At 36.5% G+C, this 72,089-nt stretch overlaps 2 protein-coding genes and 1 pseudogene across 3 annotated transcripts; all 3 read right to left on the bottom strand.

Annotated features, from left to right (window-relative positions):
* Positions 1 to 31,688: 31,688 nt before the first annotated feature.
* Positions 31,689 to 32,741, bottom strand: LOC111897461 (uncharacterized). The gene has a single exon (XM_023893423.1). It carries the CDS (start codon positions 32,739 to 32,741, stop codon positions 31,689 to 31,691), a length of 1,053 nt encoding a protein of 350 aa, XP_023749191.1.
* Positions 32,742 to 40,187: 7,446 nt separating this feature from the next.
* Positions 40,188 to 42,555, bottom strand: LOC122196584 (ACD11 homolog protein-like; annotated as a pseudogene).
* Positions 42,556 to 52,066: 9,511 nt separating this feature from the next.
* On the bottom strand, positions 52,067 to 53,841 carry LOC111897457 (uncharacterized). Of its 2 annotated transcripts, none has more exons than XM_023893419.2 (2): positions 53,725 to 53,841; positions 52,067 to 53,279 (listed from the first exon to the last, which is right to left on the bottom strand). In XM_023893419.2, exon 2 carries the CDS (start codon positions 53,238 to 53,240, stop codon positions 52,194 to 52,196), a length of 1,047 nt encoding a protein of 348 aa, XP_023749187.1. In that variant the 5' UTR covers positions 53,241 to 53,279; positions 53,725 to 53,841; the 3' UTR covers positions 52,067 to 52,193. The 2 variants fall into 2 exon arrangements, with proteins under 2 accessions (XP_023749187.1, XP_023749188.1); XM_023893420.2 differs by having other exon boundaries at positions 52,067 to 53,284; positions 53,725 to 53,830.
* Between the last annotated feature and the right edge of the window lie 18,248 nt (positions 53,842 to 72,089).

Genomic DNA, 72,089 nt, shown 5'->3' with positions numbered 1-72,089 from the left:
CATGGAGCAGAATGTCAACGCTTCATCTGCAACATAACCTTCTGCTATTGAACCTTCTGGTCTTGCTTTGTTTCTTACATAAGCTTTTAACTTTTTCATGTATCTTTCAAAAGGATACATCCATCTCATATGTACAGGCCCTCCAAGAATAGCTTCTTCTGGTAAATGTAGAACTACATGAACCATTATATCAAAAAATGTTGGAGGATATATCAACTCTAGATTGCATAAGATCTTTATCAATTCATTATGTGCTTTGTACATGTCTTTCACATCCAATGTCCGCGCACAAATTTTTTTTAAAGAATGTGCAAAGGTCAATGATTGTTGTTGAAACATTCGTAGGCAAACCAGCTCGAACTCCTATTGGTAGCAGTCGTTACATGAGGATGTGATAATCATGAGACTTTAACCCAATTATATTTGAATCATTAGGAAGCACCTTGTTCTTAAAGTTTGATCCAAAACCGTCGGGTAGTTTAACTCCTTTAATGAACTGATAGTAGATGATAATGTGACAAAAAGTGGACCACCGACTAAAATGTTGTGGTATCTCCCTATTATACCAAGACTAAAAAGGTTATTTTCAAACGAAAAAGAAGCAAAGTTACTTTGTTGGCATTTGGAAGAACGTGTAATTGAAGGAAAACTAAGACATGTTGCGGATTCACCTCACTGGACAAAAATGTTGATAAGAAGTATCCTGAATTTGGAAAAGAGATGAGAAACATACAGTTTTGGCTTAGTTCAGACGGGAATAATCGTTTTAGGAACATTAGCAGTCGTCATAGTACATGGCCGATTCTTTTATGCATTTACAATCTTCCACTATGGTTATGCATGAAACGGAAATACATTATGTTGTCATTGTTGATTCAGGGGCCGCGACAACCTAGTAACGATATTGATGTATATTTGTCTCCTTTGATTGATGACTTAAAAACTCTTTGGAGTTCGGGTAAAGATATATATGATGCTTATAAGAAACAACACTTTGAATTCTAGGCAATGATTTTTTGTACTATAAGTGATTATCCAGCATACAGTAACTTGTCAGGATACAAAACAAAGGGTAAGAAAGCTTGTCCAGTTTGTGAAGATCAAACAAGATCGATATGGTTAACAAATTGCAAAAAAATTATATACATGGGACATCGAAGATTCCTTCCGAAGGGTCACCGTTTTAGGAAGAAAACTATTGAGTTTGATGGAAGTATTGAGATCAGAACGATGAGGAAACAATTTGATGCATTTTCACGAGTTGCAAGTATAAATGTTGTGTTCGGAAAAATATTTCGTGTTGATAAAAATGCCCCTTGGAAAAAAAAAACTCAATTTTTTTGAATTGCCTTAGTGGAGACATTTGGATGTTAGACATTGTCTAGATGTTATGCATATAGAAAAAAATGTATGTGAGAGCTTGATATGTTTATTATTAGAGATGAAGCATAAAACTAAAGAGGTTAACGTCCGAAAGGACATGGCCGAGATGGGGATACGTGAAGATCTTGCCCCCGGACAGAGTGCTAACGGTGTTTATCTCCCACCTGCTTATTATACTACATCAAAAAGAAGAAAAAATAAAGTTTTGTCAATGTTTACATGATATTAAGGTGCCATAAACTTATTCTGCAAACATTAAAAGATTTGTGTCGAAGAAAGACTGTAAATTGTTTGGAATGAAGTCTCATGATTGTCATGTTTTGATGACACATATGATTCCTATCGCAATTCATGGAATTTTACAAGATGATGTCCGGCATTCTATCACTAAACTTTGTTTGTTTTTTAACAACATTCACACAAAGGTTATTGATGTAGAAGATTTGGATCAATGGGAGAAAGACGTTTATGTTACACTTTGTGAACTAGAGATGTACTTTCCACCCTTATTTTTTGATATAATAGTTCACCTCATATCTCATATCATACAAGAAATTAAGGCTTGTGGTCCTATATTCTTACGGTACATGTACCCTTTTGAAAGATATACGGGTATCCTAAAAGGTTACGCAAGAAACCGTAATCGGCCAGAGGGCAGTATTGTTGAAGGGTATACTTGTGAAGAGGTGATTGAGTTCTGCCAAGGTAAATCCTATTAATAATATATTACAGTTATAACAATCTATAATATATTATATATAATATTAATATTTTTTGTAGGCTATATGAAATATGTCGAAAGCGTTGGTGTTCCTAAAACTCGTCATGCTAGTCGACTTGAAGGTAAGGGAGGAGTCGGTTTCAAAATAACCATGCCAACTTATGAAGAGTTACAAGTTGCACATTTAGTGGTCCTAAAACACATGAAATGTATTAATCCTTACGTTGATGAACACATGGACATGTTGAAGTCGAAATACTCGGGTAAGGAAAAAATGTGGTACATAAACAATCATAACAAAGAGTTTTCGAGGTGGTTGGAAAAGAAGGTAGCAGAAATGAATGTTGATGAAACTATGAAAAGGTTGGGACGTGGTCCAGATTGTAGAGTTAAATCTTATTAAGGGTACGACATTAACAGTTATACGTTTTACACCAAAGATTAAGATGAAAAAAGTACAATGCTGAATAGTGGAGTTACAATGACAACATCAACGATCGAATTCGAAAGATAGGATCATGATACTTTGATAAGAATAACCAAAGATTCTTATTATGGCGTTATACAAAAAATTTAGGAGTTGAACTATTATGACTTCATTATTCCTATGTTGAAATGTAAATGGGTGAATGACCGTATATGTGTTCAAGTTGATAAAGATGGTTTTACACTTGTCGAACTTACAAATAATGGCCATTCATCTGAGCCATTCATTCTTGCAAGACATGTCACATAGGTTTTCTTTATCAAAGACCCGAGCAAGAAAAAAGAGCACATCTTCTTACAAGGCAAACTAAGTATTCTTGGTGTTGATGATATCACTGACAAAGAAGAATACATCCACTTTGATGATCTACCACTATTTTCGGTTGGTATTAAACCCGGTAATTACGATAATATTGAACGTACAACATTCGTACGATCTAACATAGAAGGGACATATGTTGATTAAGTGCATGAATGTTTTTTTTTTCATTTTTGAATGTTATTTTTACATGACTTTTGTATCAAATACTATGTATTGATAAAATAATAATAATATTATCCTTATCTTTTGATAATTATAAAGTTTGTATAATTGTTATAAGAAAATATTGAATAACATTTAAATATATCAGGGAAGACTTTTACTTGTGGTGTTTGATCACTTGTGATGTGCATTTAATGTATTAGGCATTTACTTGTTATCTTAACAAAATAGACCACATTTTAGGCAATCTACTTTTACGTTAAAACCGCCCTAAAAAAAACAAATTGCCTCAAAAAATACAAAAAACGGCATTAAAAGATACACAAGCTGCCTCAAAAAAAACAATGCAAACCGCATCAACAAAATAGACCACATTATAGATAATCTACTTTTACATGAAAACCGCCCTAAAAAAATAAACCAAACCGCCTCAAAAGATACACTCAAAAATACAATGCAAACCACATAAAAAAAGCTAAAAATCACCAACAAAAAATAGCATCAAAAAATTGATAAACGCATCAAAACATATTAATTACCAACCATTTGATTCTATTTATCTACGGATGAGGATATTCTTTAATGCATCACATGAATTGAGTTTTGATTGAGTTGTATTTTAAAGAAGATAATTATGTATTGTTATTTTCTTTTTTAGATAAACTAAATTTTTTAATTTAAAAACAAACGAGTAATAATTTTTAACTTTATTAATGTACAATCTATTGGTAAATTGAAAAAAAAACATTATAGCTAAGTCCTGTTCTTTAAAGACTTACGTTAACTTGTAATAAAAAATACAACAAAAAGTTAACTTATGTTAACTTGTAATAAAAAATCATAAAGCCTTATTTTATTTTTTTATGATGATAAAAAAAGTTAAAAATAAAAAAAAACTGAATGGAAACCGCCTCATAATGTATTTACAAACCGCCTCAAAAAATTGCATAAAGCTTTATTTTTTAATTATTGATGATTAAAACAAAATTAAAAAAAAAAAAAAAAAAAAGAAAAAAAACTTATTGGAAACCGCCTTATAAAATACTAACAAACCGCCACAAAAAAGTGAAACGGCATCAAAAGCAAACATTGCCTCATAAAAAACATCCGGCCACAATAATCTCCCCAAAAAATACCTAAACCGATACACAAGGTTTTCCCTCTTATGATTTTCGTTATTTGGATTTCTAATGTTTGGAAACCTCCACAACGATTCATAAACCCTTTTTCTGTAATACCTTCATTGTCGACGCTGACAAAAATTATGGTTTTAGTGGTCCTGGACAGCTAAGTCGACGCTGGAAACCTCCACAAGTCTCCACCGGAAACCTCCATAACTCTCATCTGGAAACCTCCACAAGTCTCCGTGTCACATTGTCAGTTTTGAGTTTCTTTGTCGTATAAGGTATATATACATTGATTTGTTGTTGTCTCGACTAAGGTGTATATATATTGCTTTGTTGTCAAAAAGCTTTATTGTTAAAAGGTGTTTCAAATCCTTTAGAATTGAACGTGATTGTCTCATGTCGTATAGTTTAAGAATCTTTAGAATCTTTACAATATTGATTTGTTGTTGTGAAAAAGTGTTATTACCTTACATTATAGTTTAGAATCTTTTGAATATATAAACGTGTGATGTCTCTTGTTTAATAAATGCAATACTATACCAATTTATTGGATCGATCCTTCATTTTCATTGCATTATGTTGGATTCATGTTTTGTATTCATGGAATATACTATTGTATTGGATTATGTTTCTTTTCCTTTATGTCATGTTTGTCTTCTGTTATCCATGGATAAAATTATTTTTAATTTGTTTAATGTTGTTAGGCTTATAAAAATGGAAAATATATGAACAAAAAAAGAGGTGAACGTGGTATTGTTGCATTTAAGTCAAAGATTTCTCCAGACAAGTATCAAGTGAAGTTTGATAAAAATAATATCACAGATGGTGGCATGCCAACACAGTTTAGTTCTTGGTTTGGCATGAAGGTTCGACGTAGTTTTCCTATAGATATAGAGTTGTGTAAACTTGGAGAAAAGTATTTTAAAGATTTATGGTTGGAAACCAAAGTATTTATATTTTAATTTATTACAAATATAAATAACTTGTTATTTAATTATTATTTTTTTACCTCTTTTGTTTTGAAATTATAGAAACAGTGGAACATTGAGTCTAATGATCAGGAAAATTATGTGAAAAGAAAAGCTGTGAAACTTGCATCAAATTTTAAATCATTCCTTGTTTCAAATTTTGTGAACCACCGATTGAATGTTTGTCTTAAATATGATTTTATAAAACCTGATGTATGGGAAAGATTTATTGCAGAAAAAACTACCCCCGGGTTATTAATATTATTATTATTATTATTATTATTATTATTATTATTATGATGATGATGATGATTGTTATTAGTGTTATTGTTGTTATTATTATTATTGTTGTTGTTGTTGTTAACACTTTGTTGATATGTGTGAAGGCAATAAGTGCAAAAGGTAAACAAATCAATGCCAAAAGGTTATTTATTATACGTTTAGGACGAAGTGGATGGAAGGGTCTTAAAAAAAAGACATATTATATGGCCTCAACTTGTATCCAAATACGAGTTTTTGGGTCGTATACAAAATAAACGGTCTATGTTGTATTTAATGGCTTTCGCATTAATAAACACAGAAACCACTACGTACGTTCTTCCCCACGGGACAATTCAAGATTTTCGTTTTTTTGGTAAACAATTATTTTTTTTTCACATGATGAAGATTTTGATTTTTTAGTAAATATATATTACCATGTATTTTTTTTTCTTCATAGGAACAAGTAGAGAAAAGAATGATAGCCGATGGGAGTTATTTTCAAAATAAGGAAGACCTATTAGTTAGACTTTTGGGACGCAAGCATGGGGGCGATCACGGACCATATACAATATCATTTGCCATACTCAGGTTTACGGTGGATTGTTTAAGAATGTGGAAAATAGTCGAAACACGAGACAACATGTTGACATGATCCCAACATTCCATGAATCTAGTGGTGCGTCTGGTGGACGGTTGACAGAATACCCACTTATTGAGGTAATATATTTATCGTTTCCACATAAAAAAGATTTATATGTATATTATAAGTTATGTTTTTTATATTATATCTACAAAAAAATGTTGTATGATTCACAGGTTAGGACAGAATGTGATTTGCTAGTAAATGTGGCTGATACCCAATTGAAAGTAGCTAATGGTATTGCATGGCCAACATCTGAAACGGTCATACATTCACAACCAATAAGTAAAGGTTGTGTGAAACTACAGGTTGATGAAATCGTCGAAATATATGAGAACTTGTCTGTGCATGCCGTCACACTAATTGAAGAAGTTGAATTTGTTAAACATATTATGCATACCCTCGCTCAGTAGCCGAGATATGCAATAAAGGTATATTTATATTTAAATATAACTATATATTTTAGTATATGTTTATTTAAATATTACAAAATATTGTAGCTTGTGAACAAGACACCTATCAAATCAAATAGTGGCACATGAATAGGGTCGAATTACGGCTCATCACAGATATATGTTGATGACATCATGACGACTTCAATTTATAAGCCACATGTAGTCGACCGGTTCACTCTTATTTTTTGTTAATTTAGTTTTATTTTGATAATATTATAACAATTTGTTTGTTATTTTAGTTTGAGGAGAAGCACATTGCTTATCAACATGAAATTAATGAATATTTTCAAGGTGGTTTAGTTGATATGGTTAGTCTTAAAAACTTATTTTATGCTTATTTTTAGATTTGTTATGTTTTGTTTTAGATTTTTTATGTTTGTATATAATCATATCTAAGTACTAATGTTTTGTGTTTGTTTGTAGATGTTATCTATGAATCCACCACAAGTTAATTTAAATGCATCCGAACCGCGAGCCAGACCCAGACCCGAACTCGAACCCGAACCCGAACCCGAACCTAAATTCCATACACATGATCAACCTGAGTTGTGTACATCCTTGAGAAAATTAGAACAACAAAGACCTCAAATTCAATCTGATGGTTTTCAAGTCGTAGAGTTTTTTGGGAATGCAAATGTCATTTATATTTTTTCACCCAAAGGGATGCATCGTCGTAGGGTTCAAGTTAGCATCCAACATATAGAGGTGTTACAACTACTTTTAAGAGATTTGCTTGATTATAGCGTTATTCATTGGTTTGCGATGTAAGTTATTATATGTTTTTTTAATATGGTATAATAACTTTTTAGATATATTAATTTTTACTAACATCGTGTAATATATATATATATATATATATATATATATATATATATATATATATATATATATATATATATATATATATATAGGCTTCTTTTTAGGTCGCCCAATTCCAAATGTGTTTTTTTAATCCGCTTTACATTGCATGCTTAGATACTAGAAAAGACCTGTCGCCCGTCACTAAACATATCGAAGAAGTATATTCGTATCATAAAGGCAAACGATATTTTCTTGCTCCATATTTACAGGGGTACTTTTTTTTTCTTTCGATAATACGTTCACATACATAGACACACTACACTAATATAAATACACACTACACATATATGCTTACTTGTTAAATAATTCTTATTTTTGCAGTACGCATTGGGTGCTTTTTATCCTATGTTCTGAAAGCAAATGCGGTTATATTCTTGATTCTTTAAATTATGAAAAGAACCAAGAAAAGAAAAATGACGATTACTTCTTCCTTCTTTCATTGATAATATTTTCCCGGGACAAGTTAATAAGTGAGAAACGGTAATTTATGTTTTGTATTGGTTTTTATCAATGTATTTCAAGTGGTTTGAAATAGTTATTGTGAATTAAATGCAGTGCTACAAACAAAAAGGTAGATGGGAGTGTGGATTTATAGTAATAAAAGATACGAAGGAGTTTGTTGAGACCACTCAACATGATTTTGAAAATAAAGTAACTATTTTGTATAGATTTAGAATATCAATATTTTTTTTTGTGTGTATATATATATATATATATATATATATATATATATATATATATATATATATATATATATATATATATATATATATTGTTTGTTTGTTGCAGTTTTGGAAAAAGAAGCGTTTTGCTTCGCCCGTTAAACTTGAAGATATGGTCTCATAAATAGTACCTCGTTTAATTTACATGGTGAACGATAGTCGGAAAAGAATTTTGTAAGAATTATAATGTTTTGTGTTTTATTATTAATAAAATGTAAATAAGAAATTGTTGGTTTTTTATGTAATGAAGTTTTGTTTAATAGTATGTTTTTGTTCATTGATGATTTGTTAAATGATATATTATTTTTTATAGTGCGGTTTTTTTTTTGGTGTTGTATCTTATTACGATGGTTTTATATTTTTTGGCCTTTTTATTTAATAGGGCGGTTTATATTTTTTGTTGCTATTATTTAATATGGCGGTTTCTTGTTTGTTGGTGCTATTATTTAATAGGGTGATTTTTTATTTTTTGATACTATTATTTAATAGAGTGGGAGTGCGATTTGTGATTTTAATTTTGATATATTATAAGGCGGTTTCCCCGTTTTCTAATGCAGTTAACAAACCGCATCAACAAATATTGTTATTTTTTGATGCTATATTTTTTTGGTGCAGTTAGAAAACCGCATTAACAAGTTATATTAACCGAATTATCAAATCTCTTATTATTTAATAGGGCGCATTAACATTCTTCGTTCATGGTCCTCTAGGCAGTATTTCTTATCCTTATTAATAATATCACGGGGCGATCCACATCAGCATTGGTGGTTTGGATGCCATAAACCTTTTCCTATTATTGAGTGCTACTAATCTCCATGACTTGCAAACGCCACTAAATGCAACAAAATCGATGACTCTCAGGTACATCATAACTAATAAAAGCACATCATGGTTGAGGTTTGACCAAAGTCCCACATCATCAGTCTTCATAGTCTTACTGCTCGATAAATCATCATCATTTTGGTTTCTAGTCGCTCTCCTAGTCATAGTCATTTCTAAGCTTGCAAAAGACAAAATAAACATTCTTGGTAAAATGAAAACTGCACGTAATCTAACCACACTTTTAAACAGAAAAAGAGAAAACAAGAAATACTATATCAATTATCCAACTATCATAAGACATCATATATAATCAACAAAACATAACAGATTAAATAATATCACAGAATCAAAACGTTTCAGGTAACATGAATACTTATCACAACAAAGAAACTCAAATTAGTAAACAGTTCAAAATGCATTTCATGAAACACATAAAGATAACCAAATCATGTAAACTAACCTGAGTGACGTTTTTCGATCAAATAAACTCCGATTTGCAAGAGAAACAAAAGATACAGTGTGAGCGGCGTGGCAAAAGGGAATAGCAAATACCGCACAATTGTTTTGGGAGTTCGTGTGCTAGGGTCTTTTTGTCTGCGAAAATTATACATTTGATCCCTATCGTTTTTAAAATTCACAACTTTGGTTCTAGTATTGGACTTCGACTTTGGTTTGTACTTGTGGTCCATGGTCTAAAGAAATCATCTTACCCTTTTTAATATTTTTTTCTTTTACTTTTTACCCATTTACATATATCTAATAATAAAAAAGATAAAAACCTCTCTCTCTCTCTCTCTCTCTCTCTTGTTAGATAATTATAGGATCACTTCATAAATATGTACGATATATTATTAAATTTAATTATTATGATAAGAATATAAATTGTTGATAGAACTTACCTTATGGGTTGAGTTCCCGGTTTAACTCAAGATTCTCAAGATCCCTTCCATCTCTCACCTTAGGGTATATCTCCATTTATATATACATGTGATAAGGAGCAATCAAGACCACGAAATATACATGTAAATTTGTTTAGGGTTTGCTGAAGGGTTCTAGAGAGAAATCTTGAGATCAACTGGAAAATCCAACCCTAGTTCTTCTGATCTGAAGATAATAATGAAATTAGGTATATAATTGTTATTTACTGTTTAAGTTTTCTTTTAATCAGATTCGAGTTTAAAGATCCAAAGTTCATGTTTCCGCGTTTATGTTTTTGGTTATCGAAATTACCAACAATTGGTATCAGTGTCTACTCGAATTTGTTACTAGAAAATTTTTTGATTAATATTTTTTTTATACATACCTGAATCTTCTTCATTTACGTCGAGATTTGTTTTTTCTTGACTGACGTTATAAAAAAAGGATGCGAGACAAGGATACTAAAACTTTAAATATTTTATTATTACCCGTAGTAGTGCCTTTGTTTGAGGTGTCATATTGATCTACTATTTGCTTCTCTCTTCTGATTTTTGATGACGTTGTTCAATTATGAATAAACAAATGTTTTTTTGTTGATTTATGAATTTGACAGTAACCATTCATGACATGCTTAACATGCTTGATACTTGTACCCATATAATATGCACACTGCACCCTATAATAGTTGAACACAAACTCATTAAATATCACATTGTTTGTATCTTATATAGTGCTTCGTTATGCTTGAGGGTATGGAATCGTGACCTCTATGTCTAATTTAATAATAACCTTTTTAAAGCTTGATACGTGTGTATATATGGTGATTATCATGTACTCACCTTTATTTTTAGATATTATTTTAATATTAAGGTAATGCTTCTGCAACTCCCAAAACTGTTAAAAATATCACACATGGTAGTTTTTTATTATTAGTACTAGTTTATAATCCGTGAGATCCACGGTTATACATTTAATTAAACTTCTAAAATAAAAATTAAAAATTATTAAATAAATACGTGAAATTATATCACTTTACAATTTGTATTAAGTTTATTTTAATATTTATTATAATGTTATTAATTTAATGTAATTAAAGTGAGAAATTTAAAATTTGAAATTTGAAATGGAAAATCAATAGGTTACAAATGACATGCATTAATTAGGAGATATAATGTGGTGACACATGACAAAAGAAGAATAAAATATGCATTAATTAAAAGCCCTAATAAGATGACACATGTCAAAAGGAGAATAAAACTATTATTTTATTAGATAGGAAGATTATTACTTTTATTTTTTTGGGTATTAGCTAGAAATTGGATTGCAGACACATACTCAAACTGTGGGATGATTTGTCATGGATGTTTTCATGTCATTAGCAAATTTTGGTTTTATTAATTCTTAATAAGGATAAGGATTATTAAATAGAATTTTAATAATTATTTGTGTTGTTTGTAATAAGGTTTCCACCCATAAAAGTAATCCATACTTTTAGATGAAACATTTTTTTTTGGAGATATTTAATTTGTTATTCAGTTTTAAAATTGTATAAAATTTATGATATGGTTTCATTAATTTATCAAGGTCTATTAAATATTTTTTTAGGCTGTTGATAAATTTCATTTATGACATTTTTATTTATTTTCAAAATAAATTAATTGACACAATATATAACAAAAGTGATCTCTTTTGTAAAAATTAATTTGAAAAGAATTTAAATTTTATTGTTTGTGTTTATTAATGCGGATATTAATCGACTCAAAGATAGGTTAATCTTTGGCCGGATAAACACATGTTTGATGATGAATATATGACAATTTTTCGGTTACATGTCATTAACAAATCAATCCAAAAAGGGGCTTATTAATTGACATGATATATTGTCAATTCTTATTATCAAAATTTTTAGCTTATGCGTTTATTAATGCGGGTATTAGCCGACCCAAAGGTAGACTGATATTTGGCCGAATAAACATATATGTGGTTATAAACATGTGGTGATTTTTTTGGTTCCATGTGATTAATAAGTCCATCCAAAGAGGGAGTTGTTAATTGACATGATTTATTGTCAAATGTTTATCTCTAAAACAAGGATATCTCTTGCAAGTTAGTATTACTGTCCAAAGACTTGATATTAACGTTGTGTTGACACCTTGTAACGATGTCATAAATTGAATATATTGATTACGGATTATGGATTAATGAGCATAAAAATAGATTTGCTTATGTTTGAATTATGGTATTATATCTGCTAAAATTGATCACATTTATGATTTATTTACTCAATGAGATTAAATTTAAGGGGTGGAATGAGGGTATTATGTTAGTTCTCAATTGCATGGATATTGACCTTGCAATTTTGGATAGAGCAACATTCTTTGAGGATGTTGAGTTTGGGGGAGAAACAAGGTTAAACATTGTCCTTAAGAAGGAATCAATCTTGATTCCTATTATTTCTTTCAATAGTATGCAGATTATGAATTAGTGATCGACGATGTTATTCAATCTCCTATTCAGAATACACAAACTCAACAACCTCAACTTTGGATATCCTATGTGTGGTACCAAATTTTTCATCAATTTATTATCTCTTTTGGTTTTGAGGTAAATACAGTAGATGATTTTGTGTATCACAAATTAAGTGGGAGTAAATTTATCTTTCTGGTCTTGGACAGATATCTACGCAACTCAAGTTTGGAACATAAGAAAGCAACCAAATGGATTTTGATATATCTATATATAACAAAAGGCCTTATGCTCAACTATAGGAAATTCAAATATGTTGAAGATCATTTTTATTAAGAATATGTTTATTAGATACCAAAATGGTTACTGATCCATATCAGGATACTTTTACATTTTAGCATGATGAGCCATTTCATAGAATAGACTTAGGTAGTTTCTTCCATAATGGCAGCATAATTTGTAGCATGAAATATGGCTGCGGAAATTTGTCACGAGGCTACATATTATTGGTATTGAAAGACCACTAAAGTTGTGATAATAATTCAGCAATGTTATATTCCAATAACAGAAGTTCTATTAAGTCAAAGCATATTAACATCAAGTTTCCTTCTATTAATACAATAGTGCAAGATGGAAATATGTATAACACATATGAACAAACTCCATAAAAACGGATTCGCTCATAAAGGGATTACCTCCCTGGGTCTTTCACGAGCATACTGCACACGTTGGTGTGATATTTGGTTTTAGTGGGAGTTTTATGGTGCTTTATGTGTTGTTTAACAACAATTATGTTTTTCTGTATAGAATTAAGAATTCGGTTAACTCCATTATTAGTTGCACTTATTTGAAGTTAGATCTCACTTCAACTTAAAAAAGGAACTCGTTGGAAATCTATTTAAATTTTAAAACAACACATCATATTTAATCTATGTTGTTAGTTATATATGTATATGTGACCTCGATAGGTTTAGTTACACAAATTGTAACGAAGGCCGCTTTGATCCTATACTATTATGATTAGTGGACGAGATTGTTCAAAGGTACCAACGTTATAATAACATTCATTAAAGCGCTTATACAGTTATACGTACATTTATATATTTGTGGTCCGTTGGGAGATTGTTGGATAATTATGGGACCACTTCATAAATATGTACGATATATTATTAAATCCAATTATTATGGTAAAAATATAAATTGTTGATGAACTGATTTATAGAATATTAACTTACCTTGTGGGTTGAGTTCTCGGTTTGACTCAAGATCCCTTCCATCTCTCACATTAGGGTATATATCCATCTATATATACATGTGATGAGGAGAAATCAGGACCACGAAATACACATGTAAATTCGTTTAGGGTTTGCTGAGGGATTCTAGAGAGAGCTCTTTAGATTAACTGGAAAACCCAACCCTAGTTCTTCAGATTCGAAGATTATAATGAAATTAGGTATGTAATCGTTATTTATTGTTTAAGTTTTCTTTTAATCAGATTTGAGTTTAAAGATCCAAAGTTCATGCTTCCGCATTTATGTTTTTGGTTATCAAAATAACCAACATCTCTCTCTCTCTCTCTCTCTCCCCCCCCCCCCCCTCTCTCTCTTATGCAGGTGAATATCACAAGCAAAAAAAATAAAAAAAATTGAAAAAATAAACTATCAACTTTTATCTTCTTTACTTGATATTTGGTCTCAGACAAACAAAAACACTGCTCACCTTTAATGTGTGTGTGTGTGAGAGAGAGAGAGAGAGAGAGAGAGAGAAGATGAGGCAAACAAAGACCATACTCGCTGCATACAAACAAAGTGACTAAATTTTGGAATGAATTATAGGTAAACTTTAATCTTCCCACATAATTCATCATTTATCACTATATTATGTGGTGTTGGTGGGCTGTTTCCTTCCATGAATAATGTATCAAATGGAATTCAACATTCATAAACAAAATCAAAGATAAGTGCATGCAAACCTTTTTTTTAGTTCCAAATTTTTGAAGAGATTATAGTAATTAGCCTCACCCATAAAATCATATTTAGAACCAACATGGCCGTTCTTTATCTTGTTCATGTTCAACCATACCAAACGCAAGCTCAAATAGACTTGTTATGTTATGTACAGTCATGTCTCACATGACCAAACGTTACCTTAAGGCTTTGTTTGAGATTTATAAAGTGTTTATAAACTTATTGTCTTTTGGTACTTTCAATAGCTAGTATGAGTGGTTTCATTACACAAAATAATTTTGCTTATTGACTCGAATAAGAATTTTTGGATAAGGCATTTCATTTTAATTACCAGCTTATCTAGGCTTGGTACGATTAATAAACTAACATGATAAGTTGTACTATTTAACTTATCAATTTGATATCACATATGCCTATAAGACTCTTTTTTTGAATGTTTTTGTACCTAAGCTTTTTTACCGGAAAAAAAAAATAGTTTTGAATTCGCAAATCGTAAACATACCTAGAACTATCAAGGTATGGATTAAGGCTAGTATTTTTTTTTTTAACAAATTTACAAAATCTCGTGGTTTTAAACTCATTTACCAAATAATAATGATCATAAATTTATTTCCTAAAAATATTAAAAACATTGTAGCCCCCACTATTTTATTATAAGCCATAAAAATTGTTTTTTCATTTTTCTTGTCCGTGACATTCATCATTTTCACTAGTAGTCATACAATATCACTCAATGTTTACTCTTCTGGTTCACTCGATTGCATGTATTAAGAGACTTTGACAAAATATCTTGCCAAAATCAAAATTTGAGGTCCACCAAACTACACACACCCATCTCATGTTATCCTCATGGAGAGGAGCCTGAAGGTGCCCGCCAAAAACGAATGTAGAGGCAACATGGGAATAAATATTCGAATTATCCGGACACTTTCCTTTAAGTTTATTTATCATGTGGTAATAAGTGGTAATAAGTACCTGGTTGTCCATAAATAATTCATCTGGATAATCATATGACCTATAGTAGACACTTAAAATCTCAAGCAAAAGAACAACTCGTGTTATACCCGTCTGATAGTCGGATTGATTGATGTAAAAACAATGGATCGGTTTTACTTTCTTTTATACCATCCTAATTTCATTTGTTACCATTATAATACTGTACTGTGGACAAATCTATTCAATTATAGATATATTATACATATAAATTTGTTTATTTTTTTTGTAGACAATGCATTGGAGCAATGTACATTGAGTTGTTTATTATAGCATCCTATTTTGAAGTACATTGCTATTTTTTCTAAAGTATTAACTGAAGTATAGTATTTTCAAAAAAAATATCTACCAGATGATTTTAGTTTTAATCTTATTTACTAAGAGATTGTATACTCTAATTTTTAAAATAATAATAAAATAATCGTAATAGATTAGCTCATTAGCACAAATGAACCCACAAAAAAAGTCCCCCATTTGGAACATAACAAAAAAACAAGGGTAAAAGTATTACTTATAGTGCCCTGAGGATGCTTCAAAAGATCTCTGTTGAAGCTTTGTTATTCAATACCTTCTTTAAAGCAGCAGATGTCAAAGGAAAAAAAGATTTGTTGCCATCAACTTGGTAGCTTCTTGATTATGAGTGTGTATCAAAAAGCTATTTGTAATGTATAACTATGTTACATATAAAATGATCATACCAGCATGTTTAAAATGACAAAGCAACAAAAACACTTGGCACAAAATCTTAAAGAAATCATGGCTTTAGATAAATGTATTGAAAGTGCAATATGATTTTGAATAAAATGATTTCGTAAACCATAAAAAGATGAAGTTTTCAGTTATTCATATAGACAATCTCACCTGTTAAACCATTCAGGCACCTATATCATAAATATAAACATGTTCTTCCCACAAATATAAACACTTCTTTCATATTTTTAAACCATTTAGACATCATATCATAATAGTCAATAATAACAAAATCCACAATATATAACCCTTCTTAAATTTAACAAAAGCTTTCGAATATTATACTTTAATAAAAAGTTATCATCTTGAAGTGACTGGCTTGCAACTGCATCAAGCTCCACCTCATGCCTGCAAAGAGTAAATTTCATCTCATCATTCATTTGATATTTACAACACTTTATTCAGACATAACTTAACAAACAGAAAAGGAAACAAAGTTTTACTCTTATTAGACACCCTAGTTATAACTCTAATGTTCCTTGTTTGTTTCATATGATAAGAATTTGTTTTCCCAAAATTAGAACAAATGAATTTAAAACATAACCAAATTTTGTTTTTTTGGAAGACTTGCGTAATTTGCCTACATAAAAATGACAGCTAATACTAAGTATCACTAAGGTCAAAAACCTCAAAGATGTTGATTTTTAACTTTAAAGTAGGCTTATGGGTCAACATGGTTGAAACATCAAATACGTTGGCCAAATAAAAAATGGAAAACTACAAAAAGAATATCATTTTACTTTGAGAAATTTTCAGGTTAACTACTTATATTTTATTTTTTCCAATTAAATCAAGAACATTCGATATTTTCCCAAATTAAAATTTGTAACCAGAGGTCAAAATTGAAACTTGATGTTAAACTGGTTAATGTAGAAAATCACCAGCGAGTGGTTGAGGTGCCCCAAAAACACAACAAATTAATCGGGAACAACCCCAATATGGACAAGATAAACACTCTTTCTATTTTTGAAAAAAAAATGGACAACACAACTGCAAAAATAAGCTTAATTAAGGTATGAGATATAAACGTTAATTGGTACACAAAAATAGGCTAATTAATGAATATCTATATAGGTTACGAAAGGTTGACCAAGATACATTATTTTTGTTATCCTTTATCATGGCATATACTCTAGTAACCACGACGTGTGAAGGGCATTACCTCACGTTCAGTCTGTTGTTTAGCTCAAGATATCCGTTTATTTTCAAAAGTACGTCCAGATAATTTGATAACAACCATAACTATGAGCAAGTTTGTACACATACTTATGCATGGAACTCAAGTACTCAACAGACTTTTCTCTCTTCAAATCATAAACTGTATAAAAGAACATGTCAATTCAGTTCTTAAGACAAGTCAGCACATTTAAACACTATTAACCATGGTTACACAAATAAGTACACTCCTTGATATATCCACACACAGCTATATGTTTGTGACCAAAATTCAAAAAATTAAGGAATACTACGAGAAAAAAGGACTGTAACACCCCATCCATAAAAAGGCACCATCATCTCAATCATAAAAAGGCTAAAAGATAAAACAAAAAACAATGTATGAGTTAAACATGATGCATTAGCCACACATTTCAAAGCAAAGGGCACCAGATCACATAAAATATATGAATGTGTACTTGATAACAAAAACACAAATTGCAAAAACCAAATGTACCAACATATGCAAAGATCAATAGATCATAAGAGTGGTAAAAAGTCATGACTCGTCTAAGAGATTAACATTCAAACATTCATGCGGGAAATACCACCCCTCACTTTCAGGAAAATATCTACCATGTCCACCTCCATTACCAACATCATATCTTGGGTAGTGTGACCAAGAGTCAGCCCACAACTCTTGTTTTACAGCATCAATATGATCAAAAACGTAGCCCACAAAGAAACCATGTTCCTCTCCTGTATCTTGAAAAGGCACCCATTCCATTTCACCAAAGTCTAGTTTATAAACATTGATCACATTATCACATATTGAGCAATCCATCATATAAAGGTTTTCACCACAACTTCCAAGCTGCGGGAAAAATAGATCCTTATCTAACACAAGATGCTTGGTTTTGAGTAACGTCACTTTGGGCTCAGGATTGAGTGTGAGTTCACATAAATGATAATTCTTATAGTTTAAAGTATATATCTTCCCCTTAAAAACATGTAAATCCTTATAAAACTTTAAGTCGAAAGTTGAGACACGATTCCATGCTCCCTCATCCGCTATAGAAAACCATATTTGCTTCTTGGCTAACATAACACACACCAGTTTAGATATTGAATGTGAAAATACAAGGACAGAAGCGACGCCTGATACATAATCAAACTCCCAAGGGGCAGGAGGGAAAAAAAGTTCATGTCTAGTGATTGGATTCACAAGCCAGAAGTCTTTATTGGTTTGAATCCTCAACAAGATCAAGTAACCACAAGTAAATCCATAATTGCACATTCCAGCAGAATGTGTTAGTGTGGTTTTGAACTTTCTTCGTTCATGGTCCTCTAGGCAGAATTGCCAATCCTTATTATCACTATCAGAGATATTCATCAGCATTGGTGGTTTGGAGACCATAAATCTTCTCCAGTTACCAAGTGCTACAGATCTCCATGACTTGCAAACTCCACTGAATGCAACAAAATCAACAACTCCCAGTTTCATCACAACTAACGAAAGCACATCATGGTTGAGATACGACAAAGGTCCCACATCATCAGTTTTGATAGTCATACTGCTAGATTCATCATCATAACTCATGATTATGGTTTCTGCTCAGTCTCCTTGTCGTAGCCACTCCTACACTTGCAATAGACAAAACAGACATTGTTGGTAAATGAAAATTTCCACATAATCATATAAGATTGGTAAACAGAAAAAAGGATAAAAACAAGCAAGGGATGAACAGTATATACAATCTGATTAGCTGTTCTACAAGAAAGGGTATATCAGCCTTATGGTAAAAATGTTCGTTTGTGAACCAACAAAAAGTGTTATGTCGATGCCTTCTGCAATCAGAACCACATGAAGCTAAAACATCAATTATCCAACAATCATAACCCATATTGATCAAAAAAGCTTAAAAACCAAATGATCATCAAAACAATTCAAGTAACATGGACACTCAACACAACAAACGAAATTCAAATTGGTTAACGATACAGAATGTATTTCATGAAACATAAAAAGATAATCAAATCAACTAAACCAACCTAAGTGACGTTTCCCAATCAAATGAGCTCCGATTTTAACTCCTCTCCTTGCTATCGGGTCTTTGACAAACAAAAACCTCGCTCATCACGAGAGAGAGAGAGAGAGAGAGAGAGATGAGGCAAACAAACACCATGCTCGTTGATGACAAGCAAAATGACTAAGATTTGGAATGAATTCGAGGCAAACTTTAATCTCCCCATAGAATTCATCATTTATCACCATATTGGGTGGTGTTGGTGAGATATTTCCTTCCATGAATAATGTATCTCAAGTGGAATTATGCATTCATAACTAACATCAAAGCTTAAGGCATGCAAAATATTTTTATTATGTAATTAGCCTGGTTCATAAGATCACATTTAGAACCAATATCACCATTCTTTTATATTGTTCATGTTGTGTCATACCAAACGCAAGTTAAAAGAGACTTGTTATGTAATGTCTAAGCATGTATCCCATACCAAATGCTACCATACGTCTTTGTTTGGGATTATTTATAACGTGCCTTCAAGAGATGAATGCTCTTAACAACGAAAGGGTATATGAGCCTCATGGTAAAAATGTTCGTTTATGAACTAACAAAAAACGTTATGTTGATGCCTCTTTTTTTTTTCTTAAACGGCAGCAAATTTTATAGACACGCTCTAGCGAATTGCTAAGAGAAATAAAAATACATTTACAAGGGGCAAATCATCAAAGCATTCCAATTTATATCAAAATTGGAAACTCGGTGTAACACCGTGAATTTCAAAATAATTTTTCGTATAATATAAAAACATTTTCATTTGATTTCCATAAAACATCAAGTTTAAAACTCCAATCCATATCATACAAAATCCCAAGATCACATATCATAAAAATCCCATGCGTGTGTATAGATCAAGCCGGCGCCTTCCCACGGTCATCACTAGTACCTGAAACAAACAACACTAACACTGTAAGCACAAAGCGTAGTGAGTTCCCAATATACCACACATAACACATATTAGCCACTCGAGGCTATAACTCCGTGGGTCTGTAGACCCTACTCTGTGAACCCACTAGTTCTAACTCTGGGAACCTTCCAGTTCCAACTCTATAAACATGCACAACATAATTCACATAGAAATAATGCAGTACAACACATAACATACATATACCATACAAATACTCTGTCACATAACTCTAATTACCTACTCAAGGTAAAGTATAGTGAGAAGACTCACCTCGTATATCTCGATAACTCGCGAATCCCGGAAATCACTCGTGCTCGATCCTCCGAGCTATAATCCTCCTATAACATCATATATCTCTAATTAACACTTTTACCACTAAGGTTGATTACCCCTATCAAGTCAACACTGGTCAACTCTGGTCAACAGTCAACGGTCAACTTTGTCCGGACTCGGCGAGTCTATACGTGTTCACTGACTCTCTAGGATCCCCTCCTGACATGTCGAGTACACCCCCAACTCGACGAGACCCACCTGGCATGAATCGCGGGGCCACCACGACTCAACTCGCCGAGTCTCAAGAACAACTCGACGAGTTCCAGCTCGACTCAGTCCACCTGTCAACTCTCCCTAACTCACTGAGTCAACCCTTAACTCGGCAAGACCACTCGCTGAGTGGTTAAGGACAATCTTCATGCTACTCGTCGAGTCTGTTCTTCGGACTCGGCGAGTCCATGCCATGCATCAACTCAATCTCGCTTCTGAGGTCAGATCCGCTCCATCAACTCATAGATCTGGCCCTCCTAAGCTCATTCATCACGTAAAGTCACAGTCTTGGCTACCATGCAACACCTACAAGGCTCTTTTTGGAGAAATGACCTCTAAGATGGCAACCCTAGTCTCCAAACCCAAAAGGAGGACACAAAGCATGGCATTTGGGACTCTCTGGACCTGCTAAGGTCCAGATCTAGGTACCATATCCCCATGGGACCTCTCACACTCCAAATACAAGGCAAACAAGGCATGAAGAAACCCTAGATTTGACCATATCAACAAAAATACGAGAATAAGCTCTGAATGATACCTCAATGAGCTTCCTCTGACGAAATGGAAGTAGATCCAAGCTCCCCAACTCTCCTAGCTTGATTTCCCCCTTCCTTTCTTGCAAATACACACAAAATTTATGAATAATGGCCTCTTATCTCACTCACAAGAACTCTCAGCCGCTTTGGTGCTCTCCAGGTCAAGGTAGCCGCAATGAAGGGCCATAAGGTCCTTTAAATAGGGCTTAGGACCGGGAAATTAGGGTTTCATTAAACATCGCGGACTCGCCGAGTCCAGGCGCGAACCCGCGTCCAGAACCGCGATCCTACTCGGCGAGTTTGAGCTCCAACTCGCCGAGTCCCCTCACAAAACACCAAAAATACATGAATAAAAGATACCTGGAAATCCGGGCTGTTACAATTCTCCCCCACTAGAACTAGAGTTCGCCCTCGAAGTCTCGCTCTGCAAATAGCTCTGGATGCTGCTCATGCATCTCACGCTCCGGCTCCCAGGTCATCTCTGACCCCTTTCGATGCTGCCACTAAACCAACACCAGGGGTACCTCCTTGTTCCTCAGAACCTTGACTTTCCGATCTCTTATTGCCACTGGTCTCTCAGCATAATTCAGGCTCGCATCCACCTGAATATCCTCTAATGGAACCACCGCCGACTCGTCGGCTATACACTTCCTCAGCTGCGACACATGAAAAGTGTCGTGAATCTGCCCCAACTCTGCTGGCAAATCCAAACGATAGGCTACCCGGCCTACCCTCGCGATCACACGGAAAGGACCAATATATCGGGGCCCCAACTTGCCCCTCTTCCTGAATCGAATCACTCCTTTCCAAGGAGAGACCTTCAGGAGTACAAGGTCGCCGACCTGGAACTCAAGCTCGGACCGGCGCCTGTCTGCGTAACTCTTCTGTCGGCTCTGAGCGGTCAACAACCTCTGTCTGACCTGCTGGATCTGCTCTGATGTCTGAAGCATGATCTTTGTACTGCCCATTACCCGCTGTCCAACCTCTCCCCAACAAATGGGGGTCCGACACCTTCTCCCGTACAACAGCTCAAAGGTTGGCATACATATGCTCGAATGATGGTTGTTGTTGTAGGAAAACTCTGCCAAGGGCAAATATGCATCCCAGCTACCCCTGAAATCCAACACATATGCCCGGAGCATGTCCTCGAGCGTCTGAATCGTCCGCTCACTCTGACCGTCTGTCTGGGGATGATATGCGGTACTAAAATGCAGTCTAGTACCCAAATCCTCATGAAACATCTTCCAGAATCTGGAAGTGAAGCGCACATCACGCTCTGAAACAATCGAGATCGGCACCCCATGCCGAGATACCACTTCCCTCACATACACCTCTGCCAATTTCTCTGCTGAAGAACTCTCGCTGATAGCAAGGAAGTGAGCGCTCTTCGTCAATCTGTCCACAATCACCCAAATTGCATCAACTCCTCTGGCAGTCCTTGGCAATTTGGTGATGAAATCTATAGTGATATGTTCCCATTTCCATTCGGGAACTTCCAATGGCTGCAACTTACCATGCGGCCTCTGGTGCTCGGCCTTAACCCTACAGCAGGTCAAGCACCTCTCAACAAACCACGCGACATCCCTCTTCATACATGGCCACCAATACTCCTTTCTCGGATCCATATACATCTTAATGGCCCCCGGATGGATCGAAAATTTCGACCGATGCGCCTCTTCCATCAAAAGGGTACGCGTTCCTCCCACAAACGGTACCCAGATACGCCCCTGGAATGTCATAAGCCCCCGACCATCGATAACGAACTCTGAAACCAAACCAACAACCCGTTCCTTCTTCTGCATCTCAGGTCGCACAGCCTCGGCCTGTGCCCCACGAATGGCGTCCAACACTGGAGCTATCACGGTCAATCTCAAACATACATCCTGCAACGGGGTGCTCTCCGCCCTGCGACTCAATGCATCGGCTACCACATTAGCCTTGCCTGGGTGGTACAGGATCTCACAATCATAATCCTTGACCACATCCAACCACCTTCTCTGACGCATATTCAGGTTGGGCTGATCCATCAAATACTTCAAACTCTTATGGTCCGTGTATATCGTACACCGAACCCCATACAAGTAGTGACGCCAAATCTTGAGGGCGAACACCACTTCCCCTAATTGTAGATCATGGGTGGGATATCTCGTCTCATGAGGCTTCAGCTGCCTCGATGCGTATGCTATCACATGCCCTCTCTGCATCAGCACCGCTCCCAACCCCAAAATCGATGCATCACAGTACACCACAAAGTCCTCCATCCCTTCCGGGAGGGCTAACACCGGGGCTTCGCACAACCTTTGGCGAAGTGTCTCAAAGGAGGCCTGTTGCTCGGGGCCCTATGAAAAAGCAACACCCTTCCGGGTCACTCTGGTGAGTGGCACTGCGATCTTAGAGAAATCTTTGATAAACCTCCAATAATACCCTACCAACCCTAGGAAACTCCTGATCTCGGAGGGTGACCTCGACACCTCCCAACTCATCACCGCCTCCACCTTGGCCGGATCGACCAATATCCCCTCCTGGTTAACGAGATGTCCTAAGAACTGGACCTCCCGCAACCAGAAATCACACTTGGAGAATTTGGCATAAAGCCTCTCCGATCTCAGAACTCCGAGAATCTCTCTCAAATGCTCCTCATGCTGCTCTTTAGATCTCGAATATACCAGAATGTCGTCGATAAATACAATCATTGACCGATCCAGCATCGGCCTACACACTCGGTTCATGAGATCCATGAACACTGTCGGGGCATTGGTGAGCCCAAAAGGCATCACCACAAACTCGTAATGCCCATAACGCGTCCTGAACGTTGTCTTCTGGACGTCCTCATCCCGCACCCTCACCTGATGATATCCAGACCTCAAATCGATCTTGGAGAACCAAGATGCTCCCTGCAACTGATCAAACAAATCGTCGATCCTCGGCAATAGGTAACGGTTCTTGACCGTCAGCTTGTTCAACTCCCGGTAATCAATGAACATCCGATGTGAACCATCCTTCTTCTTGACAAACAGGATAGGTGCTCCCCACGGCGAGCTGCTCGGCCGAATAAACCCCTTTCCCAGCAGCTCCTGAAGCTGCGAGGATAACTCCTGCATCTCTGGAGGTGCAAGACAATAGGGCACCTTAGCGATAGGCGCGGCCCCCGGAACCAAATCGATATTGAACTCCACTTGCCTCACAGGAGGCACACCTGACAACTCCTCGGGAAATACATCCGGGAACTCACGCACCACCGGAACCTCCTCAACTGAACTCGGCCTCTCGGAATCCACTCGCGTATCCATCACATACGCCACAAAACCCTTATAGCCCTGATGTAGACATTGTCTCGCCCTAGCGGCCAAACAAAACGCTGATCCTGAACGTGTACCCTCGCCGTACACCGAAAGAACTCCCCCACTAGGGTCTCGTATGGTCACCAGCTGCCGCTCGCAATCGATAACCGCACCGAATCAGCTCAACCAGTCCATGCCCACAATGACACAGACATCACCCATCGCAATAGGAACTAGATCAATCGGGAACTCAACACCGAAAATCTCGACTACGCACCCTCGGAGAACCTCCATGACATATATCACCCTCTCATCAGCTATGGACACTCTCAGAAGCCGACTCAACGCCTCACGACTAACAACGATATGCTGACTAAAGGCCAAAGATACAAAAGACCGACTCGCACCCGAGTCAAATAACACCAAGGCAGGTACAAAATTCACAAGAAAAGTACCAACGCACAACATAATATAAGCATAATATCTCATCATCAAAATAAATACACGAAAGAATACATACCAGCCACGACGTGGGGCACTACATGGACCTCCTCCGCGGTCAGCTGAAAAGCTCTCCATCGTGCCCTCGGCGCCTCGGCCTTCACTGGCCGACTCTCTGTAGCTCTGATGGCGGCAGGGGCAGATCCCTAAGGTGCTCCCTGAGATGATCCTCGCAACTGCGGACACTCTGCCTTCTGGTGTCCGGTCTGATTGCAGTAAAAACACACCGCAAACCCCTTGGGGCAGTCCTTGGCCATGTGCCCCTCCTTGCCACACTTGTAGCAAGATCCCGCTCTACAAACTCCATCATGACCCTTGCCACACTTCCCACAAGTGCGGCCCTTCTGGCTCCCTGGTTTGGGATCAGCGGGCTTGGCCCGCTTGGCTGCTGGCTGAGACTGTGCCGGTCGCCGATCCCTCCCCTGAGACTCCGCCTCCTCCCTGGCCTGAGTCTCTAGCTTAATCTCCCTCTTCCGGGCATTTTCCTGAAGCTCAAAAAATGTCCGGTACGAGGAGTTCGCCGTGAACTCCCGAATGTCTCGCCTCAAGATACTCAGATATCGGCTCATACGTGCCTGCTCGGTGGACACGTGTTCAGGGCAGAACATCGCTCTCTCATGGAACATCCTGGTGATCGCTGTAACCAACTCAGTACCCTGCTTGAGGGTCAGAAACTCCTGGGCCAAACGCCCCCTCTCCACCTGGGGAACATACTCATCTCGGAACATGGCAGTGAACCTCTCCCAGGTCACTGCCGCAAGCTCAGCAGGCGTAAAGTGTGCCGTCACAAACTTCCACCAGTCCTTCGCTCCCAAGCGAAGCTGGTTCAGCGCGAACCGAACCTTCAAATGCTCAGGAGATGAGCAAGTGAAGAAACACCCCTCTATGTCAGAAATCCACCTCATAGCTGCCATCGGGTCCTGGGTCCCATCAAACTCTGGTGGTTTTGTGTTGCTGAACTCCTGGAACAGCAACGCATCACCACCTTGCGGCCTAGCGGCAGCAATAGTTGTGGTGGCCGCTGCAACAGCATCCTCAGAAAGAGCGGCATAACGCTCGTCAAAAGTCTCAATCAGCGTGGTCTTAATAGACCCGAACATCTCTGGTATCTCTGCCCTGATGGCCGCAGCCACCTCCTCGTGGATGATCCAACGGATCTCCTCATCACTGGTATCACTGCTCTCAGGCATCAAACGTGTCCTCACCATGATGTACCTCTGAAATACAACATACGATAAATTAGAATCCATCCCAGCATACTCACACTCGACAACTCATCTCTCCTTGATCCTTGGTATTCCAAAGATTCTTACTTGGGTTGTACACCGCTCCGGTGCTTTCAGTAGTACGGGCCCAATACTACTGTCCGCACCGTATCAGAATACACCCCAAGTCCTCCTCTTCGGATCCCAAATTCCATGAACTCTATCATGCACAGGCTACTCTCTAATAGATCTCTCATAAGCCCCTCGCTGCTACCTACTCACTCTCAAGCATCTCGTAGTAGCTCACCTCTTCCTAGGCTAAGGCATCACAAATCAGGCCACTCTAGTCCTAATAGGAATACTTAGCCTACTCTAGCATGCGAATACATCATATCAATATCAATAGCACATAACATGAGGGTATTTTGGAAAATCACCGTTCGGGCGTGGACCGATCGTACACACACTCTGCTCTGCGTTTCTCCAAAATCTTTTACTCTTTTTGAAAATACTTCTCAAATCCTCAGTTTGAGTTCAAATATGCCCGAAGGTGTACTCGAATCCCTCAAACCAAGGCTCTGATACCAAATTGTAATACCGTGAATTTCAAAATAATTTTTCACATAATATAAAAAAAATTTCATTTGATTTCCATAAAACATCAAGTTTAAAACTCCAATCCATATCATACAAAATCCCAAGATCACATATCATAAAAATCTCATGCGTGTGTACAGATCAAGTCGGCGCCTTCCCACGGTCATCACTAGTACCTGAAACAAACAACACTAACACTGTAAGCACAAAGCTTAATGAGTTCCCAATATACCACACATAACACATATTAGCCACTTGAGGCTATAACTCTGTGGGTCTGTAGACCCTACTCTGTGAACCCACTGGTTCTAACTCTGGGAACCTTCCGGTTCCAACTCTATAAACATGCACAGCATAAATCACATAGAAATAATGCAGTACAACACATAACATACATATAGCATACAAATACTCTGTCACATAACTCTAATTACCTACTCAAGGTAAAGTATAGTGAGAAGACTCACCTCGTATATCTCGATAACTCACGAATCCCGGAAATCACTCGTGCTCGATCCTCCGAGCTATAATCCTCCTATAACATCATATATCTCTAATTAACACTTTTACCACTAAGGTTGACTACCCCTATCAAGTCAACACTGGTCAACTCTAGTCAACAGTCAATGGTCAACTTTGTCCGGACTCGGCGAGTGCACTATGGCGACTCGGCGACTCTATACGTGTTCACTGACTCTCTAGGATCCCCTCCTGACACGTCGAGTACACCCCCAACTCGACGAGTCCCACCTGGCATGAATCGCGGGGCCACCACGACTCAACTCGCCGAGTCTCAAGAACAACTCGGCGAGTTCCAGCTCGACTCAGTCCACCTGTCAACCCTCTCTAAATCTCCCTAACTCACTGAGTCAACCCTTAACTCGGCAAGACCACCCGCTGAGTGGTTAAGGACAATCTTCATGCTACTCGCCGAGTCTGTTCTTCAGAATCGGCAAGTCCATGCCATGCATCAACTCAATCTCGCTTCTGAGGTCAGATCCGTTCCATCAACTCATAGATCTGGCCCTCCTAAGCTCATTCATCACGTAAAGTCACAGTCTTGGCTACCATGCAACACCTACAAGGCTCTTTTTGGAGAAATGACCTCTAAGATGGCAACCCTAGTCTCCAAACCCAAAAGGAGGACACAAAGCATGGCATTTGGGACTCTCTGGACCTGCTAAGGTCCAGATCTAGGTACCATATCCCCATGGGACCTCTCACACTCCAAATACAAGGCAAACAAGGCATGAAGAAACCCTAGATTTGACCATATCAACAAAAATACGAGAATAAGCTCTGAATGATACCTCAATGAGCTTCCTCTGACGAAATGGAAGTAGATCCAAGCTCCCCAACTCTCCTAGCTTGATTTCCCCCTTCCTTTCTTGCAAATACACACAAAATTTATGAATAATGGCCTCTTATCTCACTCACAAGAACTCTCAGCCGCTTTGGTGCTCTCCAGGTCAAGGTAGCCGCAATGAAGGGCCATAAGGTCCTTTAAATAGGGCTTAGGACCGGGAAATTAGGGTTTCATTAAACATCGCGGACTCGCCGAGTCCATCCCTTGGACTCGCCGAGTCCAGGCGCGAACCCGCGTCTAGAACCGCGATCCTACTCGGCGAGTTTGAGCTCCAACTCGCCGAGTCCCCTCATAAAACACCAAAAATACATGAATAAAAGATACCTGGAAATCCGGGCTGTTACACTCGGTTATACAACAAAGAAAAATAATAAAGAATAATAGAATAAAAAATGGAGTTCTTGCTCATTCGAGTTGTGTCTCCTTCAAAGACTGCGAGTTTCGATATCTCCAAATCATCCATATAGTAGCCACAATAACCTCCAATTTAACATTTGTTAAAGCCTTCATATGTCGATGCCTTCTTGTAAACATAATCTTACAAGTTCGTTTATGAACTAACAAAAAACGTTATGTTGGCTTCGTCCACCCATAAGGATTACAACGATGTTCTTCTTATTTCGGTGAAACAAAATAAAGGGTTCTTATTATTTTCATAACCAACAAGAAAAGAGATTAAGGAGCAAAAGAAAATTTGTTGGGTTAAATGCAAGAAATCCTATGACTTTTGTCATTTTATGTTAAAAGAAACCACAAGTTATTATAATTAATAAACGACAAAATTGCAAATGTAGTCCTTGTGGTTTGTTGAAAGTTGTCAGGTTTGTCCAAAAAGTTTTGGATTATCACTACTAGTCTAAAAAGTTACTTTTCTTGCGGTTCTGGTCCAAATTTTTTTTGAAAAGAAAATAAAATGACGATTATGCCCTTGATGTTTTATTTTTTTGATTTATGTTATTTACTTTTCAACTTTTCTAATTAAAAAAAACAAAAAAAAATATATCTACCCTTCTACTAATCCACCCAACCACCTCACTCTTTAATAAATTGACCACTTTGACTCCTGTCACGACCATCACTACCTATCAGACCACCACCATCTTACCAGAACCGCCAGTATCGCTAGAGCACCACCATCTCGACGTTTTCAGGAGCAACACCTTCTCCCTGGATCGTGAAAGATGAAGAAATATTGTTCTAGATTTTGTAACCAGGAGGTTAGTGACGAAAGAGGTTTGACGATGTAGATTTGAATCCGACGAATAACACATACCGAAGATGGCAACCGTTAACCAATATTATAACTCAAAAACCCTAGCATTATCTAGCGTCGTAACTTGACAAACATGGCAAAACCCTAACATTATTTGGCCTTGTGTCGTCACCGCCTCTTCAAACTCATTGTCTGCGCAAAACACCAGTGGTGATCAATAGGTGGGGGTAGGGAAGTGAAGGCCACTGCTCTGACGATCGTCTAGTAGTGAAGGAAACAGATATAAAAGGGAAGAAGGTATAGGTGTTGAAAGATGTGGGTTGAGTAGGTGGGATACGGATCAGATGGTTTCTTTTTGTCTTTTTTTTTTTAAATTAGAAAAATGTTAAAGTGATTAAAAATATGGAAAAAGAAAATACGAAGGGGAAATCTTTCATTTTAAATATTCAAACAAAAAAAATCAGACCAAAACTACAACAAATACTTATTTTGGACCAAAGTGACAATTTTCGACAAAAATACATGAACTATTTTTCCAATTTTGTCTTAATAAATTGACAATATATGGACTTTTTTTAATATATCTCATATGTTAGAATTTCGGGTTATATATATATATATATATATATATATATATATATATATATATATATATATATATATATATATATATATATATACTTGGATCAGTGAGAGTTGTGAAACACTTTCAGATTAAAGCATTTCGAGGGTACACTCAAAATTTCTAATCAGATGAAACTCACTATTTTTCTAGAATATAGAATGAAGAAGATGTTATGAATCTGTACCCAAAAGAGAATCCGAAATTGATCATATAACAGAAAACTAACTTTCTGTCTTAAAACTGCCAGATGGTAGTTATATATAAATAACTTCCTGTCCAAAAATGGTCATATTACCTGTCATAAACTACCATAAAACGGGTCTATAAATGGATCACAGCATGACCCCAGCCAGGGGCTCTGCCCCTTGGACCCCGCTCCTAGGGGCGCTGCCCCCGATCCCCGTCAGTTCAGGGGCTTCGCCCCTAAATAGCAGTATACTTTCAACAATATCAAAATCAAACAAATGTGCACTCCGCACCATACTAATTTGTTTGATAATTGTCAAAGTGACATTGATCAACAAATTAACCCCATTACACTTAAATAATATTAGTGATATAAAATCACCAACATCATATATATATATATATATATATATATATATATATATATATATATATATATATATATATATATATATATATATATAGATCCGGTAAGAAATATTTTTTTGTAGGAAGGTAAGAAGTTTCTTTTGTATATATTTTTTTTGACGAACAAAATAAATGAATCACTAGATGATTCATTTGTAAGATGATTCACAAGAAAAAAATTTCAAAAAAACATCTTAATGATTCATTTTTAAGTAAATTTAGAAAATATTCATTTTTATGACAAATTTAGTGAATAACAACAAAATCATTGTATAAATGAATCATCAACATGTTTTTTTGAGAATTTTTTCTTGTGAATCATCTTACAAATGAATCATGTGATGATTCATTTTGTTTGTTCGCTAAAAAAATATGTAGAAAAAAAACTTCTTACTTTCCTACCAAAATTTTCCTTCTTATTTGATCTTGACTTATATATATATATATATATATATATATATATATATATATATATATATATATATATATATATATATATATATATATATATATATATATATATATATATATATATATATTTGTTTGTTTGTTTTTTTAATTCAGGTTCTCATTTTTGAAAAGAAACCAATCAACAATCTAGTTTACTAAGTTGTTTTAGGTACGACCCAATCCAAAAGTCAACATACCCAACCAAATTGGATGTAAGCACCAAAACAACATCTACTTTTACACTTAACTTCAAATTCTCCAATACGTTATGTCTAAACTACAATAAAAAGGAAGAAATTCTAGTGGCTAGCCGTGGTTGGCATTGACCATGGTGCATTAATAATCTAAGGGGTTCTAAAAGTGAAGAGAATTTTAGCAGATATCAAAGGAAATGATTATAATACCGCACCCATAAAAAGGCATCATCATCTCAATCATAAAAAAAGCAAAGAGATAAAACTCATGAAAATTGTATATAAATAAAACCATATGCATTAGCCACACATCTCAAAGCAAAGGACAAGGATTAAAACAAAAACGTAAATCGCAAAATCAAAATTCACTATCGATGGTTCTCAACAAATGCAAAAAAGGTTAGAGTGATAACATGTCATGATGACTCATCTAAGAGATTAACATTCAAACAATCATGTGGGAAATACCACCACTCATCTGCTGGAAAAAACCTGCCATGTCCACCTCCATCAGTAACATAAGATCTCGGGTACTGTGACCAAGGCTCGACCCACAACTCTGGTTTAACAGCAGCATTATGACCCGCTTGACTCATAAAGAAACCATGTTCCTCTCCTGTATCTTGAAAAGGAACCCATTCCATTTTGCCAGAGTCTAGTTTATAAACACTGATCACATCTGCATATGCTGAGCTTACCGTCACATAAAGGTTTTCACCGCAACTTACAAGCTGTGGAAAAAATATGTCTGACTCGTGCTCGGGCTCATCCAGAAGAATCTTGGTTTCGAGTAACATCACTCTGGGCTCAGGATTGAGTGTGAGTTCACATAAATGATAATTATAAGAGTTTAAAGTATATATCTTCCCCTTAAAAACATGTAAATCCTTATAATTGGTGAAGTCGAAAGTGGAGGAAACACAATTCCATGCTCCCTCATCCTCTATAGAAAACCATATTTGCTTCTTTGCAAACATAACAAGCACAAACTTAGATATTGAAGGTGAAAAGACAAGAACAGAAGTGATGTAATCATCAGGAGCAGGAGGGAAATTAAGTTCACGTCTAGTGATAGGATTCACAAGCCAGAAGTCCTTTGTTTTTATCCTGAACAAGATCAAGTATCCACAAGTTAATCTAATACAGTACATTCCAGCAGAATGTGTTAGTGCGGTTTTGAACGTTCTTCTTTTATAGTCCTCTAGGCAGAATATTTTATCCTTATTATTACTCCGGGGAGGGATCCACATCAGCATTGGTGGTTTGGACGCCATAAAACTTTTCCTGTTACTGAGTGCTATTGATCTCCATGACTTACAAACACCACTAAATGCAAGAAAATCGATGACTCCCAGTTGCATCATAACTAATAAAAGCACATCATGATTAAGGTATGACCAAGATCCCACATCATCAGTGTTGATAGTCTTACTGCTAGATGCACCATCATCATTCTGGTTTCTAGTCATAGTCATTCCTAAGCTTGCAAAAGACAAAATAAACATTCTTTGGTAAAATGCAAATTGCACATAATCATACAAAACTTGTAAACAAAGAGAAAACGTGCACATAAATTAACAGAATCTGCATACGAAAACAAACACAAAATATCTACAAACTACAGCATATAAAATCTAATCAGCAGTTCTACAGATGAATGCTATTAATAAAGAAAGGGTAGATCAAGTATTTAGCCACATGGTAAAAATGTTTTTTCATATCTCAATGTTTCTTGTAATCAGAAGCAAAATACAAAATTCATATAAATCAGATATTCATATAATAACTTTATTACTTGTTCTCAAGTAATGTTAATGCGTTATCTTTAAAGCTAATATGAATCAGTTTTTTGATGTAAAATTACGGTTAAGAATAAACTAATAGATGCTGAATGCACATGAAGGAGCACAAGTCGACATCATTGATAGATTGCCAACGCACCATTTGGATTGGTGTGTTCTGGGGTAACATCTAATCACCCTGAAACAAAGGTATTAATGGATCAAGATTGTATTTTTATTACTTATTATCAGTAGCATCTATTTACCACTTTTCTTGAAAATATCATCTTAATTGATCTATTTGACCAGAAACCTTGCAACAGATTGTCATCAACCAATTTTCACGGGTTGCACATAATGAACAACATAAAACACATAGATATTACACAATATTAACACAGAAATCGTACATAAGCATACACTTGTAACAACACAGCAAGAATAAAATCAAGGTAAATGTCACTGTAGTCCAACCAACTTTCCGATTTTGTTTTAAAAGGTCCCTTACATATTTTTTTGATAGTATAGGTCCTCAAACTTAGAATTGACTTATTAAAAAAGGTATTGAATTTCATTTTTCCCGGTTTCACCGGTTAAATTTGGATTAAATGGCATTTTTACTTTTGGAGTAATAAAAAAAAGGGCATTCAAATTCTCTCTCTCTCTCTCTCTCTCTCTCTCTCTCTCATCATCAACACGAAGAAGACAGGTCGTTAAGAGGGTATAAAAAACAATAGTCAACACCATTTTTTTTCCTCACGTCGGCTACCCCTTTCACTCCCTTTCTCCCAGATGAAACCTCATCAACAACCACATCCAAATTCCTCCTGTTTCAGTGAATCTATATCGTGAAGCTAGAATCTAAAACATGCATTCACCAGTATCGAATTCACCTAAATCGGAGGCTTCATTTGAATCTCCGAATCAAAGGTCCACCGACCCCAATTGAAACTCTTCCCTTTGTTGAATGCTCACCGCCTGCTATGTTTCATCTTCATCGCCTTCTTTGTTTCAGTTCAGATCCATGTAAGTACAAAAGTAAAGAAGTCGGTCGATACCAGACCATTGTTCTAAAGGCGATGACTCTCCCTCATCTCACTTTCTCCTTCACTACTAGATCACATGAACCCTACCAATTTCAAATATGATTCAAGTTCATTAGGACACATCCCTATAAATATCCTTACCCTACCAAAAGACTATGTTGCCACAGTGACTAGAAATCACTTCATCGATTTCAACCGCCCTTACCAAACTTCAACATCCGTCTCCCCATCTACACCTTCACCACCTAATCAATCAACAAACTTACGTCCTTAGAAGACAATCTAGCCACTAACAAACATCATCTCCATTATCAAAATTTCTATACTAACCACACACCCTCAGAAGACGTTGCTATTAATAATGGGGATCCACATGATGATACAGTGATAATGAAGGAATGTACATTGACTGATGCATCAGGTTCCATCGGAGAAGAAACTGTAGTCGTCGGAATGGTTGGAATCTCCGGAATGGAAGGACTCGTTGAGCTCGCTTGAGAGTCAATACCCATTTTAGTGATTCAATGTAAGAGGTTAAGAATTTGATACCTGTTGAATCGATTCTCTAGTTTGATCCCCAAAGACTCCATCTCCATAGTCACGGCTGAGATTTGTTTTTCAGAGATCTGATCGGACTGATCGGACCCTGAACAATCACCAAATAATCACTTGCAATGGCAGAGTCGATGAGATGGACTGCCGACAAAACCCAAAAAAATAAAAACTCATAGCCATAGAGTGCACCCGTAGAGTCCTGATGAGGTTCCAATCTTAAGTTGTTTGAGGATGATGGGTGATTGGATTCTGTGAATGGGGAGCAACAAAAAACTCTGTTGACGAAGAACAAGATGGATGATGTTGTTTGAGGATGATGTTGTTTGAGGACGATGTTGATGTGGGTGACACATCAGCTTCAAATGTAGAGGTGACATAAGCAACCGGTTTTCAACGGTGAAAGGTACCATTTAAACCGGTCAACACACACTTTATGACCCTAAAAAGAAAAAAAATAAGTTTAGGGATCATTTAAACCAAAACCAGTAAGTTGGTTGGGCTACAGTGACATTTACCCTAAAATCAATAACAAGCCCTACATCGATCTTGACAGAATTTCAGACAAGAAATAGATACCAAACAAAATGTTGACATGAATTGGATACCAGACCAGGAATTCAGCCAGGATTCAGATTAACCGATGTGCTTTAAACACTAGTTAGACACTAATCGAACAACTAATTGCAACTGCATCATCAAATCCGAAAAGCAAAAAGAAAGTGACTTACCAGGAGATTGGAGAAGGCAAGACTGTAGCTGGTGCGCCGTTGCTTGGAGGTATGGTGAAGGGTGGGAGATAAATTGCAACTGTCGACTTCTCGTGAAGAAGAAGCTTGAAGTTTGCTTTAGACGAGGGGACTGTGAACGAGGGATAGGTTTTGGGGTATTAATGTAATTTACCTTAATAAGTTATGAAAAACTGTGTTTCGAAGGGTTTTAAAGAGTTTCAAAAAGCCATTTTGATAGAAGCCTGTTTGAGAGGGCTAGTCTCCGAAGAATCAGAGAACGAACATAGAAGAAACACAAAAGATTTGAAGCAATTTTCTTGATCGTATATTTCAAAAGAAAGTACAATGCAGTGCTTAAATAAAACTACTAGCTAGAAAACAGGAAACGTGAGCTAATGAGAAGAAACGTTAACTATGACCAGTTCTTTGAAGGACGTGGTCTCCTACATGATGCAAACAAGGATTAATGAAAACTAGGGTTGTTGTCTACTTTATTCACGAATGGGATGTCTGGTCTTTTATTTGGGCTTCGTGTTGGGCTCTTCAGGTGGAGTTGGGGCTGAACCAATTGGGCTCGTATCAATACCCCTCCCATGAGAATAGACCTTGTCCTCAAGGTCTGAAACTGGTGCTGCAGTTGGGCAAAACGGGAATGGAAGTGACCCTTGCAAAGTGATGATGTTGCTGCCATGCCGAAAGGTAAGTGAAGGAACTAAAAAGTCAACTGTAATAGGACCCAAGGAACGTAACCAATCGAACCCGAGAATGACATCGAAACCTTTGAATGGTAAAACAAACAACTTGACCTTAAATGGAGCCTCGTTGAGTGTGAGGGGAACGTCTATGCAATAGCCGTTGCAAAGGAGTGGGTTGCCATTGCCAATGAGGACCGGAAAGGGTGATGCAGTATGGACCAGAAGCTTCAATTTAGCAGCTACTCCGGGCTGAATCAGGTTATGAGTACTACCAGAATCAACGAGAATTTGAAGCGGTTGATGGTTGACAAAGCTCGTGAGACGTAAGGCAGTTGTGGGTGCAATGTCATAAAATGTTGCTGGGGATAGAGCGAGAAAGTGTGGAAGGTTTGTTGCCTCTTCTAGAATAGGAACGTATGGTTGTATAGGAGGGTGAGGAGCATCCAAGTCATTATCGGCGATGAGCAGGAACTGTGGTGGATCACATTTGTGTCCGGGGTGGTACTTTGCAGGGCAACGAAAGCAAAGACCCGAGGCACGGTGTTGTTATAGTTGCTCGGGTGACAAGCAGGTAGTAGGTAGGGTGGTGGTTGCAGGTACTGGCGCCGACAAAAGTGGTAGGGTGCGTGACAACTGGGGTGAAGAGGTGGCTAATTGGACTTCAGTGGGTAACAGTGTGGAAATGGATGGAGAAACTGGGGAACACCCAAGCTTGTCTTCAGTTAATTTAGACAACCCATAAGCTTGATGTTCGGTAGTGGGGCGTAAAACCGCGAGTTCGGTTTGGATTTCCTGTGTAAGACCCGAGATATAGCAATTAAGGAGAGCCTCATTCAAGAGTCTGATGACCCGGTTACACAATTTCTCAAACGCATCTTGGTAGGCGGTGACCGTTGTTAGTTGTTTGAGTTTGAAGAGGGAGGCTTGGTGGTTTTCATAATCGGATGGACCGAACTGGAGTTCGAGAGCCCGAGAAAATTCTGGCCATGTACCGAGTCAACTTTAGGAGGCATGGAGATGACAATGAAAGCACCAAATTGATAGAAGCATGTTTAAGAGGGCTAGTCTCCCAAGAATCCGAGAAGCAACACAGAAGAAACACAGAAGATTTGAAGCAATTTTCTTGATCATATATCCCAAAAGAAAGTACAATGCAATGCTTAAATAAAACTACTAGCTAGAAAACAGGAAACGTGAGCTAATGAGAAGAAATGTGAACTATGACCAGTTATTTGAAGGACGTGGTCTCCTACGTGATGCAAACAAGGAATAATGAAAACTAGGGTTGCTGTCTACTTTATTCACGAATGGGATGTCTGGTCTTTTATTTGGGCTGGGTGTTGGGCTCTTCAGGTGGAATTGGGGCCGAATCAATTGGGCTCGTATCACATTTTCTATAAGCACTTATGGATATCCAAATTCCAAAGACCTTTTAATTTAGGGATAATGACCGGAAAGGTAATGGATTTTTTACTTTGTTCACACTACTAGAAAAACAACATTTTACGACGTGCAATGCGTGTCGTAAAACGCTCAGACGACGCGTAAATGCGTGTCAAGGAAGGCCCTGTCATAACGAGAGACGACACGCATTTGCGACGCGCAATGCGTATCAAGGAAGCCCCTGTCATAAAGGAAGACGACACGCATTTGCATGTCGTAACCTTACGATGCGCGTGTTTATGACACGCGATGCGTATCAAGAAAGCCCATGTCATAAATGTAGATGACACGCATTGGCGTGTCATAAACTTCAGTAACCATTTACGATATGCATTTACGATGCGTCTTTATGATACTAATTTACGCATAATACAAAAATATTTAAACAAATATATGCAAAAACAATCAATTTCACCCAATAACATCATGTCAAAAAATTGTAGTACATTGATATTAAGGGGATCTAATTGTACATTGTTATTAAGAGGTTTTCCCTAACTATATTAGCTAATACTACATTGCGTATCAAGGGAGACCTTCTGCAAAGTAATGCTATATAAACTTAAAAGATATACACAAAGGTGATAAACATCAAATTCCAACTAAGTAGAGTTGCATCTTGCCTTTTATAATTCTTTAAGACTAATGAGCCCTGCTCTGATAATTCTTGTGACCTGATCAAATAAAAGTCAAAAAATTAATATGCTAATATAATTAATAGAAGAATAAAACAAGGAATGTTAGTTGCAAATACTTGTGCCAAATGTGAGTGGTCAAATGAGGGAAAGTGAACATCTGCAAGCTTTTTGACACCAGCCTACACACAAGCACATATACATATCAATATAAGTGCAAAAATAAATATATAAATAAATAAATTTCACGTTCATTACAATCGAATACTTGATAAATACATAAATAATTAGATTAAAAAATGTCCAAAACACCCTTGCAAAAGTAAGAATTTTATGAGTCCCTTATAAAGAATTAGATTAAAAAATGCAATATAAAGTTTTCAAGAATCGCCTGTATAAAGTTTTGGCGGGTATCATCATACCTCTTCCAATCCTAGATGCCACCTGGATCAAGACAAGGATAAAATGGTAATTTCAACCAACCCCAGAAGATTCGTATTGTAAAAGAGTTAGATACAAGAATGATGCAATTGCAACATCTTGCATCCATCCCTATTGCAAAATGCTTTACAAGGGTGTTTTAAAAATCTGATTTTGGTCCGAATCAAATGAAGAAAGATAAATAAGGGCAATTAAGTCATTTTCACCTAAGGGTTCAGTTTGTCAAGTTGCAGCACAAGGTCTCCTAAGAACTTGTAGCCTGATCCATCTTTAGCATGGAAGTTAACAGGTGATGCACAAAATCCTCCAATTCGTGAATGCACCTGTCGAAAATCAAAGTTCAAGAAAATACTTAATATATAAGTAATATGTCAAATGTTATCACAAAAGTTATAATCAAAACAGTGATTCAGTTTTAACTAAGTTACAATTTTAATATTTCTTATTGTAGCTTTAATTTGGTTTTAAACTTCTAATATGAAAAAGCATGGAAAGTTGACTAACTTCAATTACTAATAAAATTCCAAGGATCTAGATTTAATAGGAGTCTTATTTTCATAAACAAATCTAATATTAAGTTCAAATTAAATAGTGGGAGTCTGGGACAAAAAACACAAAACATAAACATAAAACATAAATATGGTGATTAGGATGCAATTTATTTATATATTTATATGAGTTAGTTAATAACGCTCCCACTTGACATGCTTTGTGGGCCTTGTGATGACACCTGTCCTTGAGACACCACCATTTGTGTCCTCCCTCCAGGACCTTGAACATACCCTTTATTCATCCTTGTCCCCACCATCTGTTGTTGTTGTGGTGGTGCCACCTGCTGCTGTTGCTGCCCCTGTGGCGGAATCTGCTGCAGATGTTGCTGCTGTTGTTGTTGCTGTTGCATTTGAGGGTGATGTTGTGGTTGAAGCTGTTGTTCATGTGATCTTGATATATGAGTCGCACTATTTTGACTGTGCTGATTGAATCTTAAGCCTCGACGCCTCACATCGACGCCTTGCCGCCTCAAGCCGCCTCACTCCAGTGAGGCTTAAGCCTTATTTTGGCCATCTAAGGCTTAGGATTTGAGGCTTTTTTTCTCATGCCTCAGCCGAGGCTTACGCCTAAAAATTCCTTTTTAAACCATTTAAGAGTCCAGAATAATCAGTCCCAAATTCATGGTCATAACGATCCCATAGGTCCTCAGCCACTTTAGCCACTGACTGCATTACATAGAATGTGGTAAAGACTTGATATAAACTAATTCCCATCAAATACATGATTTTAAATTTTTTTTGAATCTTCTACCTTTTCGGGATCATTTAAGGGAATCCAAATGCTAGTTGCAATTTCTACATCTTGAGGAACAGATTGGTTGGATATAGTTGGGATGCATTATGCAGCATTTAAACAAGCTAGTCTAACATGAAGGTCTTTTGCATAAACACCCGATAAAGCCTCAGGGTAGAAATGTCAAGAAATGTTAGGCTTATAAGGGAATCAACAAAATATGATTACATTACTAAAAATTAAAATGCTACATACAGGTGCTACTTCTTCAGCAGAATGTGTTGCGGAAGGATCCTTATGTCAACTGTCAAGCCATAGTAGCAACTTGAGAGATTAAGTGAACAACTGTTGTTGTAAGGAACCCCAACAATGCACCAGCTGCAACCTGAAAAAGAATTTGCATCATACATTACATGTTTGTTACAAACACCATAAACTGTTAGTTTGATTTACAAGATGCAACACAATGAATTCACAAACAACAACAATAGAGAGAGAGAGAGAGAGAGAGAGAGAGAGAGAGAGATCATACAATAAAACCTAGTATATTATTATCATAATTAATTAACTCTATATATAGGAAATAAATCACACATTTGATTTGATTATAGATGCAAAATATTGAATTAAGAATCTATAAGAGAGACAATTGCTTCTAAGAAGCAATTCGTTTTTGTATTTTGATTCTTATTATTACTTTTTAATACAAAAATCTTTTAGTTTGTCAAAAGCAGAAGATATTACTATTGTTCAAGTACAAACTTGAAAGGACCGAACCTTGGTGTGAGCCATCAAGTCCTTGATCTGTCCAAAAGTGACCCTGTGATATAACAAGATAATTGATTTGCAAGAAAGTCCCTAAAAGTAATGGGAAAGAATAAGATACTATAACTTCAAGTACAGATGCATACAAAGTAAAATCCAAAACAAGTGAAACCATCACCTCTAATGAGAGATCTGAAGAGCTTGATTCTCATACTCATGTAAAGTAAAGTCTTTCATTAGGTCTAACCTCAACATTTATCAATAATCATAAAACCTAAAGTGAATAATTACACATAGCAAAACAAGAAACTAAAATATGGTTTGCATGTATGGTTGAAAATGGTCTTATGTGACAGTTGTTTAAAACAAACAATAAGAAAAATTATACTCCGTTAACTTGTCAAAGATGAGCTTCTTGTAAAAGTTTAGGGTATGATTTTTGGCTAATAACCTCAGAACCCCAATTAAATTAGTTCCTTTATCATATATCTCCTAGAAAAATAAAGAGCTTCATGAGAAACACCACACAAATAGAAAAGAAATTCTATTGTTTTCTCAGTATGTGAGTCAAATATCAACATATAGGAAATATGGAAATAGAAAAGAATCTGAGAGAAGAAGACAGAAGTTTCAATATCAACATAGTAATTTAGTACCTCTACTACCAGTCAAAAGAGCCATTCCGCCCTCATACGAAACTGGTGCAAAGTTGTTTGCTTCTCTCCTATTGTATTTTATAGAAGCCTTGTCATAAGTGTAATAACTTATCAACTAATCAGGTTGAAAAAAAAGGTCTTAAAATTCAAACCTTATAGTTCTGATTCCAGTGTCAACAACCGAAGGTAGATTTAATTTCTTTCAAGAAATAGGCATATCAGAGCTTCCCGCTGACACAATCACAAATTACAATAAGGATTATCATCTAAGATGAGCAACAACACTCATTTGATAATTGTAATGTACAAATATGAGATGGCTTCTCTCTCAAGCATTTCATCAAACATCCTATATGCCTTATAAACTTATTAAAGTTTTAATTTTTTATGTTTAAGTTGTTTGACATTAGTTAAAAAGAAACGAGCCTTTAGTTAACTTACCAATCTCATTTCCATGTGCCATGTTAGCAACATTAGCCTGGTCAACAACAGTCTTACTTCTGAATCAAATTTGAGTAATTAAATGAGTTAAACCTCATTTCCCAAGATTGTATTAAAAAATAAAAAGATTTCCATAACTAACCAGTTTCATTTAAATTCAGCAAAAGTTGTTCCCTTGATGGAAGAGCACATATTCCTGCAGAAAATGTAGTTCTAACAGCCCATGAATGATATGGCGCACACACTTGTTGATAAGCTGATGAAGCTGCATCTTTTAGGGAATAATCGTTGAATCATACCACAAGAATGTGCAATTGATAACACTAGAATTAATAAACACAATCAGGTGTAATAAGTCATAAGAACATACTTGTTTTATAGAAAATTCTGGAATAATTCTCGAATTAGGTCAAGACCCCGTCTAACTCTACGAAGATTATGAGTATGGCTACCACGTGACTTCACTGTCTTCCATTTTACATCATAATCAATTACACTGCTTAAACTCACATAGCGTTCTAATGCTTCTTCTAGATCACGCACCTGAAAACCAAATAGAGGATTGTGAATGACGAGCACAGAAACGAAAGAACACGCATCACAAAATGGATTTAATTTCAAAACAGGAAAATCGCCATTTCTTCCATCTATAATCAGATTCGAAATTTCCTCAAATGCATCCGCGATTGAAAAAAGAGAGGTTCGTGTTCTAGCGTCTTCAAATTCATCACCGCCGCTATAATCCATGCTCTTGGAGTTGCTCCTGAGATCACACAATTTGAGACAAGCAACAACACGTAGTTTCCGAATCATCAATTGCAAAAACTAAACACAAATTGTAAGAGAAATCGCGTCTGCTCAGATCCATATTTTCCCCAAAAGCTTATGATATTGTCGGATAGATTTGGGAGGTTGATGAATGTAAGATTTGCAAGTGCTCTGAAAACAAGAACAATTCAAGAGCAGGGGATCACAAGGAGAAATTTGGGAATAACTTTGATCGTACAATGCAAATTTGAATCACAAGCTTGAAACAACAAATTTGAGGGAAATTCAAGAAGAAGTGATCATTTGATATCAGCAAAGAGCGCTAGCTTTGATCTTACAATGCAAATTTGAGAAATGAGTTAGTGAAACTTTCGAATAACTTTTCAGTTTGCCGAGTTGGGCAATATCAAATGCTTGTTGTCTGGATTAGATTTGGAAGTAATAGAAAAGAACCCAGTCGCATTCGTTTTCTCCGCCGTTGATGGTGGTTTGTGGAGATGGTGATGTCAACGTGTACTGCGATGTGGCGTTCCGATCTTGAACCGACATCTTGAGATGGCGGAAGTGTTTGCTTAGGCACTTCGAACTTTTAAAGATTATGAGGTACGATGCTGGTGGTGGCGGATTAGGGCTTACACACACACACACACAGAGACAGACAGAGAGAGAGAGAGAGAGAGAGAGAGACGAACTGCTTAGAGGGTTATTAGGGCTTTTTGGTAGAGGATTTTAGAAGAAGAAGAAGGAGATGCATCGGTGGTGGGCTGTTTAATTTTTTGGTATTTCATTTCCCCCTAAGAGAACGCGCCTTCCTAAAGAAAAATATAAAGCGACAGTTTTACATGACGCGCTTTTTTATGATAGGTGCCCTCCGTGTTTTTAATTTTTTTTTGATGGACACTACTTTTAGGGCACGCACAAATGTGTGCCCTCTATCCGTCAAATTTTTCAAAACTAACATTATTTTTTAGGGCACGGACAAATGTGCATCCTCTATCAGCGAGTGTCATTGTTTGCGCGTCATTAAAGGGTTGTTTTCTAGTAGTGTCACATTTATTCGCTAAACTTTTTTTCGTTATCTATTTGTCACTTAACTATTGAAATTGTTCACATTTTACCTTTATGATCGGTAGCAACCGGTCATAAGAGTAAAATTTGAACAATTTCAATAGCTCAGTGGCAATAGATAACGAAAAAAAAGTTTAGTCATTAAATGTAAACAAAGTTGAAAGTTCGTTTCCCTCTCAAATTATCCTAATATTATATCTCGAAAAAGATATAAAAAAACGAATTGTTTCATCACGCTCCTTAAGTTGTTCCTAACTATTTCTAGTTATTAAGGGCTACCCAAAAAATATTTTGTTTTCAGTTCATGAAGTCATATCAATTTAGTTTTGACCTTAGACACCTAATCTAACATTATTGGCTACCAATAGGGTGTTTTGATTCTAACTGAATATCGATGCTCAATTTCATGTTTGAATATCGATGCGCAACTTCATGTTTGAGCTGATTGAAGTTAATTTCAAATTTTTATAAAGACGACATCCTTTATGTAATCCAATAGTTATTGATAACAAATTTAAAATTGATGTTGCTGCTTAGTTTCATTAAAGAATCAACTTCTTTTACTCTCTCAGATGGTGGTTAGTTCGTTGGATAGATTCAGTTTATATTAGACTCTGTGTGTTTCCTGTATAAAACTGGTCAAGAAAAACTATTTTGTGTATGTTTAAAGTAAAAATATCATATTGTTCTTAATCATTTTTTTCTTCTTAAATGAAAATAAGACGCTTTAAACTCACAGACAATTTAATATTATACCATTTTATTTTTAAAATACAATCATTAAAACGAATAAAAAAATTAAAATAAAAAATTTCTAACTAACGAGGGATAATTCATATAATAACTTTTTACATACGAGGTTACTTTTGAAACTATAATATAATATGAACCATTTATGTATCTATATATTTGACCGTATGTATGTGTTTAACTTTATGTATGTTTTCAACTTTATATATATATATATATATATATATATATATATATATATATATATATATATATATATATATATATATATATATATATATATATATATATATGTATGTTAACACAAGTTACATAAGAAAAATTGAAAAGAGTAATAATATTAAAAATACTTCTAAACGTAGGTTGTGTGTAATATGAAAATTTCAATATCCTTTTTAATAGTAAATATACTAATATGATGTATGTCAATACATGAAGTATAACAACATATATACTGTTTCAATGTATGTATCTATTCTTTTATAAACAACATATATGATTTAATGTATGTCAATTTATATGTTGTATAATTTTATAACACAAAATTGATACAAATATTAGGATAATTTTTATACATATAATATTGTATAGTTTTATAACATAAAACTTATACATATAATATTGGTTTCGTTTTTCTTTTTTTTATACCTTTTTCGGGGTATAATATTAAGATAATTTGAGAGGGAAACGAACTTTCAACTTTGTTGATATTTAGTCACTAAACTTTTTTTCATTATCTATTTGCTAATAAACTATTGAAACTGTTAACATTTTACGCTTATGACCGGCTGTTACCGGTTATAAGGATAACATATGAATAGTTTCAATAGTTCAGTGACAAATAGATAATGAAAAAAAGTTTAGTGACTACATGTGAATAAAGTCGAAAGTTTATTACATTTTCAAGTCATTATCCCTTCTTTAATTTATAGGCAGGGGTGGCCCTGTATAGGGCATATATATGGTACGGGTTTAGATCACTACTCCATTTCGGTTTATATATATATGTGTGTGTATATATATTCTATCGTTCTCAAAATTATTGTTTACGGACAAAAAACATACAGATTAAGAAAACATTAAATAATTCTATGTTTTTTGTTGCATTTAATTCTATCTTTTTATTGTATTTAATTTCATGATAGGTTAACCAAAAGAAAAATAGACTATTAATACGGGACAAAAATAGTATCGTATTTAATTCCATATTTAGACATATTTAATTCAAAAAGGCAAAAATATTGATGAAAACAATGAAATTTTTATTATTTTCTACTTGATACAGTTTATCATTTTTTTATTTAATTTATATTATAGATAAAAATTTTGTATATATAAATAGCCTAAATGATAAAATCCCATGAGTATTTACAAGAGTCAAATGTACCACAAAATATTTTTTATTATTATGGCAAATAAAAGAGTGTCACTAAAATCTTAAAGTGTGTAACTAAAAGTAGCATGAATTTTTAAATTGAATGAGGATTCAACGGCACAAAATATGTGCCACAAAAAACTTTTATTCCGCTGTGACAAATAAAAAAGTGTCACTAAAAGCCTAAGTAACTGCAGCGATAAAAACTAAAAGTGTCACTAAAGGGTTTAGGATGAAGCAATTCTAGTGGCAGATATTATGTGCGACGCGGATTGTCTAAGAAACCTTTAGTGCCATTATTTTGGGTTTTTAGTGGCACATTTTGTGTGCCACTAAATGACATATTTTTTGTAGTGATATGAGCTTGAACTTGTGCACATTTATTAATCAAGATAGAAAATTGGATTTGAGCACAGAAAAGTATCTACTTTTACACTCGTCTTAAAATTCTCCTATAAGTTATAATTGACCATGGAGCATTAATAATCTCAGGGCCTCCAAAAGTGAAAAGAATTTTAGCAGGTATCAAAGGAAATGACTATAATACCGCACCCATAAAAAGCACCATCATCTAAATCATAAAAAGGCTAAGAGATAAAACCAAAAATTGGATATGAATTAAGCAATATGCATCAGCCACACATTTCAAAGCAAAAGATGACACCATATCACAGGAGATAAATATAAATAATAGTTGTGCCGCTGATAATGAGAAGATAAACTGCAAAGTACAAAATCACCACCAATGGTTCTCGACATATACAAAAATAAGAGAGGTAATAAGTTATGATGACTCATCTAAGAGATTAACATTCAGACATTCATGTGTGAAATACCACACCTCATCTGCAGGAAAAAACCTGCCACGTCCACCTCCATTCGGAACATCATATCTCGGGTAGTGTGACCAAGGCTCAGCCCACAACACTGGTTTCACAGCAGCACTATGACCCACTTGGCTCATAAAGAAACCAAGTTCGTCTCCTGTATCTTGAAAAGGCACCCATTCCATTTCACCAAAGTCTAGTTTATAAACATTGATCTCATCTCTGAATAATCCTTCCATCAAAATCATGTAAAGGTTTTCACCACAACTTACAAGCCGCAGGGAAAATATGTTCAGATCATCCAGAAGATTGTTGGTTTCAAGTAACGTCACTCTAAGCTCAGGATTGAGTACGAGTTCACATAAATGACCGTTATTAGAGTTTAAAGTATATATCTTCCCCTTAAAAACATGTAAATCCTTATAAAAGTTGAAGTCGAAAGTGGATGAAACACAATTCCATGCTCCCTCATCCGCTATAGAAAACCATATTTGCTTCTTGGCTAACATAACAAACACCAATTTAGATATTGAAGGTGAAAATACAAGAACAAACGCGATGCCTGATACATAATCAGACACCCAAGGGGCAGGAGGGAAAAAAAGTTCATGTCTAGTGATTAAATTCACATGCCAGAAGTCCTTGGTTTTTATCCTGAACAGATCAAGTAACCACAAGTAAATCCACAACAGTACATTCCAGCAGAATGCATTAGTGTGGTTTTGAACTTTCTTCGTTCATGGTCCTCTAGGCAGCATTGCCAATCCTTATTAATACTATCAGAGATATTCATCAGCATTGGTGGTTTGGATGCCATAAAACATTTCCTGTTACTGAGTGCTACTGATCTCCATGATTTGCAAACTCCACTGAATGCAACAAAATTGATGACTCCCAGTTGCATCATAACTAATAAAAGCAGATCATGGTTGAGATATGACCAAGGTCCCACATCATCAGTCTTGATAGTCTCACTGCTAGATGCATCATCATTATTCTGGTTTCTAGTCACTCTCCTTGTCATATCCATTCCGAAGCTTGCAATAGACAAAACAAACATTCTTGGTAAAATGCAAATTGCACGTAATATTACAACACTTGTAAACAGTAAAAGAGAATAATAACGAAAATGAACAGGATCCGCATGTGATAACAAACACAAAATAATTACAAACTACATCATATACAATCTAATTACCGGTTTACTTAACAACGAAAGAGTAGATCAGCTATTCAGCCACATGGTAAAAATGTTCCTTTATGAGCCAAAAAAAGTTCTGACTACAGCGATATCTTTCTTTACCCTAAGCCTTTTTCCTATGTTTATGCTTCTTGTAATCCGGAGCAACAGTAACAAATTCAAACAAACCCTAAATCAATTAAAAGAAACACTACATCAATTATCCAACTATCATCAGCCATCATATATAATCAAAAAAACTTAAAGACCAAATGATGACATAATCAAAACATTTCAGGTAACATGAATACTTATCACAACAAACGAAACTCAAATTAGTAAACGGTTCAAAATGCATTTCATGAAACACATAAAGATAACCAAATCATCTAAACTAACCTGAGTGACGCCCGATCAAATAAACTCCGATTTGAAAGAGAATCAAAAGATCGAGGGTGAGGGTGAGATAGCGTGGCAAAAGGGAATAGCGAATACCGCGTTTTGGGAATTTTGTCTTCGTTAAATTTTAAGCTAAGGAGTAAATTACATATTTGATCCCTATGGCTTTCCAAAATTCACAACTTTGGTCCTAGTATTGGACTTTGACCTGTTTTGTACTTGTCGTCCATAGTCCTAAAAAAAATCATGACAAAACTTCAAAAATGGTCCATGTGGTTTTCGAAAATATCAAGTTTAGTCCCTAAGTTCAAAAAACCTCACAGATCGTCTCTGTGGTTTCAAAACTTTTAACATTTGGTCCTTCTGGCTCACTCCGTTACCATTTAGTCGTTAAGTCAAGGGCATTTTTGTCATTTCATTAACCAGGGACCATTTATGAGGTTTTCTATTACTTTTTTTTTAAAATAAATAAATAAATTTAATATTCAAGGGTCCTACCTCTCTCTCTCTCTCTCTCATATGTCCATTTTCGTCCTAGAAAATATAGGGGCGGGTTGAGATCCAAATTATCCCTCTGTGGAAACCTCTGTAGAAACCGGTCCTTTTGATCCTTCTCGTCAATAAGATATCCAAAAACACCCCTGTTGTTTCTTGATCCATCACTGCATCTCTTGAAGCCACAACTCCGACGACAAGGCTTAACAGCCAAAAGGGGAGCCACCGGAAAACTGATTCCCTCAATTTGTTCGCTCTTCTTGTCGAGCATCAACAGTCGAACACCCCTACTTGTTGTTGAACTGCTTTGCTCCTCCTTCCCTCGCTACTACTGTTGTCAACATCAGTTTAGATAAACCACACACATCAAGAGCTTGCTCTTGGTACGTGTCTATCTATTTTTCTTGTTGAACCTCCATGAACATCATCATCATCATCATCATCATCGAACCCAACACCGAACACCATCCTCCCCCTTCTCTTCCCCTTCGGAACCTCCGTGTACGACGATTTAGACACAAAATGCAATCTCTAATAACAAATTTAGATCCAGATGCAACTATGGAGTCGGGGGATTTTAAACCCATATGAAATATTTGATCCTGGGTTCACTTTTTTCTAATTATATTCAAGCAAATTGCTTTAACTGTGGAGGAAGGTCATACGATGGTCCATGGCTAGAAATTACATATAGTTGGGTGATGGAGTGGCAGTGGTTTTCCATGGGAATAACAATCAAGGTACAAGCCATCTAAGCACCTCCAAATCTTGTGTTTTTAGTTTCCAAGTTTTGATTTTGGATACCAGATATAAAATGAAGATGAAGTTGATGCTTTTGGTTATCTGGCATAAACGAGAGAGAGAGAGAGAGAGAGAGAGAGAGAGAGAGAGAGAGGTGGGACCCTTGCATATTAAATTTATTTATTTATTTAAAAAAAGTAATAGAAAACCTCATAAATGGTCCCTGCGTAATGAAATGACAAAAATGCCCCTGACTTAACGGCTAAATGGTAACAAAGTGAGCCGGAAGGACCAAATGTCAAAAGTTTTGAAACCACAGGGACGATTTGTGAGATTTTTTGAACTTAGGGACTAAACTTGATATTTTCGAAAACCACAGGGACCATTTTTGAAGTTTTGTCAAAAATCATCTTATCCTTTTTAATATTTTTTATTATAAGGCATAAAAACTGTTTTTCCATTCCTTTCTTGTTTTTTTGTCTGGTACATTAATCATTTTCATCCGTACGTAGTCATACAATATCATTTACATTTTACTCTTCTGGTTCATTTAATTGCATGTATTAAGAGACTGACAAAATATCTTACCAAAATCAAAATTTAAGGCCCACCAAACCACACACACCTATCTCATATTATCTTCACGGAGAGGAGCCGGAAGGTACCTACCAAAAAGGAATGTAGAGGCAACAGGTGAATAAGTATTTGAATTATCTGGACACTTTCTTTTAAATTTATTTCTCCCGTGAGTATCTGGTTCTCCACAAATCTACTCAATTGTAGTTACATTATTCATATAAAGTTGTTAATTTTTTTTCTATAGACAATGCATTTGGAGCAATATAGATTGAGTTGTTTATTATAACATCCTATTTTGAAGTACATTGCTATTTTTTCTAAAGTTTTAATTGAAGTATAGTATTTGCAAAAATAAATAAATAAATAAATAAACTATCAGATGATTTTAGTTTTTATCTTATTTACTAAGAGATTGTATACTCTAATTTATAAAATAATAGTAATAGCAATAGATTAACACAACTGAAACCACAAAAAAAAATCTATTGAAGCTTTGTTATTCAATACCTTCTTTAAAACATCAGACGTCAAAGGAAAAAACAAAAAAGAATTGTTATCACCGACTTGGTAGCTTCTTGATTATGAGTGTGTATCAAAAAGCTATTTGTCATGTATAACTAAATTACATGTAGCTTCTTGATTATGAGTGTGTATCAAAAAGCTATTTGTCATGTATAACTAAATTACATGTAGCTTCTTGATTATGAGTGTGTATCAAAAAGCTATTTGTCATGTATAACTAAATTACATATAAAATGACCGTACCATCATGTTAAAAATGACATAGCAACAAAAACACTTGGCAAAAAATCTTACAGAAATCATCGTTTTAGATAAATGTAATGAAAGTGCAATATGATTTTGAATAAAATGATTTCGAAAACCATAAAAAGATGAAACTTTCAGTTATTCATATAGACAATCTCACCTGTGAAATCAAGACTAAGTAGTTAAACCATTCAGGCACCAATATCATAGGACCAATATCATAATACTCGACACAAAATATTATGTTCTTCCCACAAATATAAACACTTCTTTCATATTTTTAAACCATTTAGACATCATATCATAATACTCAATAATCACAAAATCCACAATATATAGCTCTTCTTAAATTTAACAGAAGCATTCAAATTTTAGACTTTAATCAAAAGTTATTATCTTGAAGTGACTGGCTTGCAACTACATCAAGCTCCACCTACGTCCAAATAATTTGATAACAACCATAACTATGAGCAAGTTGGTACACATACTTATGCATGGAACTCGACGGACTTTTCTGTTTTCAAATCATAAACTCTATAAAAGAACATGTCAATTCAAATTTTAAGGACAAGTCGGCACATTTAAACACTATTAACGATGGTTACACATGTAAATAGATACTCCTTGATATATCAAGAAACATCTATATGTTTGTGACCAAAATTCAAGAAATTAACAAATACTGCAAGATAGATTTGAGTCGAAGGACCACATACATTCAAGATGAGAGACAAAAGCATAGATGTTTCAATAACAGACAACCTAACTCTCATGCATAAAAAGATCATACATACAAAGCATAATTAGGCCAAAAGTCTTAAAGCACTTAAAGTCCTCAACCAAGAACACAAAGAAACATCAACATGATCTGGTGACACTAAGGGCTTGTTTGGCTTAGCTTTTAAAAGCTCAAAAGAATTTTTCCAAAAAGTTACAAAAAGTCAAGATTTTGTGACTTTTCCAAAAAGTTGTTTTTTCTTGTATTAAATCTAAAGTTATTAGTTTGCCAAACATCTTTTTTTTTTTCTTTTACAAAAAGGACTTTTGGCTGTGAGAAGCTAAGTCAAACACCCTCTAAAATTATTGTTAGTGATTGTCACCTAAAATCACTAACAGGTAGCTTGTCATACAAGGAAACTTTCTTGTTGCAAAATATAGCTGTTCAGCCTACTTCGGACTCTAATAAGCTATAACTGAACCACAATGAAAAAAATGAAATTCTAGAGAAGAGCCACGGTATCGATGGCATTCACCATGGTATGTTAATAATCTGTAGGATTTTCAACAAGTATCAGAAAAAAGGACTATAACACCCCATCCATAAAAAGGCACCATCATCTCAATCATAAAAAGGCTAAAAGATAAAACTAAAAATTTGATATGAATTAAACCAGATGCATTAGCCACATGAATGTGCACTTGATAACAAAAACATAAATTGCAAAAACCAAATTCATCAACAACTGTTCTCAACATATTGAAAAATAAGAGTGGTAAAAAGTCATGATGATTCATCTAAGAGATTAGCATTCAAACATTCATGCGGGAAATACCACCCCCCACTATAAGGAAAATATCTGCCATTTCCACCTCCATTACCAACATCATATCTTGGGTAGTGTGACCAAGGGTCAGCCCACAACTCTGGTTTTACAGCAGCAACATGATCAAAAACGTAGCCCACAAAGAAACCATGTTCCTCTCCTGTATCTTGAAAAGGCACCCATTCCATTTCACCAAAGTCTAGTTTATAAACATTGATCACATCATCATATATTGAGCAATCCATCATATAAAGGTTTTCACCACAATTTCCCAGGCCAAGCTGCGGGAAAAATAGAACCTTATCTAACACAAAATGCTTGGTTTTCAGTAACGTCACTTTGGGCTCAGGATTGAGTGTTAGTTCACATAAATGATTATTATGAGAGTGTAAAGTATATATCTTCCCGTTAAAAGCATGTAAATCCTTATAAAACTTTAAGTCGAAAGTTGAGACACGATTCCATGTTCCCTCATCCGCTATAGAAAACCATATTTGCTTCTTGACTAACATAACAAACACCAATTTAGATATTGAAGGTGAAAATACAAGGATAAACGAGCCGACTGGTTCAGAAGAACACACCCAAGGGGCAGGAGGGAAATGAAGCTCATGTCTAGTGATAAGATTCACAAGCCAAAAGTCCTTGGTTTCCTCCCTGATCAAGACCAAATAACCACAACTTAATCCAAGATAACACATTCCAGCAGAATGCGTTAGTGTGGTTTTGAACTTTCTTCTTTCATGGTCCTCTAGGCAGCATTGCCAATCCTTATTAATACTATCAGAGATATTCATCAGCATTGGTGGTTTGGAAACCATAAATCTTTTCCAGTTACCGAGTGCTACTGGTCTCCATAACTTGCAAACTCCACTGAATGCAACAAAATCAACAACTCCCAGTTTCATCATAACTAACAAAAGCACATCATGGTTGAGATATGACCAAGGTCCCACATCATCAGTTTTGATAGTCATACTGCTAGATGCATCATCATAACTCATGATTAAGGTTTCTACTCAGTCTCTTTGTCGTAGGCACTCCTACACTTGCAAAAGACAAAACAACATTGTTGGTAAATGAAAAATTCCACATAATCATACAAGACTGGTAAACAGAAGGAAAAAAAAACAAGCAGAGGGATAAACAGTATATACAATCTGATTAGCTGTTCTACAAGATATGAATGCCCTTAACAAAGTAAGGGTATATCAGCCTCATGGTAAAAATGTTCGTTTATGAACCAACAAAAAATGTTATGTCGATGCCTTCTTGTAATCAGAACCTCATGAAGCTAACACATCAAATTCAAACAAACCCTAAATAATCGAAACACTTAAAGAAACAACACATCAATTATCCAACAATCATAACACATATTGATCAACAAAGCTTAAAAACCAAATAATCATAGAATCAAAACAATTCAAGTAAGATACCGAACGTATTTCATGAAACATAAAAGGTAATCAAATCAACTAAACCAACCTAAGTGACGTTTTCCAATCAAATGAACTCCGATTTGCGTGATAAAGGAAACAGAGAGTCTCTTTCGAAAACAAAGGGAAACAGCGATGAACCGAACGAATGCTTTGGGGTTTGTGCCAGGATGTTTTTGTAGGCGAATTTTGACTTCGGTATACTAAACTAAGGAGTAAATTACACATTTAGTCCCTATGGTTTCTCTAATTCATAACTTCGGTCCTTATATTGGACTTTGACTTGTGTGGTCCTTGTGGTTTGTATTTGCTGCACTTGTGGTCCCTAGTCCTTAGACTTGACAACCGGGTCGGGTTCGTATGGTGTCAAACAGTAAACGGGTTGAAATAGTTTGACCCTAATCCAAACCATTTATCGCGTCGTGTCAACTTATTTATTTTTGTGTCGAGTTTCAGGTTAGGGGTATACCTTAAAATATGTCGTGGAATGTGAGGTTGAAATATTGAACATGCTGAAAGAGTATTATTTAGATATGTGGAAATGAAATGTAATAGTTAGGAGGCGTTATGGTTAAATTTATAGTAAGTTTAAAGAGCAAAAATAAATGAATATGAGTTGGAAGGAGAAGGGAGGGATAATGAGGATGAGAGAATGGTTGAGAGGACTTTGTAATTTGGGTGATAATAAAGAAAACTGGAAAAAAAAAAGTATTGACTTAGATGGTTAAGTTTAATCTATGTTACAAAACGAGTCGATTCAAAGTTTTTTTTTTTTTTTTTTTTTTTTTTTTTTTTGGATTTTGGTCGTTCTAGTTTATTTACAACATTCAAAAAACTTACATATAAAGGAGTCATTTTCAAGTCATATTCGGGTTGAAATTCTCAACCGTAACCTTGTCCGTTTATTTTTTGTATCGTGTTGTGTTAATCCGTTTAATTAAACGGGTAGAAATATCATACCCGAACCCGTTTATTTCGTGTCAGGTTTTGTTTCGTATTAGTTTTTGCCACCTCTACTAGGTCATATGAAAAGATCATCTTACCCTTTTTAATATTTTGTTTCTTTTTCCTTTTACCCATTTACATATTCTAACAATTAAAAAAAAATCAAATATTGTCTTACTTTTTTTTTTCTACTTATCCTCATACTCACCACATCAAGACAATAAAAAAAACAAGTTAAAAGATTAAGCAAAACTATTAGTAGATTTCACATGTCCTTGTTTTGTATGAGTAGTAGGAAAATATTTAATTTTTCATTAAAAAAACTAGAAAAACCCACCCCGCCTCGAAAAAAAAAAAAAAAAAAAAACTCATCAGCTTTATCTCCTTTCCTTGCTATCGGGTCTCTAACAAACAAAAACCTCGCTCAGAGAGAGAGAGAGAGAGAGAGAGAGAGAGAGAGAGAGAGAGAGAGAGAGAGAGAGAGAGAGAGAGAGAGAGAGAGAGAGAGAGAGAGAGAGAGAGAGAGAGAGAGAGAGAGAGAGAGAGAGAGAGACCATGCTCGTTGATGGCAAGCAAAATGACTAACCTTTGGAATGAATTCGAGGCAAACATTAACCTCCCCGTAAAATTCATCATTTATCACCATATTGTGTGGTGTAGGTGAGATATTTGCTTCTAGGAATAATGTATCTCTTGTGTAATTATGCATTCATAACTAACATCAAAGCTAAAGGCATTCAAAAATGTTTTTATTATGTAATTAGCCTGGTTCACAAGATCATATTTAGAACCAATATCACTCTTCTTTTATCTTGTTCATGTTGTGTAATACCAAACACAAGTTCAAAGAGACTTGTTATGTTATGTCTAAGCATGTATCCCATACCAATTGCTACCTTACATCTTTGTTTGGTATTATTTTTAAGGTGTTTTCAAGATATAAATGCTCTTAACAAAGAAAGCGTATATCAGCCTCATGGTAAAAATGTTCGTTTATGAACTAACAAAAAACATTATGTCGATGCCTTAATTTTTTTTTAAACGAATGTAAATTTTATAGACACACTCTAGCGAATTGCTAGAGAGAAAAACAAAACAAAAAAAAAAGAGTTCATTTACAAGGGGCAAATCATCCAAGCATTCCAATTTATATAAGAACCGGAAGCTCTTTTATACAACCAAGAAAAATAATAAAGAATAATAGAATAAAAAATGGAGTTCTTTCTAATTCAAATTGTATCTCCTTAAAAAACTTGCGAGAGTTTCGATGTCTCCAAACCATCCATGTAGTAGTAGCCCTAATAACCTCTAATTTAACATTTGGCAAAGCCGTCATATGTCGATGCCTTCTTGTAGTCAAAATCTAACATGATCATTTATGAATTAACAAAAAACATTATGCCGACTTCGTCTACCCTTAAGGATTACCACGATGTTCTTCTTATTTTGGTGAAAAAAAATAAAGGGTTCTTGTAATTTTTTATAATCAACAGTAAAAGAGATTAAAAAGCAAAAGAAAAATTGTTGAGTTAAATGCAAGAAATCCTATAATTTTTGTTTTTTTATGTTAAAAGAAACCACACGTTTTTATCATTATAAACGAAAAAAGTGCAAATGTGGTCCTTGTAGTTTGTCAAAAGATGTTAGTTTTGTTCAAAAAGTTTTGAATTAGCACCACTAGTCTAAAAAGTAACTTTTGTTGCGGTTCTGGTCCAAATTTTTTTTTAAAAGAAATAAAATGACGATTATGCTCTTGATATTTTATTTTTTTGAATTCTTTTATTTACTTTTCAACTTTTCTAATTAAAAAAACAATAAAAATTATATCCACCCCCTCCTACTAACCCACCCAACCCCTTCACTCTTTAATAAAGCGACCACGTTGCCTCCTGTCACCGTCTCCGCCAAATGTGGGACCATCACTACCTGTCGAACCACCACCATCTTGCCGGAACTGCCATTTTCACTAGAGCACCACCATTTCGACGTCGTAACCAGGAAGTCGGTGATGAAGGAGGTTTGACGATATAGATTTTGTAACATCCCATATATTAAATAAATAAATAGATAATGGTTAATATGAATAATAATCCTAAAGTAAATAATATTTAGCGAGGTGTTGGTGTCAGGGAGCCAACTGATACAATTTTAGAAGTTGGTTAGTTATTGAGACTTAATTTGAAAAGATTTGTGAGGCACAGGGGCTAAATGGTAAGTTTTGGATTTATTATGAAAAGAATTATATAAGTAAGGGCTAAAAGGTAAAGTTCAGATTTAAAATGAAGAAATTGTGAATGGGAGGGACCGGTTCTGCCATTTCGCTATCAAGTTTGTGTGGAGTGGGTTTTAGTATCTTGCCTTCCATTCCTGTGTGATATAGCGCCATTAAACAAACCCTAACCCTAAGGACTAACCGGCCGCCACCAACTTGGAAATGTTCTTTAGTCGTCGCCCCTTTTGTGATCGAGCACCACCCTACTGTTCCAGCCTTGCCATCGGTCATCGTAATTGCGACACCAACTGGCAGAGACGTGAAGGAAGCCGGAGGAGCCAGCGAGAACGCCACCATAATGCCGGAAACATTGTGGTGGTCGAAGAAACCACCGGGACCAAGTGTTGAAGCCTTGATTTGTAGTTGTATTGTGCATGTGCGAATGGGAAGCTTCCGGTAAGTCAAAACGCCACCACATCCTCCCGTTTTTGTTATTGTTGTGCATGCGACGCTGTTTGGGGTCGTCGGTGGCCTTGGGTCACCGTTCTTGTGCTTCCGTTCGTCACCTGCCACCTAAAGTGATTGAGTTGAGTGTACTTCGGTGTTCAGCTCATGTTTAAGAGCGTGTGTGTGTGTGTTTGCTCAACTGAGGACCAAGAGAATCCACCACCACCGTAAGGTGGTGGCTGTCGCTCCCTACCATCATCTGCCACCGCGTGGGTGGCTGTGTGTGTGCGTTTATTGTGTATTTTGGGTGTGTGATGGTTGTACTATGTTGTTTGAGCGATGTTTTGGTCGGAAAAGTAACCACCACCATTGGAAATGGTGCGTGTCGCCATGAGCCGCTGCAGTGCCCGATCTAGTGGAACTCTAATGGGCCTAAACACTAAATCTTGGACTGAGCTGCTTTGTGATTTGATTAGAAAACCCTAATTTTGGGTTTGTTAGTTTGGATTTTACCGGGAACCACGGTTTATGACATCCCCATTTTCACGGCCTGAAAAGACCGATTTTTGTTTATGCTTTGTTTAAAAATCAGAGTACTAATTTAAAGAAAAGTGTTGCGGAATTTGTTCCCAAAAACAAAATATGATAAAGACTTATCAAAGCATTTCTGAAGAAATGTATTTCATTAAAAACCTCGGGATGTCATGTTCGATACAGATCAAAAGCATAAACAGTACAATATAAGCCTTATACATTATTTCATATTTATAGGCCTATATCCGTAATCTCTAATCCCAAAAAATCACATCTATGCTCGAGCGCCACTACCTGTAATACATGAAATTGAGTGGTTTAGGCTTGGGAGCCTAGAGAGCATATAGGATTTTCAACCCACAATAGATAACTTTATTATTTTCAACAACCAACAATAACCCGATTACCCATTACCGTTATCCTCACATTACGTCCCTAAACACTTATCATAAGGGACCTAGACTAAGGATCATCATCGGGATGGACACTACTGCCAAGGGGGTTCCTCAGCAATAGTTGTCCTAAAGGCAACCATGAGGGGATGGAGTACACTAGTGAACACATTGTTCACAAACACCTACAGGTTGCGAGCCTACTAACGTTCCACTGGACTGTCTAGAAGAGTTTGTGTAACGCCCGCAAATCTGGGCTAGTCAAATTAGAGGCAATAGGGGTCGAAAACGACTTTTCGACAAAAGATTATTTAGAATAAATAATCTTAACCAAGTTGTAGAGTATTTTACAAGGTTTTCGTACATATAAAGAACACCGAAAACCGAGTTATAACGAAGAAGTTATGACTCGTTGAAGTTTCGCGACGGAACTGGCACGATACCGGGAAGCGTAAATAGTGAATTTACGATAGAGCGAGATTTAGCCTTAGCGATCTAAACGAAAGTCGTAGAATATGTTAAACTAAGAAAATCGATAAAAAGAACGCCCAAATCTGACTTCGTATGAGGAAGTTATGATTTTTCTAAGATTTAGCATAGCAGTGCACAGCCCGAAATCTGAATTTTAGATCGGTCGATTTTTAGCCGACGGGATCTAAATGAAAGTTGTAGTACTCATAAATACCAACGCGTGGATATAAAGAACGTCGATAATAGAGCTCGTATGCAAAAGTTATGGACGAAGCTTAGTCCCTACTTTTCGAGCGCGGCGAATTCGATACAGTTTTGTAAATCCGAGATAGAATGAGAATTAGCCAACGAGGTCTAAATGAGAGTTGAAGATCTCATTAATAGGAACTCAACGGTAAAAAGACAGACAAAAATGGAGCTCGTATGCGAAAGTTATGGACGAAGCTTAGTCCCTACTTTTCGAGCGCGGCGAATTTGATACAGTTTTGTAAATCCGAGATAGAATGAGAATTAGCCAACGAGGTCTAAATGAAAGTTGAAGATCTCATTAATAGGAACTCAACAGTAAAAAGACAGACAAAAACGGAGCTCGTATGCAAAAGTTACGGACGAAGCTTGGAGACTACTTTACTATACACTTCCTATAAATACAAGGGTGAACTCCTCATATTTTCTTCACACCATAAGCCTTTCTTTCTCTCTCTAACTTCTCTCTAGCCTCCCTAAACCCCTCCCAAGTCTACGGAACCTCCCTAGCACGAGAAGAGAGCCCCGGAGCGCCTGACGGCTCCGAGAAGAAAAGCTTTCGGCTCGGAAACGCTGCTCCAGCGAAGCCCGGTTTTTAATAAAAACCTGCTGTAAGTGAGCTACGCCTATAGTATATTTAATATAGATTTTATTTAATTATAGTAACATTGTTAGGACCTTAAAATAATTATTTAGGCTATTATTATGAGTTATATTGAGTGTTATTTAACGCTTATATAATAGTAATAATAGCTAGACTATTAAATTAGTCTCGTCAAGCGTTAGACTAAACTCTAGTGGTAATGATACTAGGTTTCGTCAAGGGATAATTGTTTTAAGAGTAACGAAGTGCTGTCCGAGTGCCAACTCACCACCTTTCAAGTGAGTGCATAGTCCCTTTCATCTTACAAATAGATATGAAGTATTTTATATAAACTACGTGCTATGTGTGCACATTATCTGAATACTTGCTGTCTATGCTGGTTGAACGTTTTATACATGTTTTAAAGGACTTAAACTGTATACGTATTTTATATATACGAAAATGTTGGGTATGAGATGGGTAGATGAATGATGAGAGATAGAAGATGACGTGAGTATACATTGGCAGCTATAGACTTAGTGCCTATGGGACAAACACCGGTAGCTATGGACTTAGTACCTTTTAGACGTTGGTAGCTATGGATTTAGTACCTGTTGGGAATTGGTAGCTATGGACTTAGTACCTATTAGTTAGACGTTAGTAGCTATGGATTTAGTACCTGTTAGGAATTGGTAGCTATGGACTTAGTACCTATTAGTTAGACGCTGGTAGCTAAGGATTTAGTACCTGTAGGAATTGGTAGCTATGGACTTAGTACCTGTTGAACATTGGTAGCTATGGACTTAGTACCTATTAGATAAAGACTGGTAGCTATGGATTTAGTACCCGATGAATAGACTATAGCAGCTATGGAATTAGTGCTTTATGAACGAACATTGGCAGCTATGGATTTAGTGCCAGTCCCATAACCCTGGAAGTAAGGGACTTCGGAATAGACGAATGCAGGATAGATGACTCTTAGGTTAAATCCTTAAAGAGTAAAGAAGATAATGGGGATGAGTAATTGGGTTGATTGTTTGATTGAACATAATAATTATATTATTGTGGGTTGAAAACCCTATGTACTCACCAGGTTTCCCAACCTGACCCACTCAGTTTATGTATATCACAGGTGACGAAGTGAAGTGACATTACACTGAGAGATTTAAAAGAGATGTAGATCACTAGTGTAAATCATTGTAAGTTCTGTTTATGCTTATGTTTCGGTATTAACGATGACATCCCAAACATTTTAAAATGAAATAAATACGTTTCTTCGAAAATGTTTTAATAACGTATTTACCATGTTTTTCTGGGAACAAATTCCGCAACCTTTTTATAAAATGAAGTACTCTGATTTTTATAAAGCATAAACAAAATCGGTCTTTTCTGGCCGTGATTTTGGGGATGTCACAGTTGGTATCAGAGCATTAGTTTAAGCGAACTAGGAATATGGATTTATTTCTAGACTTAAACTTAGAATGCTAAGCGATGATTGTGAGGTGTGAGCACTAGCTTATTTTAGGAATTGTGCCTAAAATGCTTTTATGTGATAAATGCTTTGTGCATGATATGTTGTTAATTGTTCGGATCTATGGTCTGTTGCCGACCGGATCTGGAAACCTTATGTGTTTAGGATTCTAAACGTACGACTACGGTATTAGAAATAGCATGTAAACGTTTCGGAGTGATAAGGATGATTTAAACGTCAAGTAAAGGTCTAAATTCACCTTATTCGGTGTATAGATCGAGATGGTAAGGACCCGTAGCGGAAATGTAAACGCAAATGGGAACAGGAACCAACCCCCAGTGGTTCAGCAAATACCTGTTGTAGAAGAAGTTGTGCCTGAGCCAGTCACCATGGCTGGAGTTCAAGCTATGATTCGGGCTATGTTGGCTGAACAAAGGGAAGAAATGAGACGGATGTTGAATAGGGACGAACCTACTATGCTCATTGAGCAACCCGAACTGATTCCCGAGCAATCTGAGGAAGGGAACTACAGCCGCCAAGTGAGTCAAGTTGGGACTCAAGGTGAGCAACGGGATGGCCCAGAAGGGAGAAACAACAAGGATGGGCGGATGTACAAGAATTTCTTGGGTGCGAAACCACCAAGCCTCTCAGGAAGCCCAAAGCCGGTTGAGATTATGGATTGGATCTCTGAGATGGAGATGGTGTTTGAGAGCTGCAGCTGTAATGAGAAACAGAAGACTGTCTTTGCAGTAAGACAACTGAAAACTAGAGTCTTGAGCTGGTGGAAGATATTGGCAGATACGATGCCACGAGGAGAAGCCTTAAGGATGTCGTGGGAAGAGTTTTTGGAACAGTTGAAAATGCAGTACTGCTCGGAGGTAGATTTGATAGACCTGAACAACGAGTTTCAGAACCTGAAGAAAGGGGAGATGAGTGTTGATGAGTATGCCACCGCATTTACCGAGAGGATGAAGCTATTTCCCTACTTGGTGCCTACTGAACTCTCCAAGATTGATAGGTTTGCTAACGGACTGCCCACTGACTTTGGCCCAATGGTCAAAATGGCAACTACCTTGAAAGCAGCTGTTAGGGCAGCTAAGAACGTAGAGGCCCAGATAAGAGAAAAGGGTCTAGAAAAAGATAAGGCAGGAGAGAAGCGAAAGTTTGAGGGATCTTCGAGGTCGAACAAGGAAAGAAAATTCTCAAAACTTGGAGGAGCAGATGGAGGTGAAGCAAGATGGTGTGATAGATGCAAGAAGAAGCATGGTGGGAAGTGCAATGAAGAAGTGACTTGTTACAAGTGTGGGAGGACTGGCCACTATTCCAAAGACTGCACACATGATGATAAAGTATGCTACGGATGTGGAGGCAAGGGGCATATGTCCAGAGACTGCCCAAAGAAAAATAAAGCAGTAAGACCAGAAACGCCACCAAGGCCAAGGGCATTTCACATGATCCTCGACGAAGCAGAAAACCATGCGAGGAATCAAGAATGAGGACTTCTTACCCGAAGATCGGATTATGCAGTAGCCATAGTTTCGTATGATGTAGCCTAGTAGAGGCATAGTCTAGGGTGAACTTGAACACCTATGTAATCGTTTCAAGAATTAATATAAAACCTTCGTTTTGTTATCTGATGTGTTGAATGATTGTATGATTTGCTGCATGGTGACTTGGGAAACTGCGAGACAATACTTGGGACGAGTATGAGTAGGTGTGAATGGTAGTAGAGGCCTATACTACCGGAAGCACAGGACTCACACTTGGATCAGGGAAAGTCACAAGGTTACCAAGAAGCTAGTAATTGATTTCGTTTTATTCAAGTGTGTTGTTACCATCGTTTCAGTAATGACTAAGAAGATTGTTGATATTACGACCCTAGTGGTCATATCGAATCGAGTCCGACTACGATGAGTATGTTGTGTGGTTCAGAGAACCAAGTTTGATGTAGCGTCTGACTTAAACCAAACGGTTGAAATCAAAGCGATCAATAGAAGTATCGCACTCGTTGTTAAAGAAGTTGGTGGCTAGAAATGCCTAATGTTAAAGTGTGATTATATCACATTAGAACATGAAGGAAGGCATAGTCTGTTTTAGAATTTAACTCTAAGAGACCTAAGTCTAAGTGTTGCAACATACGATGATAGGTCATTAGAATATGACACATCGATCTATAGTAGTAATAAAAGAACTTATCTCAAGTCCATATCCAGCAAGGATCGAGATTGTGACTTGAAGGTCATAATTTGGAGTCTAACCTGAGGTAGAGAGCAGGTGCACGATCGAGTACTCTTACAGTCAATGAGTTTAAGAGATAGAATTGAAGGAATGTAGAAGTTATAAATATTACCTAGGATGAAGAGATGACGTATGGAGTCATTATACGATCATGTTTCGTTGATGATTCCGGGACGTAATCATCCTAAGGGGGAGATAATTGTAACGCCCGCAAATATGGGCTAGTCAAATTAGAGGCAATAGGGGTCGAAAACGACTTTTCGACAAAAGATTATTTAGAATAAATAATCTTAACCAAGTTGTAGAGTATTTTACAAGGTTTTCGTACATATAAAGAACGCCGAAAACCGAGTTATAACGAAGAAGTTATGACCCGTTGAAGTTTCGCGACGGAACTGGCACGATACCGGGAAGCGTAAATAGTGAATTTACGATAGAGCGAGATTTAGCCTTAGCGATCTAAACGAAAGTCGTAGAATATGTTAAACTAAGAACATCGATAAAAAGAACGCCCAAATCTGACTTCGTATGAGGAAGTTATGATTTTTCTAAGATTTAGCATAGCAGTGCACAGCCCGAAATCTGAATTTTAGATCGGTCGATTTTTAGCCGACGGGATCTAAATGAAAGTTGTAGTACTCATAAATACCAACGCGTGGATATAAAGAACGTCGATAATAGAGCTCGTATGCAAAAGTTATGGACGAAGCTTAGTCCCTACTTTTCGAGCGCGGCGAATTCGATATAGTTTTGTAAATCCGAGATAGAATGAGAATTAGCCAACGAGGTCTAAATGAGAGTTGAAGATCTCATTAATAGGAACTCAACGGTAAAAAGACAGACAAAAATGGAGCTCGTATGCGAAAGTTATGGACGAAGCTTAGTCCCTACTTTTCGAGCGCGGCGAATTTGATACAGTTTTGTAAATCCGAGATAGAATGAGAATTAGCCAACGAGGTCTAAATGAAAGTTGAAGATCTCATTAATAGGAACTCAACAGTAAAAAGACAGACAAAAACGGAGCTCGTATGCAAAAGTTACGGACGAAGCTTGGAGACTACTTTACTATACACTTCCTATAAATACAAGGGTGAACTCCTCATATTTTCTTCACACCATAAGCCTTTCTTTCTCTCTCTAACTTCTCTCTAGCCTCCCTAAACCCCTCCCAAGTCTACGGAACCTCCCTAGCACGAGAAGAGAGCCCCGGAGCGCCCGACGGCTCCGAGAAGAAAAGCTTTCGGCTCGGAAACGCTGCTCCAGCGAAGCCCGGTTTTTAATAAAAACCTGCTGTAAGTGAGCTACGCCTATAGTATATTTAATATAGATTTTATTTAATTATAGTAACATTGTTAGGACCTTAAAATAATTATTTAGGCTATTATTATGAGTTATATTGAGTGTTATTTAACGCTTATATAATAGTAATAATAGCTAGACTATTAAATTAGTCTCGTCAAGCGTTAGACTAAACTCTAGTGGTAATGATACTAGGTTTCGTCAAGGGATAATTGTTTTAAGAGTAACGAAGTGCTGTCCGAGTGCCGACTCACCACCTTTCAAGTGAGTGCATAGTCCCTTTCATCTTACACATAGATATGAAGTATTTTATATAAACTACGTGCTATGTGTGCACATTATCTGAATACTTGCTGTCTATGCTGGTTGAACGTTTTATACATGTTTTAAAGGACTTAAACTGTATACGTATTTTATATATACGAAAATGTTGGGTATGAGATGGGTAGATGAATGATGAGAGATAAAAGATGACGTGAGTATACATTGGCAGCTATAGACTTAGTGCCTATGGGACAAACACCGGTAGCTATGGACTTAGTACCTTTTAGACGTTGGTAGCTATGGATTTAGTCCCTGTTGGGAATTGGTAGATATGGACTTAGTACCTATTAGTTAGACGTTGGTAGCTATGGATTTAGTACCTGTTGGGAATTGGTAGCTATGGACTTAGTACCTATTAGTTAGACACTGGTAGCTAAGGATTTAGTACCTGTAGGAATTGGTAGCTATGGACTTAGTACCTGTTGAACATTGGTAGCTATGGACTTAGTACCTATTAGATAAAGACTGGTAGCTATGGATTTAGTACCCGATGAATAGACTATAGCAGCTATGGAATTAGTGCTTTATGAACGAACATTGGCAGCTATGGATTTAGTGCCAGTCCCATAACCCTGGAAGTAAGGGACTTCGGAATAGACGAATGCAGGATAGATGACTCTTAGGTTAAATCCTTAAAGAGTAAAGAAGATAATGGGGATGAGTAATTGGGTTGATTGTTTGATTGAACATAATAATTATATTATTGTGGGTTGAAAACCCTATGTACTCACCAGGTTTCCCAACCTGACCCACTCAGTTTATGTATATCACAGGTGACGAAGTGAAGTGACATTACACTGAGAGATTTAAAAGAGATGTAGATCACTAGTGTAAATCATTGTAAGTTCTGTTTATGCTTATGTTTTGGTATTAACGATGACATCCCAAACATTTTAAAATGAAATAAATACGTTTCTTCGAAAATGTTTTAATAACGTATTTACCATGTTTTTCTGGGAACAAATTCCGCAACCTTTTTATAAAATGAAGTACTCTGATTTTTATAAAGCATAAACAAAATCGGTCTTTTCTGGCCGTGATTTTGGGGATGTCACAGTCTGTGGTCGTCATCTATACTATGCTAGATGATTTGATCACCAACAACATCGAGGCCTCTCATCATTTTATCACACATCGTCTATTACATCTACCAATGTTTTACCCCAACATTTTTGTAGATATAAAATACATATACAGTTTAAATCATTTAAAATGTGTATAAAAGTCATTCATCCAACATAGACAGCAAGTATTCATATAATAAGCACACATAGCACGTAATATATATATATATATATATATATATATATATATACACACACACAATACTTTGTATCTATGTGTAAGATGAAAGTAACTTTGCACTCACCTGTAAAGGTGGTGACTCGGTACTCGGATAGCACTTCGTTACATTTAAAACAATTTCCCTCAGACAAAACCTAGTACCATTACCACTAGAGTTTAGTCTTATATTCACCGAGACTAATAAATAGTCTAACTATTATTACTATTATATAAATGTTAAACAATACTCTTCACCTACTATGTACAGACAGGGGCCAGAGATGAAACACTGGAGGGCAGGATCATTTTGGCATATAGCATTTCTGAATCCAGCAACCCAAGCGGCCCTCCAAACTGGATTCCACGTATCGCGAGTGGTTAAAAAACATTATAAAAACAGTTATATAACTCATAATAATAGCCTAAATACTCATTATAAGGTCTTAATAGCATTACTATATTGAAACATAAGCTATACTAAAGATAGGGTAGGCATAGCTCACTTACAGCGGGTTTTTTCGAAAACCGGTCTTCGCTGCAGCAGCATTCCCAAGCGGAAAGGCTCTTTTCTTTGGGCTTCCTTTGGGTGCTAGGGGGTTTACCTAGACTTTAAGGGGGGGGGGGGGGGGCTTAGAGAGAGAAACTAAAGAGAGAAAGTGAAGTTAGGAAGGTGTAAGAATGAATGGAACCCGACACCTCTATTTATAGTGAAGCTGGCAGCTCGACTCGTCAAGTCAGAGGACCTACTCGACGAGTCCATGCCATTTGTCAGCATTCTAGTGGCCAAACGTGTGTGGCCAGTATTATGCTACGTCACCCCTTTTACAGCAACACACATGCCGACTTCTAAACCCCGTAACTTTCGCATACGAGCTTCGTTTTCGACGTTCTTTATACCATGCGTAGGTAAAAACAAGATCTACAACTCTCTTCTTGACTCCATCGGCTAATTCTGGACCTATTTTAAATTTAACAGTAGGAGGTGATTAGACTGTTAAATAACCGCGAAAAATTCATAACTCTTTCATACGGACTCCATTTTTGTCTGTCTTTTTACCGTTGAGTTCCTATTAATGAGATATTCAACACTCATTAAGGTTGCGTAGGCCAAAAACCGCTCGAACTAAAATTCGAGTTTCAGGCCATGCACTGTTATGCAAAATCTTAGAAAATTCATAACACCTTATACGAAGTCAGATTTGGGCGTTCTTTTTATGGACGCTCTCAGTTTAACTTATTCTACGACTTTCATTTAGATTACTAAGGCCAAAAAATTTTCTATCGTAAATTCACTATTTACGCTTGCTGGTGTCGTGCCGGTTTCGTCGTGAAACATCGACGGGTCGTAACATCTTCGTTATAACTCGGATTTCGGCGTTATTTATATATATAGAATCCTTGTTTCGACCAGTACAACTTTATGTAAAGATATCAGATTTATCTCACACTTTAATTTTGACGCTTATTTTTATCCTTTATTTATTATACATTTATAAATAAGTAATAAGCAAACAAATGCACATAACTCACATAATACTGAAGTAGTTCATCTTTATTACTTCAAAAAGAGTTACAATAGTTGACCTGGACTATTACATCATCGACTAATGCTTAGCCCTGAAACGTGGGCGTTACAATTATCTCCCCCTTAGGATGATTCCGTCCCGGAATCATGCGTCATCAAACAGATGCGGATAGCGAGTCATCAAGTCACTCTCTATTTCCCAAGTGAGATTCGGCCCATTCGAATGTTTCCATCGGACTAGCACTAAGTCGACCATCTTGCATCGTAACTTCTTAGTCTTACGGTCAACGATTGCTCGGGCTCTTCGATTAGCCTCTTATTCTCATCCATCCTTAACTCTGAGATTGGAATTATGACGGGAACTTCTCTCGTGAACTTTCTCAAATAGCACACATGGAAGGTGTTATGAATACCATCTAGTTCTTTGGGTAATTCGAGCTTGTAAGCTTGGTTCCCAATCTTCTGAAGAACATTGAATGGTCCAATAAACCTTGGAATCAGTTTTCCTCGTTTCCGGAATCTTATAAGTCCCTTCCACGGTGAGACTTTTAGCAAAACAAAATCCCCAACTTCGAAGGTCATCGGTCGTCTTTTCTTGTCAGCATAGCTCTTTTGACAATCCTGAGCAGCTAACATTCTTTCCTTAATCACCTTCAGCTTCTTAGTAGTCTCATGGACTATCTCAGGGCCCATAAACTGCTTCTCTCCGGCCTCAAGCCAACAAGACGGCACATGACACTTCTGTCCATACAATGCTTGATAAGGTGTCATCTTGATGCTCGAGTGGAAACTGTTATTGTTGGAAAACTCTACCAAAGGTAAGTGCTCATCTCAGTTACCTTGGAAATCTAGGGTACATGCTCTCAGCATATCTTCAAGGGTTTGAGTCATTCTTTCGCTCTGACCATCGGTCTGCGGATGGTAAGCTATACTCAAAAACAACTTCGTACCCAATTCCTCTTGTAGACTTCTCAAAAACTGTGACGTGAAACGACTACCGCGATCCGACACAATCGATAGAGGTACACCGTGAAGTCTTACCACTTCCTTCACGTAAGCATTTGCGATCTTATCCGTAGACCACCTTTCGTTGGCTTCTATGAAGTGTGCACTCTTTGTCAAACGATCCACGACCACCCAAATCATGTCGTGACCGCTCTTCGTTCTGGGCAGTTTAGTAACAAAATCCATGGTGATGTCTTCCCATTTACCCATGGGTACCGCTAAAGGTTCTAAAGTCCCATACGGTTTTTGATTGTGTACCTTAACTCTTGCACATGTTACACACTTGACCACATACTTCGCAACATCGAGCTTCATCGTCGACCACCAGTAGTAAGGTTTTAGGTCCTTATAAATTTTAGTGCTACCGGGATGAATCGAGTACATGGTCTTGTGCGCTTCGTCCATTTGAAGATCTCTTATTCCTCCTATCTTAGGTACCCAAATCCGATCTTGGAATACCTTCAGTCCTTGACTGTTTATACCGAACTCCAACGTTTTGCCCAAACGTTCTTCTTTTCGGTCATTCTTCTTGGAATCTTCCTCTTGAGCTTTCTTGATGCTTTCCACAATCATCGAGACAACTTTAATTCTCAACGCTCTTGGACTTTTCCTTTCAAGGTTTCCTTTCCGACCGAAAGCATCTGCGACAACGTTTGCTTTACTGGGGTGCTAAAGTATCTCATAGTCGTAGTCCTTGAGTAACTCTAGCCAGTGTCGTTGCCTCATGTTCAACTCCTTCAGACAAAAGAGATACCAGAGAGTCTTATGATCAGTGAAAAGTTTGCACTTCGTGCCATAGAGGTAATGCCTCCATATCTTTAGAGCAAAACTACTGCTGCCAACTCCAAATGATGAGTGAGGTAGTTGTTTTCATGCTCCTTCAAATGTCGAGAGGCATATGCTATCACCTTTCTTCTTTGGGTCGGAACACAACCCAAATCGAATCTATGTGCATCACTATAGACCACGAAGTCTTCAACTCCATCGGGTAGAGAAAGAATCAGTGCTTCACATAACTTCTTCTTTAGCTTCTCGAATGCTACTTTGTGCTTCTCACTCCACGTATATGTAGCTCCTTTGTGGTTCAAAGATTTCAATGGAGCAGCTATCAACGAAAAGCCATGGATAAACCTTCAGTAATATCCAGCTAATCCTAGAAAGCTTCGGATCTCCATGGGACTTTTCGGTCGTTCCCACTTCATCACAGCTTCGATCTTTGCTGGGTCAGCCATTATTCCCACTTGGTTAACCACATGACCCAAGAATTATACTTCTCGGATCCAAAAATCAGATTTGGAGAACTTTGCATACATCTTCTCCTTCTTCAATAATTCTAAGACATCTCGCAAGTGTCTGCCATGCTCCTCCTTTCTTTTTGAGTAAATCAGAATGTCGTCTATGAACACTATCATGGATTTATCGAGGAATGGTTTACAAACCCTTTTCATCAAATCCATGAATGTTGCTGGAGTGTTGCTTAGTCCGAACGACATAACCAAGAACTTGTAGTGTCCATATCTTGTTCTAAATGCATTCTTCTCAATATCCTGCTCTCTCACCTTCAGGTGATGATATCCTAACCTAAGATCGATCTTTAAGAAATTGATCGAACCTTGCTGCTGATCGAATAGTTCATCAATCCTCGACAATGGGTACTTGTTCTTTATCGTTGCCTTGTTCAACTCTCTATAATTTATGCACATTCTCATGCTCCCATCTTTCTTCTTCACATTTGGAGAACTTTGCTTACATCTTCTCCTTCTTCAATAATTCTAAGACATCTCGCAAGTGTCTGCCATGCTCCTCCTGGCTTTTTGAGTAAATCAGAATGTCGTCTATGAACACTATCATGGATTTATCGAGGAATGGTTTACAAACCCTTTTCATCAAATCCATGAATGTCACTGGAGCGTTGGTTAGTCCGAACGACATAACCAAGAACTTGTAGTGTCCATATCTTGTTCTAAATGCAGTCTTCTCAATATCCTGCTCTCTCACCTTCAGGGGATGATATCCTAACCTAAGATCGATCTTTGAGAAACTGATCGAACCTTGCAGCTGATCGAATAGTTCATCAATCCTCGGCGATGGGTACTTGTTCTTTACCGTTGGCTTGTTCAACTCTCTATAATCTATGCACATTCTCATGCTACCATCTTTCTTCTTCACGAATAACACCGGAGCTCCCCATGGTGATGAACTAGGTTGAATGAAACGGTGTCCAACAACTCCTGAAGTTGCGTCATAAGCTCCTTCATCTCCGTCAGTGCTAATCGGTGCAGTGCTTTTGCTATCGGTGTTGTTCCTGGTAACAAGTCTATTCTTAACTCTAGTTGTCTATCAGGCGGTAATCCGAGAAGATCTTCAGGAAAGACTTCCGGATAATCACACACCACTGGTATATTTTGCACCTCCTTCTTTTCCTTCTTAGTGTAATATGATGCACATCCTTTGGACAAACGTTTTTTGGCTTTCATTAGGGAGATGATTCCAGAATTTACTCTGTGTTTGTCACCGTACACCATAAATGACTATTTTCCAGTTGGGTTTACTCTTAATATCTTCTTTCAGAAAACTATCTCAGCATCATTGGTGCTAAGCCAATCCATTCCCAGAACGATGTCAAAAGCATTCAACTCTATGGGTAACAACTCTTCGCGGAATTCATTTCCGATTAAGTCAATGACGATGTTCTTAATATGATCACTAACAGGTATGAACTTGCCACTGTTAACTTCCATAATTAGGGCATTATCAAGTTTTTCTACAGGTAATGCTAAGGTCCCATCAAATTTATGCGATACAAATGAGTAGTTTGCTCCCGAATCAAACAATATATTGGCAGACAAACCATTTACAAGAAAGGTACCTGAAGTGACATCTGATGCTTCCTTTGCAGCCTCAAGGGTCATCTGGAAGGCCCTCGCCCCCCGATTTGGTGGAATGTTTGGTCTTCCTGCCTCCTTCTTCTTCGGGAAGTCCCTCAAAACATGCCCTTCTTCATTACACCCATAACAGACCTTCTGCGTGAGGGTGAATTCATTGGAATAGTGCCCAAGCTTTCCATATTTGAAACAAGTGACCTCTCCATCACACTTCCCAGAGTGCTTCTTCTTGCACTTGTCGCACCATTTTGCTTCTGCTCCTCCTCCTCTCGAACCATACTTCAAGAATTTACTTTTTTTATTGGACCTTGAGGATCCATCGAATTTCCTTTTCTCACCAACCTCGGCCCTCTCTAGACCCCTTTCCTTCTGCTGGGTCCCCACATTCTTATCCGCTCGAACAACTGACTTCAGAGTGGTTTCCATCTTGACTGTTGGGCCAAAGTCGGCTGGCAGTCCATTTGCGAACCTCTTAATTTTGGAGAGTTCGGTTGGCACTAGGTATGGAAACAACTTCATCTTCTCCATGAATGCACTAGTGTGACATCCCTAA

This window comes from Lactuca sativa, chromosome 2 (assembly GCF_002870075.4).
Source record: "Lactuca sativa cultivar Salinas chromosome 2, Lsat_Salinas_v11, whole genome shotgun sequence".
Taxonomy (NCBI): domain Eukaryota; kingdom Viridiplantae; phylum Streptophyta; class Magnoliopsida; order Asterales; family Asteraceae; genus Lactuca; species Lactuca sativa.
The sequence above is the reverse complement of the archived record's forward strand: the minus strand, read 5'-3'. Positions and strand labels throughout refer to the sequence as shown.

What these genes read in the sequence shown, in the direction of transcription:
- LOC111897461 (XM_023893423.1), bottom strand. Translation starts at nt 32,741, where the DNA reads ATGACTAGAAACCAGAATGATGATGGTGCATCTAGCAGTAAGACTATC.
- LOC111897457 (XM_023893419.2), bottom strand. Translation starts at nt 53,240, where the DNA reads ATGAGTTATGATGATGCATCTAGCAGTATGACTATCAAAACTGATGAT.